Below are 72089 nucleotides of genomic sequence, written 5' to 3'. Positions count from 1 at the left end.
ATATACCACATCTTCTTTATCCATTCATCTGTTGATGGACATCTAGGTTCTTTCCATAGTTTGGCTATTGTAGACATTGCTGCTATAAACATTCGGGTGCACATGCCCCTTCGGATCACTACGTTTGTTTCTTTAGGGTAAATACCCAGTAGTACCATTGCTGGGTCATAGGGTATCTCTATTTTCAACATTTTGAGGAACATCCATGATGTTTTCCAGAGTGGTTGCACCAGCTTGCATTCCCACCAACAGTGTAAGAGGGTTCCCCTTTCTCCGCATCCTCACCAGCATCTGTCATTTCCTGACTTGTTAATTTTAGCCATTCTGACTGGTGTGAGGTGGTATCTCATTGTGGTTTTGATCTGTATTTCCCTGATGACAAGTGATGTTGAGCACTTTTTCATGTGTCTGTTGGCCATCTGGATGTCTTCTTTGCAGAAATGTCTGTTCATGTCTTCTGTCCATTTCTTAATTGGATTATTTGTTCTTTGGGTGTTGAGTTTGCTAAGTTCTTTATAGATTTTGGACACTAGCCCTTTATCTGATATGTCGTTTGCAAATATCTTCTCCCATTCTGTCAGTTGTCTTTTGGTTTTGTTAACTGTTTCCTTTGCTGTGCAAAAGCTTTTGATCTTGATGAAATCCCAATAGTTCATTTTTGCCCTTGCTTCCCTTGCCTTTGGCATCCTAGGAAGATGCTGCTGCGGCTGAGGTCGCAGAGGTTGCTACCTGTGTTCTCCTCAAGGATTTTGATGGATTCCTTTCTCACATTGAGGTCCTTCATCCATTTTGAGTCTATTTTCATGTGTGGTGTAAGGAAATGGTCCAACTTCATTTTTCTGCATGTGGCCATTCAATTTTCCCAACACCATTTATTGAAGAAGATGTCTTTTTTCCATTGGACATTCTTTCCTGCTTTGTCAAAGATTAGTTGACCATAGAGTTGAGGGTCTATTTCTGGGCTCTCTATTCTGTTCCATTGATCTATGTGCCTGTTTTTGTGCCAGTACCATGCTGTCTTGATGATGACAGCTTTGTAATAGAGCTTGAAGTCTGGAATTACGATGCCACCAACTTTGGCTTTCTTTTTCAATATTCCTTTGGCTATTCGAGGTCTTTTCTGGTTCCATATAAATTTTAGGATTATTTGTTCCATTTCTTTGAAAAAATGGGTGGGATTTTGATAGGGATTGCATTAAATGTGTAGATTGATTTTAGGTAGCATAGACATTTTCACAATATTTGTTCTTCCAATCCAGGAGCATGGAACATTTTTCCATTTCTTTGTGTCTTCCTCAATTTGTTTCATGAGTACTTTATGGTTTTCTGAGTATAGATTCTTAGCCTCTTTGGTTAGGTTTATTCCTAGGTATCTTATAGTTTTGGGTGCAATTGTAAATGGGACTGACTCCTTAATTTCTCTTTCTTCTGTCTTGTTGTTGGTGTAGAAAAATGCAACTGACTTCTGTGCATTGATTTTATATCCTGACACTTTACTAAATTCCTGTACAAGTTCTAGCAGTTTTGGAGTGGAGTCTTTTGGGTTTTCCACATATAGTATCATATCATCTGCGGAGAGTGATAGTTTGACTTCTTCTTTGCCAATTTGGATGCCTTTAATTTCTTTTTGTTGTCTGATTGCTGAGGCTAGGACTTCTGGTACTATGTTGAATAGCAGTGGTGATAATGGACATCCCTGCCATGTTCCTGACATTAGCAGAAAAGCTTTCAGTTTTTTCTCCATTGAGAATGATATTTGCAGTGGGTTTTTCATAGAAGGCTTTGATAATATTGAGGTATGTGCCCTCTATCCTTACACTTTGAAGAGTTTTGATCAGGAAGGGATGCTGTACTTTGCCAAATGCTTTTTCAGCATCTATTGGGAGTGTCATATGGTTCTTGTTCTTTCTTTTGTTAATGTGTTGTATCACATTGATTGATTTGTGGATGTTGAACCAACCTTGCAGCCCTGGAATAAATCCCACTTGGTCGTGGTGAATAATCCTTTTAATGTACTGTTGAATCCTATTGGCCAGTATTTTGGTGATAATTTTCACATCTGTGTTCATCAAGGATATTGGTCTGTAATTCTCTTTTTTGATGGGATCCTTGTCTGGTTTTGGGATCAAGGTGATGCTGGCCTCATAAAATGAGTTTGGAAGTTTTTCTTCCATTTCTATTTTTTGGAACAGTTTCAGGAGAATAGGAATTAGTTCTTCTTTAAATGTTTGGTAGAATTCCCCTGGGAAGACGTCTGGCCCTGGGCTTTTGTTTGTTTGGAGATTTTTGATGACTGTTACAATCTCCTTACTGGTTATGGGTCTGTTCAGGTTTTCTATTTCTTCCTGGTTCAGTTGTGGTAGTTTATATGTCTCTAGGAATGCATCCATTTCTTCCAGATTGTCAGATTTGTTGGTGTAGAGTTGCTCATAGTATGTTCTTATAATTGTTTGTATTTCTTTGGTGTTGGTTGTGATCTCTCCTCTTTCATTCATGATTTTATTTATTTGTGTCCTTTCTCTTTTCTTTTTTATAAGTCTGGCCATGGGTTTATCAATCTTATTAATTCTTTCAAATAACCAGCTCCTAGTTTCATTGATTTGTTCTATTGTTTTTTTGGTTTCTATTTCATTCATTTCTGCTCTGACCTTTATGATTTCTCTTCTCCTGCTGGGTTTAGGCTTTCTTTCTTGTTCTTTCTCCAGCTCCTTTAGGTGTAGGGTTAGGTTGTGTATTTGAGACCTTTCTTGTTTCTTGAGAAAGGCTTGTACTGCTATATAATTTCTTCTCAGGACTGCCTTTGCTGTGTCCCACAGATTTTGAACTGTTATGTTTTCATTATCATTTGTTTCCATCAATTTGCTCAATTCTTCTTTAATTTCCTGGTTGACCCATTCATTTTTTAGAAGGATGCTGTTTAGTCTCCATGTATTTGGGTTCTTTCCAAATTTCCTCCTGTGATTGAGTTCTAGCTTCAGAGCATTGTGGTCTGAAAATATGCAGGGAATGATCCCAATCTTTTGATACCAGTTGAGACCTGATTTATGACCCAGGATGTGATCTATTCTGGAGAATGTTCCATGTGCACTAGAGAAGAATGTGTATTCTGTTGCTTTGGGATGAAATGTTCTTAATATATCTGTGATGTCCATCTGGTCCAGTGTGTCATTTAAGGCCTTTATTTCCTTGTTGATCTTTTGCTTAGATGATCTGTCCATTTCAGTGAGGGGAGTGTTAAAGTCCCCTACTATTATTGTATTATTGTTGATGTGTTTCTTTGATTTTGTTATTAATTGGTTTATATAGTTGGCTGCTCCCATGTTAGGGGCATAGGTATTTAAAATTATTGGATCTTCTTGTTGGACAGACCCTTTGAGTATGATATAGTGTCCTTCCTCATCTCTTATTATAGTCCTTGGCTTAAAATCTAATTGATCAGATATAAGGATTGACACCCCAGCTTTCTTCGATGTCCATTAGCATGGTAAATTGTTTTCCACACCCTCATTTTAAATCTGGAGGTTTCTTCGGGTCTAAAATGAGTTTCTTGTAGGCAACATATTGATGGGTTTTGTTTTTTTATCCAATCTGATACCCTGTGTCTTTTGATTGGGGCATTTAGCCCATTTACATTCAGGGTAACTATTGAGAGATATGAATTTAGTGCCATTGTATTGCCTGTAAGGTGACTGTTACTGTATATTGTCTCTGTTCCTTTCTGATCTACTACTTTTAGGCTCTCTCTTTGCTTAGAGGACCCCTTTCAATATTTCCTGTAGAGTTGGTTTGGTGTTTGCAAATTCTTTCAGTTTTTGTTTGTCCTGGAAGCTCTTTATCTGTCCTTCTATTTTCAATGATAGCCTAGCTGGATATAGTATTCTTGGCTGCATGTTTTTCTCGTTTAGTGCTCTGAATATCTCATGCCAGTTCTTTCTGGCCTGCCAAGTCTCTGTGGATAAGTCTGCTGCCAGTCTAATATTTTTACCATTGTATGTTACAGACTTCTTTTCCCGGGCTGCTTTCAGGATTTTCTCTTTGTCACTAAGTCTTGTAAATTTTCCTATTAGGTGACAGGGTGTGGACCTATTCTTGTTGATTTTGAGGGGGGTTCTCTGCACCTCCTGGATTTTGATGCTTGTTCCCTTTGCCATATTAGGGAAATTCTTTACAATAATTCTCTCCAACATACCCTCTGCTCCCCTCTCTCTTTCTTCTTCTTCTGGAATCCCAATTATTCTAATGTTGTTTCATCTTATGGTGTCACTTATCTCTCGAATTCTCCCTTCGTGGTCCAGTAGCTGTTTGTCCCTCTTTTTCTCAGCTTCTTTATTCTCTGTCATTTGGTCTTCTATGTCACTAATTCTTTCTTCTGCCTCATTTATCCTAGCAGTTGGAGCCTCCATTTTTTATTGTACCTCATTAATAGCTTTTTTGATTTCAACTTGGTTAGATTTTAGTTCTTTTATTTCTCCAGAAAGGGCTTTTATCTCTCCAGAGAGGGTTTCTCTAATATCTTCCATGCCTTTTTAGAGCCCGGCTAGAACCTTGAGAATCATCATTCTGAACTCTAGATCTCCCATATTACCAATGTCCGTATTGATTAGGTCCCTAGCCTTCAGTATTGTCTCTTGTTCTTTTTTTTGTGGTGAGTTTTTCCCCCTTGTCATTTTGTCCAAATAAGAGTATATGAAGGAGCAAATAAAATACTAAAAGGGTGGCAAAGACCCCAGGAAAATGTGCTTTAACCAAATCAGAAGAGACCCCAAATCGTGGGGGGGAGAAAGGGGATAAAAAGAAGTTCAGGAAAAAAAAATTTTTTAAAAAGAAAACAAATAAAGAAAAAATATAAAAAAGAAAAAATATACGTATATTAGATAAACTAGTTAAAAAACGTTAAAAAAGAAAAAGGTAAAAGTTAAAAAAATTTAGCAGAAGAGAAAAAGTAACATTAAAAAAAATTAAATTAACCGCAAGACTAAAGAATCATGAGGAGAAAGCCATGAGTTCCGTGCTTTGCTTTCTCCTCCTCTAGAATTCTGCTGCTCTCCTTGGTAGGTGAACATGGTCTTGGCTGGATTTCTTGTTGATCTTCTGGGGGAGGGGCCTGTTGTAGTGATTCTCAAGTGTCTTTGCCCCAGGTGGAATTGCCCCACCCTTACCAGGGGCTGGGCTAAGTAATCCGCTCGGGTTCGCTTTCAGGAGCTTTAGTCCCCTGAAGCTTTCTGTAGAGTTCCGGAGGATGGGAATGAAAATGGTGGCCTCCCAGTCTCCGGCCCAGAGGAGCGGAGAGCTCGGGGCCCCACTCCTCAGTGCACCCTCAGAGAAAAGAGCCCAATCACTACCGTCTCCCTGGCCTCTGGCCGCGCTCCAAGCTCACCCAGCCTGCGACCGGTTCAAGGTAACCCTGAGCTGAGAGCTCACTCCTCAGCTCTGTCTCTGTAGCTGGCCTAATACCTGTCTAATACCTGAAAGCTCTGTAACACTCAGACACCTCCGATCCTTCCGTGACCCTGCGGGACCTGGGGCCACACTGACCCTGCGTGGGCTTTCCCCCGGTTTAGCCTCTGGAGCGATGTCCCTCCATGGAGCAGACTTTTAAAAGTCCTGATTTTGTGCTCCGTTGCTCCGCTGCTTGCTGGGAGTTGGCCCCTCCCCCCGACGGTCTATCTTCCTGTCGCTTTGGATTCACTTCTCCGCTGGTCCTACCTTTCAGAAAGTGGTCGATTTTCTGTTTCTAGAATTACTGTTCTTCTTCTCTTCGATCTCCCGTTGGATTTGTAGGTGTTTGCAATGGTTTGATAAGCTATCTAGCTGATCTCCTGCTACCTGATGTAGTCTCAGCCTGCTACTTCTCTGCCATCTTGACTCCTCAACCATGAAGGGCATTCTTAAAACATGATGTTTAAAACTCTTTTAGAGGAGAACACAGGCAGCAACCTCTTCAGCCTCAGCTGCAGCAACTTCTTCCTGGAAACATCACCAAAAGCAAAAGAAGTAAAGGCAAAATGGAATATTGGGACTTCATCAAGATAAAAAGCTTTTTCACAGCAAAGGAAACAGTCAACAAAACCAAAAGACAACTGACAGAATTGGAGAAGACATTTGCAAGTGACATATCAGATAAAGGGCTAGTGTCCAAAATCTTTAAAGAACTTATCAAACTCAACACCCAAAGAACAAATAATCCAATCAAGAAATGGGTAGAGGACATGAACAGATATTTCTGCAAAGAAGACATCCAGATGGCCAATAGACACATGAAAAAGTGCTCAACATCACTTGTCATCAGGGAAATACAGATCAAAACCACAATGAGATACCACCTCACACCAGTCAGAATGGCTAAAATTAACGAGTGAGTAAACAACAGGTGTTGGTGAGGATGCAGAGAAAGGGGAACTCTCCTACACTGTTGATGGGAATGCAAGCTGGTGCAACCACTCTGGAGAACAATATGGAGGTTCCTCAAAAAGTTGAAAATAGATCCTATGACCCAGGAATTGCACTACTGGGTATTTACCCCAAAGATACAAATGTAGTGATCCAAAGGGGCACGTGCGCCTGAATGTTTATAGCAGCAATGTCGATAATAGCTGAACTATTGAAAGAACCTAGATGTCCATCAACAGATGAATGGATAAAAAAGATGTGTGAAAAAAATATATATATATATGTCAAAAACCCCGAAATCCTGCCATTTGCAACAACATGGATGGAACTAGAGAGTATTATGCTAAGCAAGACAAATCAGAGAAAGACAATTATCATGTGATCTCAGTGATACAAGGAATTTGAGAAACCAGAGGATCATAAGGGAAGGTAGTGAACAATGAAACAAAGTGAAACCAGAGGGGGAGACAAACCATAAGAGACTCTTAATCTCAGGAAACAAACTGAGGGTTGTGGAGTGGAGAGAGGAGGGAGGGATGGGGTGGCTAGGTGATGGACATTGAGGAGGGTATGTGCTATGGTTAGTACTGTGAATTGTGTATGACTGATGAATCACAGACCTGTGCCCCGAAACAAACAATACATTATATGTTAATAAAATAAAGGCAAAGGAAAAAAATAAAAAAAAATAAAACTCCTTTAGCAGCATGCAGGGGATAAATAAATAAATAAACACCTTAAATAACTTACAAGTTGAGGTGCTGTTTTCAAAGCCCAGGAAAATATTGAATATTATCAGTGATGTCAAAGCCCAATTTATTATGTTTACAGAAGTTCAATTTAATACAATATGAAGTACTATATTAAAAATTTTTTTTAAAGATTTTATTTATTTATTTGACAGAGAGAGATCACAAGTAGGCAGAGAGGCAGGCAGAGAGAGTGAGAGGGAAGCAGGCTCCCTGCTGAGCAGAAAGCCGGATGCGGGGCTGGATCCCAGGACCCTGAGATCATGACCTGAGCTGAAGGCAGCAGCTTAAACCACTGAGCCACCCAGGCGCCCCATGAAGTACTATATTAACATGCTATATGGCAACCTAAATAAACACACCAAACTGCCCACTGAAAACATTTAAAATGTCTGAAAGCATTTTAAAAATATTTCTAAAAGGTACTGAGGAGCTAGCAAGATAGTAAAGGAGAACAGAAACCCAAAGAGGTAAGCAGAATACTAAAGTCACTTTTGTCCTGAGGACAATCTCTGAGACCTCTGATTTTGATGATTCCATGGGGGATGGAGGTCAGAAGTCAAAACCCAAGGCCAGAAAGGATGAGAAATCTAGGGGGAGTCCCTCCCAACACAAAGGGATATGGTCTCAGGTCAGGATGAACCAGAACAGACCCCTCACCTCCACCACCAGTAGTTATATCCTCAAGCCTGTTCTTGATTGGCTGCACAAAATCACATCACATGAGTGATACCTAAACCACAAGCCAAGAATCTAAAATTTTAGGGAGAGACAATATGACAGCTAAAAGTTAGCATCTAGCGAGATGTTACAGTCAGATTGCGTTTAAATACTGACTCATCACTTGACCTTGGGCAAGTGATTTAAGTTCTCTGTGCCATTTTTCTCAATAGTGTATTGCAATGATAATGCCTCACCAGGCTAACATAAGAATTAAATAAATTCAAGCACTTAGGGCAGTATCTGGCATACAGTAAGTTATATAGAAGTGTAAATGAGTTTCAAAATTGAAGAATAAATCAATAAAAGATAGGAGAGAGAGTTTGTGATTGGAAGGCAGGGATTTTGACCACATGAGGTTATATGGAAGAACTTTGTATAACAGCATTTGGTAAATTATGTATCTTATGTAAATTATATATTACATTATGGTAAATTATATATCTTATATATAACATGCGTTTTTCTGTATCTGGTTTTATCTTCTTCTTTAAACCCTGTAGAAGTGGTTCACAAACTTTTGATCTAAATTTTCCTTTATATTCTTTAAAATTATTAAATATTGCAAATAGCTTTTGCTTCTGGGTTGTATCCATAAACATTTACAGTTTTAAAAATGAAAACAGAATTTTAAAATATTTATTAGTTCATTTAAAAATACCAATAAGCCTGAGGGAAGTTAGGGGACTTGGTTATTTAATCCCTGACTCTTGATTTCAGCTCAGGTCATGATCTCAGGGTCATTAGGTTGAGCCCCACATTGGGCTCCCACAAATCCCAAAAGATTCTCTCTTTCTCTCTCTTCCTCTGCCCTGTGCACACTCTCTTACTAGATAAATACAAAAAAGAAAACAAAAACAATAAGCACATTATATATTAACATAAATAACAATCTGATAAAAATTTGTCACATTAAAAAAAAATGTATGCCTGTTTGACTCAGTAGAACATGAGACTATTGATCTTGGGGTCATGAGTTCAAGTTGGAAGTAAAGATTACTTAAAAAAAAAAAATATAGGGGCACCTGGGTGGCTCAGTGGGTTAAAGCCTCTGCCTTCGGCTCAGGTCATGATCCCAGGGTCCTGGGATCGAGCCCCGCATCGGGCTCTCTGCTCAGCAGGGAGCCTGCTTCCCCCTCTCTCTCTGCCTGCCTCTCTGCCTACTTGTGATCTCTCTCTGTCAAATAAATAAATAAAATCTTTAAAAAAAAATATATATATATATAAAATTTGTCACATATTACAAAACAAAAATTATGAGAGAAGTGACAATATAAAATATTTTTAGTAAATTGTTTTAATATCTGGCCAACCTTATAGAAATATGCCTTTGGAAAGAGAAAGAATATTTTAATGATCTTTTTAGATACTTATGAATTTTTTTCTTTGTTACATTACCAAAAATTGACAAGTGGCACTTTCCTAAAAGTTGGTTACAATGTAGAATCAGAAATGATAACAATGAAATTTCATACTCCATGATGTTAGTGTCCATGAATCGAACTTTCACTTTGAATGGATCTTCTATCTGTAGAAACTCTACTGGTTCACTGAGTTAAGCTGATCTACGTTGATAGATTTTTACCATCAATATTAAAAAAAAAATCACATTCATAAATCACCACTAATCTTATCAGTAACTTTTTAATATTAGAAAAGAGTCACACTAAAAGTGGCAGATAAAAATTTTCCAAAATTACAATTCTCACTTGAAAGCTTTAATTTTATAATTAGCAACCAAGAGTGATAATTATTTCCTTTGAACTGACAGCCTGATTTCATTAATTTTCAAGAAAATATCTGCCTAATACTCAAATCTGAATAACTATAGTCTGGAAGTTGTTCTTTCAAGAAAAAAAGTGGCATTCCATGAAAAAAGCAGCTAGTTCAGCTTGCAACTGAAACAATCTGTTTTTCATACTTTGGTATACAGCAGAAGTACTTTACATACACTTGCCAGATTTCATATGAAATATTAAAAAGACCTATACTCAACAATCAGAATTTAATAAGTAATATTTTTTGCTACTTCATCTAAATTATTCCTAAGAGAAGCCAGCTTTCCCTTTTTTCTTTTCAGGGTAAGGAAGACCAGAGATGAAACACGAGCTACAAATGTTCAGGCCAGTTTGGAGAGTCACATACCCATCTGGCTGTGGAACATACAAACACCAGGAGATACCAAGTCCTGCCACAACACTATGAAACCACATGAGCTAGTGTTGTGCATCTTTCTGATTTGTACTTATTTCAAGAATAGAAAATATTTGGTCCAATTTACACTTAGAAATTATACTTCTACTATAATATTGTAAGCTTTGTTTCTGATAGTCCTTCTTACATCTCTGAATTATTCCTGGATCAAAATAGCCATTAACTTTTATGTTCCAGTCTTCTGAAAGCCTCACAACTGGATCACTAAAAATATGCTAAAAAGACAAAGTTTTAAAAAAATACATTTAAGATTTTTTCTATTGTGGTACTTAGTTTTGTGAAATTAAAAATCATCTGCAAACTGAGGTTCAACCCCTTCTTCCGCCACACACACATGCACACACATGTACACATTTACCAGATAGGATTTTGTGAAAATAAAAGCTTTACCTTCAAAAATATTAGAAACATGAAAGCGTGTGTGAGACTGAACATAAAACCTGGAGTACCTACTCAGAGTTGGCACTAATGGGAATATAAGAAACTGCATGAACTACACCTGGAGGAGAGGGTAGTTTATTTAGTAAAATCATGGTCATTCATAAGATTTGAATAAAGTCCATTTTATATGCACTTACTTTGGGAAGAAAAATGTCTAGGAAATTTATTTTTAACCAGTCACAATTTTACACATTGGAAATAATAATAACAATAATAATAATATTAAATCAAATCTTAAATAAGAGCATGAACTCTGGGATCTGTATTAATTTTCTACTGCTGTGTAACAAATTATCTCTAAATTAGAGGTTTAAAACAACACCCATTTATTAGTTCACAGCTCTGTACATCACAAGTCCTGGTGCAGTGTGACGGTGATACACGAAAATCTATTTCCTATGGCTGCCATAGACTGCATTGACTGGGTGTCTGCTTCCATGCTCATTCAGGTTGTTGGCCAAATTTAGTTTCTTGCAGTTGTAGGATTGATGATACCATTGCCTGACAGCCACATTTTTTACCTTGCGGCAGCAATGGAGAAACTCCCTGAATCCAAACCCTCCCATGCTTCAAATCTCTTTCACCAGAGAGAGCCGCACCCCTTTAAGTGTTCCTTTGCACCAGGACCTCTGCTGCTGCTGCTGCTTCTAACATTTATTCATCTAATTTGAGAGACAGTGAGTTGGGGGAGGAACAGAGGAGACGGATAGAGAGAGAGAGAATCTCTAGTGGACTTCCCTCCAAGTTCAGAGCCCCACTTGGGGCTCAATTTCAGGACCCTAAGATCATGACCGCAGCTGAAACCAAGAATTGGATGCTCAAAGAAATGAGCCATTCCTGGGACCTCTGATTCTTTTGTGGGACCTTCGTGGCTGACAAGACATGATTCTTAGTCTTTGCTTATTTGCTAGAAAAACAGGAACAACAGCTCTCAGTCCTTCTCAGGTGAAGAACACATGTCTTAAGTTTCATTCATAGTTTCCCCCACGGATCAGGACTCATCTCTCTGTCATGACCGTGGGTGGACATTTTTAAATTCATGTGGTGCAAAGAATGACTTAATTCTTGCTTAGTGAGAGGGTTTGAATAAAGTCCTTGTTTTGTTAAAAAAAAAAAATACATGCAGTATATCTGTAACAAAATTAATACTTCCCCTGGCAACTGATGCTTGGAACATTATTATCTAATCACTTGACTCCCAACAGTGTGGGCTGCATTTGCTTTTTTAAAAAATAACTTACAATAGAATTTAATGTAAAGTTTAGGGGAAGGCAGCGTAAAGATGACTAAGGTCTAGCATCTTTCCTTTCAGGCTTCATGGGGTTTTGGTCTTGATGTCTCTGCCTCCTTCATCCCTAAACTTTAAATCTGTTGGCTCCTTTCTTAGGCAAAAACAAATCCCAGGTGTCCATGCTGTGCGCCTGTGTGTGAAGCAAAGGAATTTGTCTGAAGAGTGACACCTTGACATAGACCCAGCCATTCTAAGAAAGAGGAGAGGAAGCTGGAAGCAGGATGGGAAGAGCCTGGAGGGCATCAGCTGTCCCACACAGACACACAGACACACACAAGCAGGCCCCCACCCAGCATTGTGCCAGCCTCCTTCTGAGAAGCCTCTTTTTATTTCTTGTTTTTGTTTTGCCAATCTCTCAAACCACCTGCCTGGAATTTAACAGAATACATGCATTTTTCCTCAATCTACGATCAGTGCCAATACCTAACGGACAGAAGGAAGCAGCCAGAGCCTGAGATCCTGGAGTTTGGGACTGGAAGGAGTCAGCATCTTAGTTATGCTAAGGGGAGGCATGTCCCAGAGGTTTGGTAGGACAGAAATGAAAAGGAGTTTCTCAGCTCCTTACCTGGACTACAGGTCTCTTGAATGAAAAGACTATTCTCTTTATGTTTTTATCCTCAAAACCTAATACTTCAAAATGAACTCGGTAAGTGTTGTGTGATAATGCAAGTTTTGTGGTAGATGTCTTCGTGCTAATGATGTTGACAGACATGGCAATGATTACAGTAAAGAAGCCAAAGTTGGTGAAAGAAAAAAAAAAGAAGATTCTGCCCTACATGACAGTCTACTGACTGTCTACTGACTTTTACCCAAAAGTCAAGAAAGACTTTTGGGTAAATTATTTTGTTTTGTATTTAAAGGTGAAAGACACAGGAATTCTATATATTCCACTATAAATGGGTCACAGGGTGAGCAACATTCAGTTAGAACAGGAAGAGTTTAATGAATGCCTGGTACGTGTCAAAAAATTCTCAAGCACCACCACATTTAATGCACCAAATTCCCTAGGACCTAAATGTGTTATGCCAACTCACTTGAAGCCAATTCCAGGATGCTGCACTTTCCAGAGGTTGCTCTGTACAAGAAGGGGCTAGAGTTGGCAGCCTAGTCTTATCCTGAGAGGCCTCATGCCCTGTGCCACAATTGCTGAGCCATACCCTAATGGAACACAACTGTCAGGTCATTCTGATGGAGGGTAAGTCCAAGCAGTATTTTTTTTTTTTTTTTAAGAAAGAAACCTAGATTCCTTCCAAATGGCAATATCACCTTCAGCCAGTTGTTTTGCACAAACATCTTTGCTGCCATCCAGAAATCAGTGCGCATACTTTCTCGGTGCTTTCCTGCCCTTAGCTAATGCTATCCTGCCTTGGCAAGGAAAGTCAGGGCAGCCTGCAGCAAAGACTGGTAAGACACATCTCTTGGTTTCTCTGTTCACAAGCCCCAGAGAAGTCACTCCACCATGAGCTGAAAGCACCTCTAGCCCGTGGGAAAGGCTGTTCTTTAAGCAAACCAGAAAGATGTTTGTCTCCCTTTTTCTTCACACTCAGATAAGGAGACATCACTGATCCCCTTAGAGATTTATCCTGGTCAACCAGGAAGTTTTCTCCCAAACAGCCGCAGTAAAAATAGAAAGAATATTTATTAACCTTAACATAGGGGTTCCAGATGGCAATCTGGCCTTTCATCTCAACTAAGGGAAATGGTAGGGACAAAACTCAAGAGATGGAAAATGGAAAAGGTACCGCCTGTGGGTGCTTCATCTTAGTAATCTGATGGCTTTAGAGATGAATCTCCGTCAGGCAAAACCCAGGTCTCTTCTCGGAAAGCAGACTGCAGTTTCACTTACAGGATGTTGAGTGCTGTTCCCCGATCCCTTGAGCACATGTATGGCAAATGCCCCTCATTACACAAGAAGAAGGCAAATAAAATTGCTTCCAATATTTTTTGGATAAATACAGTGGGAGGCCATTGAGAAACAGAAGCCAGATTTCACACATATTTAATTTTCAAAAAAAACATTTAAATAGTATTAAGCTTTTCCACACATCCATATTGACTTAAAATTCATAATGTTATAATTCAAAGCACTTTTTTAAAACCTAATGATTCTAAAAACATGCTTGTTAAAGGAAATGTATTGTTCATTGACCTTGTTCATTTTTCTAACCTTGTCAGATTTGAAAAAACTGAAAAGCATTTAATGGACAGAGCCTTTTGCCCATAGTCAGGAGACCTGAGATTTCACTACTGGCCATGGAATTAACGAAATCCAATTCGTCTCTGTATTCTCCTTGACTCACCAGTGCTAATACCTAACTAGAATCATTCTGATTCCTTGAGGGCTCTTGAATACTGGTTGTATTTTTCCCTATTTTGTTAGAACTCTTTAGAGGTAAAGCTGGGCTTTGGAATCAAACAGAGCCAAAGTCAAATTCCTTACTAACTGTATGGCCTTCAGCAAGTTATTTTATGTCTCTGAGTTTCAGTTTCCTCTTATGTTAAGTAGAGATAATAATAATAAATGCTAAGATTGTCATGAGGAATTTATTAATTAATATATATAACATAGTGGGTGTTCAATTAATGCTAATTTATTTTTATTGCTATTGTTTTTCTTTTCCTTTTGTAATTAATTTCTTCTGCCAGAAAATATACTGTGTCTCCTACTTCTTATATTTTCATACATTGAAATTCTACCTATTAGCCAATTTCTTTTCTCACGTATGTGCTCTCTGCCGTGCCTTCCCCAATCCCCACAGCTAGTGAATTTTCTGTGATCTCTGATCATATGCCACTTCTTTTTGTATATCTCTGGTAGCACTTGTCACTTAGTGGCTTTTACTGTAGCTTGGTTACCTTTTCCCCAAAATCCAGTCATCCTAATTAGAATAATAGCCTGTAGAGGGCAGGAAGCAAAATGTTCCTCCCTTAAAACTCTTGAAAGTGTGTTGAATAAATATGCATATATTCTGGTATAATGTTGCTTGGTTTGTGTATTAATTTGTTAGAAGCAGAAATAATTTTTTATTTTAGTGGGTTTTTTTTTCAACTTAAGCATTTAAATATTCAATTCAGTAAATATACTTTGTCCTGAAGTTCAGAATGAAAAAGTTCCATTTCTAAAAAGTTCCAAAAGTTCCAAAAGTTCCCAAAGTTTCATTCAGAATGAAAAAAAAAATACATTTCTGGAAAGTCTTACTCCTTTCATCTGACAGGGCACGGCAGCTGTCAATTTCTTATTCTCTGTAAGTAGACATAATTCCTTCCAGATCTAGGTGGTCATACTTCCAAAACAATGGGCAACACAGCCATGTAACCGCCACCCCAAGCTCCTTCACCTTTTTCTGCTTCAGTTTTCTCACCTGCAAAATGGGTGGGAAGATATGATCTTCTCTAAAAAGATAAAACTTCTCTAAAAAGTTTTAATTTGCCATTTTTAAAATGAAAGCATTGATCTTGGTGACCTTGAGTGTTTCTGTCTGCAGTATGATTCTTTGCCATCTTCTCTTTCCTAGACTACATAGGATCCCAATTAGAATAACCAAAATTAATTTCTCAGACATTGCATCCACTATTCAAAAATTTCGCAGCTACTTCTTAGTGTTCCCCTGGGGTTTCTCCTCTGTATTAGTAGTTAAGTTTGTCTCGACTACCCAAGGATTCCATTACTGTTTTCCTTTATTCTAACATCATCTTCCATTGCTCCTGCTTCTCTTAGAGCTACCTGTGTGGTTGGGGTGTCAATGTTTTGGAACAGGATTTTTGCCTTGGTTTTCTCATCTTTTAAATTAACTACAGTTCATCATCTTTAAAATGAACTACATTTTGAATGTTCTTATGCGAAGCTAGGGGTGATTAAATCTCAGGATAAACCTAAGTGAGAACACCAAGAGACCCCCATTCTATAATAATAAGATAATGTAGATGTACCGTAAATGTTTGATCATTAAAAATAACATTTATATAAAAGTTTATCAAAATAATTCTTATTATGTATGCCTGAATGCAACTAGGAACGAAGGGAACTGGTCAGTTACCGCAGTATGAATGATCCAAATAGTTTTGTGAATTACCAGCATTTAGTGTAATTATTAAAAAGATGACATCAACCTGGCTAGACTACCTTGGATATTGCATTACCAGTAGCTTTGAGATGCTATGCCAGTACCAATATAAATGAACTTGAGATCTGGAGAGAGTTGGTGCGGGGCAGATTTTCTGCTTTTCTTCATTCATGCAAATAATGTGTGGGAATGCATATTCCAACCCCTGTCAACAAGGAGTCTGAGATGCCCAAACCCTTTGTCCAGCTACTTACTCCACATTGACAAAAATTTGGAGGAAGATCAAAGATTAAAAATTTAAGCCAGCGTACTAGAGATTGGAGCATTCACAGAAAGGAACATAGAAGTCATTACAAATTTTATGCCTCAGTGGAATGTCACTTTGGGGATTTTTCCTTTGAATTGTTTCTTTTTCTTGTATTAGGAAGGTAGTGGTGCAAACTGCTTGGGAGAAAGTGCACTCCGAGGTGCACTGTGATAAGACCTTGCAAATGAAGCTTCAAGAAGAGGTTAATGGTGGGAACACTATCAACAATGGCCCTTTTCAACTTCTAATCTTGATAACAGATTCTTCACAGATAATCATAGTACAAATCATTTTCTCAATTGGTAGCTACATAAGAGTATAAGGCAAAAATCTTTGCTAGTAATAGAGTGTTGATTTTCCTAGGGGATCCCATTGGCTTGTCTCCCTGAGGACTTGCAAAGATAGTAGGCAGATGGTGGAGGACTCAGGTTTTAGGATTCTTGCCATCTCTCTCTATCATTAATACCTTACTAACACCTACTATGTTCCTGGCACTAGGTTCAGCACTAGAAAGATGGGGAAATATCCAGGCAAAGTTATTCCTGAGAGTTATCACTTGGCCACAATTATCAAAGGCTGGACTCTATTCAGGACCCCCACATGCCAGCTTCTCCAGGGACTCAGTTGCAAGAGAAGGTGGGTGTTCACCTTGTGGAATGTGATTTCTGCCCTATGAGCTGTGGTAGGAACCCTACTGCTATACATAAAACCACAGCAACTTATTCTGTCTGATCTCAGTGATTTACTAGGAAAGATTTACTAGGAAAGAAAAAACTGAAGAACATAGGTTGCAAATAGGTTGCAAAATGAGGATTTTTTAAGAGATTTTATTTATTTATTTATTTGAGAGAGAGAGAGAGAGAGAGTGGGAGAGAGCATGAGAAGGGAAAAGTTCAGAGGGAGAAGCAGACTCTGCATGCAGCGGGGAGCCCCATGCAAGACTTGATCCCAGAACTCGATCCCAGGACTCCCAGATGGTGACCTGAGCCGAAGGCAATTGTTTAACCAACTGAGCCACCCAGGCGCCTGCAAAAAGAGAATTTTAACTGTTTTATTTGAAGTGTTTTCCCTTAGAAAAGCTGGATTGCTGTCTTTTTTCACCTGGTATTCTTTAATGAATTTATAAGATCCTTTGAGGGGGTGACATTCTGGCTATCAGAGCACTGTATATTTATATTCTTGGGTCAAGGCAGCCTGTGCAAATAGCAAGACAGGTTGTGAAGCTATGAGAAACTTACAAGAGCACATAGAGAGCTTATTATAAGCAAGATGAAGCATTGAGTGATGGTCAGCATTTCTGAGAAATTCCAGGAAGAAAACCACTTGGCACTGAGGTGGAAAAATAATAACACAGTAGTAGTATTTCTATCCCTCTTCTGACCTCTTACCTCAACTCTCTTCCTATGAGCAATTCTTGCTGTGCTTATTTTGTCACTATAGAAAACATTGACTTAGGTAAAACAGCCATTCTTTGAGCAATCGAGGTTGTAGAAGTGCTAATAAATGCTGTCCTTGTTACTTCGAATCATTTCCCCAGGGCATTTGTCATTTGTACACTGAGATGTTCTGACAGCCATTTGGCACTTGCATTTTGTCATGTTGTAATGGAGTACATTTCCACTGCATTCAATATTTTTTCACTCCAATTACATGCATTGAATCAAACCCTCACTATAGCAAAATTTGTCTGAAGCCCTTCCCAGAGCCAAGATCCACCAGAGAACCTTGCTCTGGTAAGTGCCAGTGGGTCTGTGTAGTGGCTTCCTCTTGATTTGAAGAGCAGCTGATTTGATTTGGTCTCTTATTTGAGAGTGAACCAGATCATTTGCATTGTAAATAAAACCATTTCTTGTCTTTATTTCCATCATTTTTGATTGCTTTTGGCTGCTTAAGTTGGATAATTTAATCATGGGCCATATGAAAGAGAGCAGAGAAAGATTTTAAATAAGTTTAGGAGGGAGCTCAAAGCAAATCTATGGCAGTAACAGATGAATAAAGCATCTCTGGTTTCAGACTTTGTGATCATTGTATGGTACATGAGTTATCATCTCTGCTTCAGGAAGTCATAGGAAAGTTAGAATAGTGGACTCTCAAAATGCATCCCTTGTTAAATTCAGGCTTGATATGACATGCCAGGTAGCATTTCAGTGAGACTCTGGTACCCTTTCGGTGGAGAGAGAGAAAGACACGTGCTCTGCAGCCAAGCTATAATGCACGGCATCTCTCTGCTCCACTCAGCCTAGAACGCAAGTGAAAGCAGGGCAGCACTGAGAGCAATTGGTTTTCTGCAATGATTGTTACAGGATAGAGAGTGGGAAAAAATGGCTCTTATAAGTATCTCCCTTTTTGCTACCATTTAACTATTTTGAAAAAGCAGCCATTCCCCAGGATAGCATAGAGGAAATGAACTTAAAATAGTCTCAAAGATCTTTTTAAAGCCTTAATTACTTCTGTTGTACTGAGTCATTATTGATTTGATATTCCCAAGAACTACAATTATTTCTCCAGATGATGAGACTTGAAGATAGGGCCTTCTAGATTCCCAGGAAGGGCTCAAAGATGTTTCTTGCAAAATTTCCAGCAAAGATTTCATTCTTTCCTTGCTTTATGTTTGGTTTTGGCGTGTCTGTGAGCAACAGGTGGTGGGTCATAAGTCCTGCTCAAAACAGTCAAGAGTCTTACTCCACTTACAAATAATGTGGAAAAATCTCAAGGAGAACTACCCTGTCCTTGAAAGATGTAGTCTAATCCAGCCACAGCTGACTTTCCAAAAGTGCAGGATTGCACCCACCCTCTGGAGACTCTCTCTTTCTGAGAAGGGCAATGTCCTAGGCACAGCTGACTCTTGACAGGAATGAGGGCCTCTAGGAGACTCCTGGGTCTAACCTTGGCAGCTTGTGGCCAGCTGAACCATCAGACTAGCACCCATGCCCCTTTGCTTCTGATCATCTCTCCTCTTTCAACAATTTATCTCCATGTTGCTCTGAGTCGCTTCTTTTCTTACCCAGACTTCTACAGTTTTCTTCTCTTCCTAACATGTCTTCAGTGCTCCTTAAAACTCCTTATCTATCATGCACCAATTCTTCCCCCTCCCTTCTTCTTCTTTTCTTCTTTTTTTAAAGAAAGGAGGTAGAAGTTTATTAACCACACTGCAAAGAAACAGTGGACAAGACAGCAAAGCAGAGACTATCTGCAAAAAAGACAGTGGTGAGGGGCCACAGTTATGGGAGGAAGAGGAATTATGGGAATGTACAGAATTCTCCCCTTTTTGGTAATCTTAGGAACTATGCATGGTTGTAATTGATCATTTAGGGCATACGGGCATTTTGAAGAGGTCACTTAATGAGACTGTTTGCATTCAGCTCAGTGGTCGCTGTGGGCCCTTTTGCTTTGATCAAGTTTCCATTGTTCAAGCCTAAAAGCAACCTCTACATTTCCCTCTGAACAATTTTGACCCTTAAATTTTTAAGGTTGATGAGGGTAGTAGTCTTATCTTCTGTAACTTTTTCATGCTGAAAAAGGGGCATAAATATGTCCCTAACTATGGGTCAACATTGGTCAGTTGGGAATCTAATAGGAGTAATGGAAGGCTGAAGTAGCTACGTCTAAAGTTGATGAAATACGGGAGTCTCCTTGAGCAGAGAGGACCATCCGTCCACCTGAAGTTGCGGCAATGAAGGAGTCTTAGCACCAGGCAGAGAAGTATGGGAGAAAACACCAAAACATGATTAGAACAAGAAGACAAAGAAGCCCAAATAAGAGCCCTTCAATAGTTGACAAAAATCCTCCTCCCCAGGAGTTTAACCAATCATCAAAGGAAAGAGAGGATCATTTAGCACCAATTTGAGTATTCACGTCTTTTAATAACCCTGTCATATTTTTGTAGTAATCTGTTGATATATACATAACACTCTGTTTTAGTAAAGCATGGATTCCTCCTTACGTGGCAGTCAGGATATCAAGGGCCATTCAGTTTTGGAAAGCATTTTGTATTTATGGGTTACTGCACATTGAGCTTAGTTAAATGTGACTGCTACATGCTTAGCTAAAGCCTCTATTGGCAATTTTATATAAATAGAGGCAGGTACTGGGACAAATACGGCTAGGAGATAAACCTACCAAGAAGCCCTCTTTGATGTCTAGCCTTAACAATATCCTAATTATGAGGAATTGCTGGTGGGTGATGACAGGTCTGAAAGATATGGACATCCCCAACCCAATCATAAGGAAAGTGGGGCCATCCATTATCTCCACAAGTCCATACTTAACCCCATTGAGTGGGGTACACTCTGGCTTTGAAGGAGTGATTTTGTGATCCCAGCTACAGAATTGGTTAAGGTGATAGTTGAGTTACACAATTGTTGGGGAATCCATCCCATTTTCCAGCTGTCCAAATAATCATATGCCCATGAGGTCCTATTATTATCCCCACAGAATAACAACGACAAAAATTATCTGTACATGAGCTATTGTGGCAATTTCTTTCAAGTTTACCTCAAGTTGTCTGGCTTAAGCAAATGAATGGTCAAAGCTAACCAAAACTAGAATTTAACATCCACAAATTATTGAAACATAATTTTTCTCTCTAAAATCACCCTTATTGGGGTGCCCGGGTGGCTGAGTTGTTAAGTGTCTGCCTTTGGCTCAGGTCCTCATCCCAGGGTCCTGGGATCCAGCTCTGCATCAGGTTCCCTGCTCAGCGGGAAGCCTTCTTCTCCCTCTCTGGCTCCCCCTGCTTGTGTTCCCTCTCTCACTGTGTCTCTCTCTGTCAAATAAATAAATAAAATCTAAAAAATCACTCTTATTGGTGGGTCAATCCCTTTAATTCCATTATTCCTCTTAACTCCTAGTCTTTACTGAAAACTAGCACTTGAGGATTTCCACCTCCAGAAAGCCTCTTTAGGGGAGATCCTTCCCATTCCTGTGTCACTTGTGCCATATATTTAGGAAGCTAAATTAGTAAGTTCCTCATTTCCCACAGCTTCTTTAGATTGTTACTTCTCCTCCCTCATGCAAAACCCCTGCTTATTTGAGGCTCACACCAAGCATTCATATAACCCTGAATGCCACCTCCACTTCCAACATCAGTGCCTACTGGATCATTGTTACATGTGTCACCTCATTATGAATATGCTGGATACTGCAGCATAGGTTTTGGGTTCTATCTTTTGTTTGGAAATTATTTTTTTCATTGAAGTTTAATTAACATGTAGTGTTATATTAGTTTCAGGTGTGCAATATAATGATTCAACAATTCTGTACATTAGTGCTCAAGATAAGTGTACTCTTGATTCCCTTTATCTACTTCACCTCTACCCCCTTAACCCATAACACTTATCTACAACCACAATATTTCTCTGATTCCTCCACACACATTGTACTCCTCACTTTGCCATCTCTGTGTGCTTACCTGTAACTTTGTTCAAACCCCTCCCTCCCATGAGTCAGTTTCTTTCCAATGCAATAAGTCTCTGTTCAGGTCCTGTCTTTTCCATGAAATGTCTTCAAGCATACCAGCCCAAAGTGGTTTCTCATCCTGCAGATCCATAGCATTTATTTTCTCTGCCAGGTGATCAAAAATAAAACATATGATAGCTGTGACAACTTCTGATTCTGTGAAACTTACCATTGAATCTCTGTCCTTTCAAATATCTTGATGTAACTGTTTATGCCACACAGAAGGTCCCTGCTGCACTTTTTCATCCTCCTCATCGCCCCCATGCGGAACAAGAGTAAACCCTCCAAGGAACAGGTGAACTCTTGAACCCAAATGACGGATTTATAATCACCATCACACATCTGATGATTACAAACAAAAAATTGAAATCAGAACTCATTTCAAATAGTAATTTAGTCACTTCGTTTGCACACTTGAATTTTTTTCATATAAAATAGACTGCTAATTAGTTTTTTTAAATGCAGTTATAGTGATAAACCTGCTCAGAATAGATAAATTCTAGAGATGAAGTACCTTCACTTCCTACATCCCTCATTTTACAAAAAATGTTATTTTATCAGTTAGTATAATTTTAAACCACATTATGAATCAAGTATGGGTCAGAGGAGGAGTTTTGTTCATTATAGTCTTTTGGGAACACAGGATGACTGAGTCTTTATCTCAACGCACATTTGCACTGAGATTGGGGTAGAGAAATCAGAGCTCTAGACAGTCTATCTCCAGTGACTGAAAGTTCTAGCCCAGAAATGACATCAGTTGCTTTTCCCTACAGAACACAGATCCATTAGCCAGTACCAATCCGTGATCTACCCAACCACAAGAATTCAGAAAGTGCGGTCTGCCATGTGCTAGGAAGTGCTGGAACTGATGTACAGCACTAATAACTACTATAACTTAGCTAACATTAAACTGCTTGTGTTGTGTTTATACCATATCATTATAATATGATGAAAGTAATGGGAAGTCAGTTTAATGAGCATGCATTTTGAGGCCAGAATAACCCAAGTTAAAACTCTTTTTTGCCACTTGTTAGCTGACCCTATGTGGCCTGGAGCAGCACACTTGACCTCTCTGAACCTCAATCTTATTAACTGCTAAATAAATATTTAACAATATTTTATGAGGATTCAAGGAGATTGAAATTTAAAAATCCAGAATAATTTTTGGCCAGTAATAGATACTTTATATATATATATTAGTTTTCTTTTTCTTTTACCCTCTATATTAATGTTTTGTTCACCTCCTTTTGTCCTTCCTGACTTCCTTTATGATCATGGATTTCTTATTGCCTAGCGTTTGGAAGAGTCAATCCCATTTCCCTGACCTGTAGATGAGCACTTCACTTCATTGTTCTACCAATAGTGTGCTTTTATCAATTTTCCACCATATCTATCACTTCCAAGACTGTTTTGTGTTATGCAATTTTCTCTTTTTGGTCTGATCCAGCTGTTCGACAAATCCCTTTAAATACTTGGAGAGTCACTACTCACCCTATCCTCTCCTGAATTCTGTTAATTTTTCAAGGCCACACTGTATTTCACCATATAGATCATAAATCATTCAGGGATAAGAACCACATTTTAAACTTGCATACCACTGATAGAGTCAAGCATTTTACTTTCTGTTACCCACACAATAGCAGGTGTAAAGTCATTCATTAGTAGCATCCATGGTGTATTCCTTCTCCAGGGTTGCCTGAACAACATACCACCAACAGGGGGCCTGCAACAACTGAAGCTCATCTCCTCATAGTTCTGGAAGTCAGATGTCCAAGACTAAGGTGCCAGCTGAGTGGGCTCCTTCTGAGAGCTGGGAGGGAGAACCTATTCCAAGCCTCTCACCTGGCTTCTAATGGTTTGCTGGCAGTCTGTGCATCCCTGGGCTTATATTAGCATTGCTCTGGTTTCTCCCTTTGTCTTCACATGGCAGTCTCCTCATGTGTGGGCATCTGTATCCAAAGTTTCCCTTTTTATAAGGACCCTAGTCAGGTTGGGTTAGGGTCCATCTGAATGAGCTCATCTTAACTAGTTACATCTGCACTAGCTTTATCTCTAAATACATGCACATTCTGAGGAACTTTAATTCTTGAAGTTAATATCACAACATATGAATTTGGAGGGGACACAGTGCAGCCCATCACACATGGGCTATTATAACCAAGACAAATATTTAATGATTTTACATAGAGAATAGTATGATATCAGTATTTCTGCCATATCAAAGTAAGATATTCAGAATGTCAAAAACTTGATACTGATATAGAGTAAGCATGTGTCAGAGACTAATTAACCTAATTCACAAGAGAACTAGCAGAATGGCAGAACTTATTCCAAGAGCATTTGAGGAACAGAAATTTATATATTCCTGGGCAAAGACAAGCTGAAATAAGTTTGCCAAGTTAGAGACAAACTGGAAAAAGGTCTACAGACAATAAACCCACAAACTTTGGGATCATATTTCCTACCAGACATAAATTATTTACATGTATTTTGGACAAAATCAAAAATTAACATGAAATGTCACAGAGTCTGTGCTTTAATCAGTAGTAATAGCAGGTCAAACAAAGTTGCATACTTCTGTATAATTAAGTGATTCTTGGGTAAGACCGTATGATATCAAAAGCATTCTTTTCCTCTATTTCCATGTTTTAAGAAAACATTCCTTCAGATGTTTTCTTAATAGTTGTCACTGAATAATCTCTAAAGATTATTCCTAATCACAAAAATGCTGGTTTCAAAAAGCATCAGTCGAGTTACTTTATACTGGTAAAACAAGGGGTGTTACCTAATGGTATAAACTTCCTTGTGATCATCATATCTAAAGCTAGTTACTAAAGTCATAAAATAAATTTTTGCCTCGAAATTTCATAGAGACTCCTGGACTCTGAATGGACTTTGAAAAGCTTCCATTAGTTATTCTTCCATTTAGAAGCTCAGAATCCAAGCCCAAGACATTTTCTCCACCAGGTTTTATTTGTGCTATTGGTAAACAGGAGTGAATTCTCTCTTCAAGGTCTGCAATATCTGCTAATACACCTGATCCACAAAGAAATGATCTTTCTTCCTACTTCTAATTCCTCTAAGGACTCTGTTATACATGACAGGTATCATGTATAAAGCCTTGGAAGGCTTTATAGGCATGGGTTCCACATGTGAACAAGAACCCTTGTTCTTTAGTCATTGTCTTATCAAAAAGGCATCAAAGAAGACGAACTCTCAAACTTGATATTCCAGACATGTATTTGGTTACACAATCAATTTGTCCAATTTTGCCCCAGTTTTTTTTAAAAAATCTTATATCAGATTCTCTTGAACTTATGCAAATAACTATACTGGCATGAAAAGCAGAGACATGGTAAAAATATCTGTTTCTGTATCCTGAGAGGTCATGAAAAAATATAACATTTAAAGAATGTTCCATGTTAAACTGCAGAAGTATTTTTTTAAGAAGTTGAGACATAGATCAAGGAAAAGGATAAAGGGTTTTCTGGAATACCCAGTAAAATATGGAACACTAAAAATAGTATCAATAATATTTTAAGACAAATAACCATAGTTCTGCTTTTCTCCTTAACAGTCCTAGTTAATCAATTTTTCCCCCCACTGGATCTTGGATCAGCAGTTGCTTTGATGAAATTATCTCATTCTGAATTGAAGAAGAGTTCTAGAAATCCTCACTTACTCCCCAAATACAGCCAGAGTTGTCCAAGCCAAATGAATTTGAAAGCCTATACTATAAAATATCAATAGTTAAGTGTATTCATTTCCCAAGGGTGTTGTAACAAGGTACCACAGAGTGGGTAGCTTAATAACAGAAATTTAGCTCCTCACAGTTCTGGAGGCTAGAAGTTGAGGATCAATGTATTGACAGGATTGGTTTCATCACAAGGCCACACTTTTTTGCTAGTAGATGGTCATCTTCTTCCTTTTTCTTCAAATGGTCTTTCCTCCCTGTGTTCTAATCTCTTCTTATAAGGACATCAGTCATATTGGGTTAGGGCCCATCTATATGACCTTAATTTACTTTAATTACCTATTTAAAGACCCCATCTCCAAATAAAGTTATATTCTGGTGTACTGAAGGTTAGGATTTCAACATATGAATGTTGGGGGATACAATTTAGTCTATAATATTAAGTATATCTGATTTAGTCTTTCCTAAGAAATTCTCAGATCGTCCTTTGTTGATAACCAAATTCATGACTTTGGGCAAGCATGAGAGAAAAGTAGAAACAACTTACTGATGTTGAGACTGAATGGTTGTTGTTTCATTATGGTAATCAACAACATCATAAGGAAGAAGAGTAAAATTATTTATACTAGTAAGGTAGCTAACTCTTTTTAAAGGATTAAATCAATGTATCTACTGATGGTAAAACAGTATTACAGACTGACAAATTTCCAGGGCCTTCCAATGAATCTTATAAAGTGAACAACCAGCAAAACTTATTTACTTAATTTTTTATTTACTTTTCCCTGTACAAAATTAACCTAGAGAAAGCTGAACTTCTTTAACTTAAAAACTATTCTCATGAACACACACAACAACATTGAGCTAATTTAGAAAAATAGAACATACCAATAAACCTGATTATTTTTATCATCTCTCTTTTCTTAGATGACAGACAAAATCTTTATAACTTTATGACTTTGTTTCTTTAGAAAATCTCAAAGACAGTTTTGGGTGTAAAAGATATCTTAATTTTTTTTAAATTTTTACTCTTATGAAGAGAAAATAAAATGTGATATTTGGAGAGAGATCATTATTTGATTAAAGTATAGAAAAAAAGACTGAAGCATAGGTATATAAGAATAATAAATGCTTGAATGAATATTGATTGAGATTAGCTACATGTATATTGAAGAGACATTATGATATTTTTAAGTAAACATGAAATAAGGAATACAATTGGAATAAACCATAACAGTTCAGAAAGGAGAATGTTTCGTTGTTGTTGTTTTTAAACAAATCAAGGGTATAACAAATTCATTACAAAGCACACAAAGTTATTTTGCTGACATATAAAATACTACTATCTACTATGACTACTTAATGAATATAAAATATTATTTTATTAATTCTTTTAAAACTCCACTGACTATTCCATGACAAATGTATCATTTTAAGATTGAAAAAATTGAAACTTTACTCTTAAAACATCTTTTGTGAATAAACACAACAAAAGGAGTCAAAAGCATCTTATTCTAATAATGATGTAGTAACAAAGACAGGTTTTACCACTCTGCCCTAAACAGCTAGAACACTGAACAGAAGTATATGAAGCAATGATTTTTCAGACAGGACAATAACAAGCATGGGACCATGCTTCCTGAGAGAAGATAAACAAATGAGGTGAATGCCATGCTTTCCCCCAGCTTACCGCTAAGAGGCAGTTGAATTTGTAGTTAAAATTTTCCAACAAAAAAATTTCCAGACCCAGATGGTTTCACTGAATTCCTCCAGACATTTTTAAAAGAAACAATATCAATTCTACACAAATTATTCTAGAAAATTGAAGAGGAAAGAATATCTTCCAACTCATTTTATGAAGGCAGTATTACCCTCATAAGAAATCCATACAAAGACATTACAAGAACAGAACACTAAAATTAATATCCCTTGTGGACACAGAAACAAAAATCCTTCACAAAGTAGCAAATTGAATCAAGAAGTTTATAAAAATGATAATATCATGACCAAGTGTTTATCCCAGGAATGAAAGGTGTTTTTTTTTTTTTAAGATTTTATTTATTTAAGAGAGATAGAGAAAGTAAGAGGGAAGTAGGTCAGAGAGAGAATCAGATTCAGTGTTGGCCCCCCATCTGGGGACTCCAGATCATGACCTGAGATGAAGGCAGTCACTTAACCAACTGAGCTACCCAGGTGCCCAGAAATTCAAATTTAGATTAGCATTAGGAAATCGATCAGTGCATTTCATTATAATTAACAAACTGAACAAGAAAAAATCCACATGATCTTCTCAACAGATATGAAATAAGTATTTGATAAAAATCAAATATCCATGCCTGATAAAAACTAAATAATGAAGAAAGAGAACTTTCTCAACCTGATTAAGGACAAACTTGCAGCTAACATCACACCATAATTAACTATGAATTTAATGAATGCATTATCCCTAGGAAAGGACAGTTTGAGACAAGATATCTGCTTTTACCACCTCTATTCAATATTGTTTTAGAGGCCTTGATGGTGCAAAAAGGCAAGAAAAATAAGATAGGCAAATAGAAAAAATGAAGTGCACAGATGCTTTATTCATGGATGACAAACTTAGCATTGTATAACATCCTACATAATCCACAAAAAGACTATTCAAACAAGTTAAGCAAGGATAGAAGATACATGAACACTATACAAAAATCATGTGTATCTGTATATTAACACCAAACAACTGGATATTGAAATTAATAAAAAAGCCACTTACAACAACAACATACATGAAATATTTGAGGTAACCTTGACAAAGATTGTGGAAAACCAGTATGCTAAAAACTATAAAACATTGCAGAGAGAAATTTAAAAGAACTAAATGATTGGAAATATATAAAATCAATCAAAACAGAGCTCTTCCAATTTTTGAGCCTTTATAGTTTAATTTATTAATACCTTCAGAAAGTAGTGAAGTATTTCAAACCTATGCAATGAGAGATAAAGATTTTTCTCAATAAAGCCAAACACAAAAAGAGCTTATAGCGTCAGTTCTATGACTTTAGCCATATGTTAAAAATAATCACGGATTATAAAATCTTACCAGCCCAGATCTCAAATAGCCATTCTCCTTTCCAGGGGGATCTAAAACATTGCCATAGTTGATTTGAGCTCATTAAAAGACAAACAAAAAGACTAACCATTTTTGTTTCTCTGTTTCATGACACCCAGTAGAAAATAGCTCTCTACTGTCCACCCGAGAGAGATCACTAAGTGATTAGATCATAAAACAAGATTTTCTGTTATCTCTGTCCTCAACGGGGAATAAATGATCAGTTTGTATAAACTACATTCCTATGTGCAAGGTACTCTTCTGACTACTCAGATGAGTCCAGCTTAATGTTCTGCTAACCCTTAGACTCTGGACTCAGTTGTAGAAAGATAGAATTTCCATAAAATAAATTTTACATACAAATCCTTTATTGTTTATGCTGTCAAACCAGTTCATCAGATAACTATCAGTCCTTGGTCTTGGCTGTTGAAAAGAATATAATCCTAATCCTAATATAGACAGACATCACAGGCCAACACACCTAGGTAAGAAAAAAGAAACAAAACCACAGAAATAGAAAAGAAATGAAAATAACACAAAACATGAAAATAAAAGGAAAGAAAAGAAAAACAGGGGCGCCTGCGTGGCTCAGAGGGTTAAAGCCTCTGCCTTCGGCTCAGGTCATGATCCCAGGGACCTGGGATCAAGCCCCACATCGGGCTCTCTGCTCAGCGGGGAGCCTGCTTCCTCCTCTCTCTCTGCCTGCCTCTCTGCCTACTTGTGATCTCTCTCTGTTGAATAAATAAATAAAATCTTTAAAAAAAAAAAAAAAGAAAAAAGAAAAAGAAAAGAAAAACAGAGAAACTGAGATTCAATTAAAGAAAAAGTTCTAGGGCCACTTGGAATTAACTGCCGGAGGCAACTATATGCTCAGGGTTAAACACCCAAAGAGGAGCACTACTCCAACTTTGCTCTGAACAGTGAGCCCACTATGACATCATGGTGGGAAGACCTAAAAAATTGTTATATAGTACTTAATTGTGTAGTTTTCAAAAAAATTAAAAACATGATTCATGCCAATATATCATGAACATCAAAAATTTAATTTATTAATGGGGATATCAGCCAGATATTAAGACAGGTTCCAACAGGATTTCAGGAACATAATCTCTTAGGAAGAGTATGTTGAAATAAGTGCTCTAAGTTAGAAGAAAATTTAAAAACATTTAGTGTCCATTGCCCCAGTGGGGCAATGAAACTGTATCCTTTATGGTGCTCTGGCTTTGAAGCTCTTCTAGACAAAATCAAGTAGGTAACCCTTCAAGTATGTAAATGTCTTCACAGAGCATAGGTCCTAATCAAGGTGTATAATGAGTCAAACAAAGATATATACTTCTAGAGGATTGAGTAATTTCAGATCAATCATTTAGACAATTCTCTGACAGCTTTTTCTCTAATTTCCATCTATTTGACTTTTCCTTAACAGCTCCATTAGATGTGTTTGTTTTTAGCATGGATCCCAACCAGGAAGAGATTCTTGCAACCAGAACAGTAGAATTTCCCCTACTTTCCGTTGCCATATTATAAGTTGAAATATAACACAAAGGTGTAAATGAAAAGAATGCCTCAAGATACATACAGGAAAAGAATCCATTTTTTAGATCATAGTAAGTCCAGGACAGAGGTTTGGCATGTACTACAGTACACAGGTGAACACAAATCTAGGATTTCATTAACGAGAAAACCACTGAGGGTAAAATTTGAGAAAACTGTAGAAGCACAAGTTAAGGATATTTAATGTTATTTATCAAGACTGTTCAATCTTTGGGTAAATTCTCTAGGAGATTAAAGATAATAACAAAGAAACATAAAGGATATGGATTTCAGAAAATATGCTCATTTTAACAAGAGAGTACCAAAATAGAAGGGACACACATATGCACAGAAAGACCCAGATATTTTCCCTGTCTCTTTTCCCCTTTAATCTACAAAGCCAAAAGATTATTTTAAAGATTTTATCCATTTATTTGAGAGATAGAATGAGAGGAGAGAGCATGAGAGGGGAGAGGTCAGAGGGAGAAGCAGACCCCCAGCTGAGCAGGGAGCCCGATGTGGAACTAGATCGTGGGACTCTAGGATCATGACCTGAGCCGAAGGCAGTTGCTTAACCAACTGAGCCACCCAGGCACCCCTCAAAAAATTATTTTAAAAGTATATATTGTACACCTACAATATGCAAGTGTTGTGCTAGGTGACATAAGACATTCACAGGTAAATAAAACAAAGGAGGGTTGAATTCTAGTTTAGATTCACTAATCAGCTATGTAACATCAGTTATTCCAAACTTTTCCACAATGAAGTTTCCTCATGGGTAAAAATCTCTTAGTTTTCTTGAAATTATAAAAGACTATAAATCTATGATTTTATAATGTCTGTCCTCAAAGAGCTTGGGAAAGTTTTTTGAAGACTTAAAACTGTACAGAGTGGGATGGGAAGATGGGTTCCAACACAGAGATTATTTCATTCAGAGTTTTTCAGCTTTTTATTTGTTCAAAAAGCCCTATGAACTGGGAACATAAAGAAGTAATACACATCTCCAGGGTTCGCTGGAGCATGTTTGAAAATCATTTATGCAGTCCAGCTTATTTAGTTTAAGAATAATAAACTATTATTAAGGATAATAAATTTGGCAAAGAGAAGTTATTTTCCTTAAGTAGGAAATATTCTCCTCCAAGTTCACAGAGATCAGAAACAGAATTAGTGCCTGACCACCCACCTGCCTCTTCTAAGGACGCTCTGGTACTCCACGTCATCTCTCTAAAATATTGATCATTGTGTGTGCACTACCAGCTCATTAACCCTCTTTTCATAATAACTCCTCAAAATGCAAAAGGGACTCATATTTGTTTTCAAGCTTACTAAAGGTAATGGTCCCTTGCAAAGGGACCATTCAACACCAAGATCAATATATTTGAACATTTTCATATGAATTATCTGGTAAATGAAAAAAAAAAAAAACAGGAAGGATGGCTTGAACTAAAACAGTACTCTTGCATAATACTTAATTCCTAAACCATTTCGTAGAATTTTCATTTTGTTCATGAACATATTGACAGAGGATCTGTAAAGTGTTTTCTAGAGCTTCAAAGATCATTTTGAAATCTTCTCATTTTCTCTGTCACTTTATATTACTTCCTACTCCTAGATCGGGTTATATTTTCCTGCTGTGTCTCTATGTTTTTAGTGAGGCAGATTTTCATTGTTTTTTTAAGAGTGTCAACTTAATGGACTAGTTTATTGTTTACACCCGAACAATGGTGCTTTGGTGGAGAAAGGCAGAATGGAGGAGACAGGAAGGAGAGAAGGAAAGAGGGGGGTGTGAGGTAGAGATAAGCTCTAGCATATTGGAATTGCCTTTTAAAATCCTACACAGATTTTCCCCCATTCAGATAACTTGCTGACCTTATCCTATGCTACATCTGATTGCAATTACTTCAGTTTGTTAGGCTGACCAATTTTAGAAACTTGGACAATGTACTTCGTTGCAATCAGATCTGCATTAAAACCCAAAAATGAAGGATAAATCAGTTATTGCCATTGAAGTTGTTATGTTGTCTTTTTTCCAAAAGAAATACACTCATGTCAGCAGGCCTGAACTTTAATTTCCCCAAACTTCTAACATGTCTTCTGCAAATAAGTCTGGTATCTTCTACATAATTAATCTACAATCTCATGAAATTCAGTTACAAACCCAATTCATCACTTCTCTTGTCCTTCTTGTAAATTTTATAATTATTGACAACACATTTTAAGGTACAAAACACACAGACAGGAGTAAAATAGAGGAAAGTCATGCTATAAATTTTTCAGCATCAGAATATAAATGTTCCCCAATCACCAATAAATTTCAATTTATCTTTCCATCAGGCTGTCATACCCATGGGTGGAGTGATTTGGCAACTTCTTAACACAGTGTGATGTGAGGGGCACAAAAGAAGCTCTCTCTGATTTTTAAATTCTCTCCACAAACTGTCTTAGTTTCTGAGACCCCACCCTTTCCCTCTATAGTAGGGACTGGGATGCAGAAGGCTCAGTTAAAATGCAGATATGTCACCTAGGAAAGTAGACTCTAGGATCTGTGCTCAATGCTTTGTAACTTCCCAAGCAGAGAACAAAGTCCTGAGATGAGATGAGACTTCAGGAGGGTGGAGTGAGTTTAAAAAAAAAAAAAAAAAAAAAAAGAGGTGCGGAGCCTTTAGGGCAACTAGTCACATGTTCTTGGAATCATAAAACTATACATGTTTTTGTTGGCAGGGAAGAACAGGCCCAGGGGAAATACATTGGCAGGGCCACCAACAGGTGTGGGATGATGAGAGAGTCAACTACTCGCCAAGCACTGTGTGCTCTCAAATACATGATCTTGTCTCATTTAATCCTCAAGGCAAACTTGAGTGTTAGGGGTTACTACACTCATGGAGAGAAGAGAAAATGAGCCCCAAAGGACCCAAGTTCACAGAGTTACTATATATCAACCTCTGAGTTTGAACTCATGGTCAAACACCTTTAACTTCACTATCTAATGGAAAAAGCAGGAAGGCAGAACACGTGGAGCGTGACACATGCCAGGGAGACAGAAGAAGCCGAAAGGCACTGGTTCCTACTTCTTGCGTTGTCTGGTATAGGAAGATGAAATGAACTCTGTGTCTGATTAATGCTGAATAGTATAGAAAAACTGGTTTCCAGATGGGTAAGTATTCAGCTTCAAATGCATTTCATGAGGCCCGTCTCCGGTATCGTCCCTGTGCTCACCCTGTCCTCCAATAATCTACTCTCTTACTCTGCATTTCTTCATTTCTGCATTTCTTCATTGCTTCCGCCAGGAAAGCTCTTTCCGCCATCCATGTTTGTCAAATTCCTATAAAGTGGAGTAACTTCTGGTACTTCTAGTTAGACTGTAAAGTCCACACACAGCCATAATTCAGCTTAGTCAAAGTTAATCTGTAAAACTCCTGAAATCACCTTTAAAATTTGATATCCTTGGACTTGTCATTACAAACTTCTGCAGCATGCGAGAGCTGAAGCTCCTGAAGGAAGGCAGGTTCCCAGCAGTCCGCGTCTTCTCTGAGATGCTTTCTCAATAGATTGGGGGGGTGGGGGGGACAGAAATGGGTTTGTGCTGATTTAGTTGCTTTGTTTCTTTCTCCCTTCCTTCCAATTAGGTCATTCAATTCAAGCAAATCATCCATACGATACAGCTTTGCCATGACTCATTCAAAGTGAATTGATATGACACTTCTTCTAAAGATGCGTCACTACAGCCTGTGACCTCTTTGACACTTATTTTTCCTTACCATGTTATTTTTATTAACTGTCTGTGTAGATTATAAGATTTCTGTGGTCACAGATTATGTTTTATTCATATTTCTAGGCCCCACCATGAATAACCAACGTGCTGAATTTAAATTAAGCAGATAGTTATATATGGGTAACTTTAGCTCTGTCTGCCCAGAGTCACTTGCTAAAGAGTGTCTAGATACGTTACAACTTTTATGGGCCTAACAGTGGCACAAGGAAGTCAGGTGGAGTCGGAAACACCTAGAAGAAAAAAGGCTCTGGGTCTAGCCTGGCAGCAGTTTACAGCCTGATGACCTCAGCAAGGCAAAGCTGGTAGTTCCAGATTAAGATAGGGAAAGAACCCAACTCTTCACCATCCCTGAGGAAGTGCCAGAGATGTCCCTATTTAGAGGTGGCTCTGCCTTGGGATTGATGAACTATTTGCTGGAGCCAAGAGGCCCTCAGAGCAGACAGAGACCTGCTGAAGAAGGGAAGTAAACAGAAGAAATCATTGGAAATACCTTAGACACAAGTGTCATGATAAAAAGAGAGACAGACTTTCAAAAATGTTTCCTTGAGAGGCGAGAGGAGTATACATTTCATCTCAAGAGATTACTTAAAATCAGCACATTGGGAAACATTTTCTTTCCACCCTCATATGAACTCAGTACTGGCCTCAGTGTTTAAATATCTATTCTTCCTGAGTTTGTCTCTCAACATTGGCAGCCTTTAGATATATGATCTTGAGTGAGTTTTTACACTGTCCTGTGCCTTAGTTTTTTCATCTCTCAGTGGAAATAATTATTATACTTACCTCAGAGGGTTGTTTGCTGGGTTAAATGAGCTAGTCCATACAAATCACACAATATGTATTTATCCCTTAATCAGCTCTCGGTGTTAACCTGTGCCTCACCCATCACCATTAATTCATTTATTAACTGCAGTTTGACTTTCTACCCTATTCCCACTGCTCCATTTCACATACCCCAGTCACTGTACTCAGCCTGGACAATCCCAGTTTCAAGACTCTGCTCACATTCCTCTCTCAGGTTGAGTGGCAGAACGATTAGAGGCTCCTATTATCTTTTCTTTACCTCTTTCCCCTCGTCTTAGCTGGGCCCTGGGCACCCAGCTAGAATCCATTTCCCAGAATTCCTTGCCTCTAAGTGTGGACATGTGACTATGTGGTGGCCAATCAGAGCTGAGATGAAGTGATGTGTACAATTTCGAGAACATGCCATTAAAAAAGAAGGCTGAAGTGTGAACATACCAAAGATGGAAGGCAAGTCATGAGGAAACAGAGCAAGAAGACAGAGGCATAGGCCTAAGTTGACTTCCTAGAGCAGAGCCTAGAGCAGTAATTATTTACTGCTGTAAATAATTACATCAGATTAGCTTACTTTCTCTTGTGACTTACTTTTTTCTTCTTTGTACCTTACTCTTTATGGTCTATTATTACCTATATTAGAGAAAAATATATTAGCACAGAGAATCAAATTAAGCTTCGAAGAACACATGATCTTGAGAGATCTTGAAGTGAGAAAAATGGCAAGTTGTTTTTTCCAGATTCAACTGAAAAGACATTTAATGAGGCCAGCTCCTTCCCCCTTCCCAAACCAAACCTTATTTGGTTTGGGACTTTCTTGCTAATTGGTGCAGTTTTTTAAAAGTTGAGACACCTTGGTTAAACCATAACTTTTTGTTAAAATATATTCTTTGCAAAAATTTGCCATGACTCACCTATGATTTGTTCCAAATATTGATAAGACCAATTCCTGTCAGTTTTTCCAAAGCATGAGTTTCCATCTTTTTCTGAATATCTATCAGCACACATCTGTGCTGTGTGTACAAAATTTCACCTCCTGAGAGGCCCACATTTGATAGAATCAAGTTCGCCTCATTTTTCAAACAGTGTTAATTCAGTTTAAAAATACTTTTCTCATTATGTTTTTGCAAGGGTCTTTTATTCTATCTCATGCTTTAATCTATCCTGGATCTAACACTTATTTAATTAGAATTTTACTGTTGGGAAGGGGAGTTCAATAAAATTTGGCAACCACTTCCTACCCCCTGTCAAATTTCTTATGGTGCATCAAAGAGATGAAGGAAGGTATTACTTTCTACAGATAACACAAGATAAACACTAGAGATTCAATCCATTTGGAAAATGTCTTCCTCACATCTTCTTTTATCTTCAGGGTAATTTCCTTTGTAGTGGGTTTCACAATGTAAATTAGGCACAGTTTATTTATACCCAAGTACACGAAAATGAATTTATATGTATCCCAGAGGAAATGTTTCATGGAAACATCTGCTTTTCCTCACTTTAGGACTATAGGAACCTTTGCGATATATCCTCTTCCATAAGGATCTTAGGTGTATAGAGCCAGTTTTCCTGAAGCAAGACAGCTCCATCCCTACTCTCCAGGAAAGACACTAGAATTATTGTTCCCACTTTAAGTCTTGTTGTGCCCGAGTTTTTGCATCTGAGAGACCACCAAGGAGCCGACACCGATGCAATCACACGAGGGTTTAGTCGACAAGCTTAAGCTAGGGCCCAAGTATACCCAACACAGCGGAGTAGGGACTTGGACCCTGAGCTTAGTTAAGGCAAGAGTATTTATGGGTTCCTGTTACTAAAGCAGGATGGGGATTCCTGGAACCAAAGCAGGGTGGGGGTCTCTGGAACTAAAGCAAAGTAGGGGAAAGTTCAGCCCTTGGGCACAGGGGTCTGAGATGGCTGCTGGAGCTAAGATGGCTGTACTTATGCTAAGGCTAAACCTGAGGTGAGATGGCCTTAATTTTTCTCGGCCTCCACATTTCCCCCTAAACAATTTTGACTAAATCTTTAAGGTTGTTGAAGGTGGAAGGTCTCATCTTCTGTAACTTCTTCTTGCTGAGTAGGGGCGTAGAGTGTCCCTACCTACTCGGGTCAACGTTGATCAGTTGGGGAATGTATAGGGGAGTTATGAAAGACAGAGGCAGCTGAGTCCAGGGGTTTAAATCAATCATTAAAGGAGAGAGGGACTGTTTAAAGTGCTAACCTGAGTAGGTCAGAACCCAAGAAATATTTTGTGATAATCTGGAACATCAAGATGGCTGCACTTATGTCAGGGCTAGACTCGAGATGGGTACAGCCTTGTTTTTCTTGGCCTCCACAGTCTCTTCAGTTGGTTAGTATGTTTTTGGCAGTATAACTCAATCAGCCAACATATATTTATTTGATATCCAGTTAGAAGAAAGCCTCTGCCCTTTATAAGAAGTGTAAGAAAATACATGATTTTTGCCCTTAAGGAGCTGCCAATCTAGTTGTAGAAACTGGTGAGAGTCCCTAGCTTTTCAAGTCTTCTTTAGAAAAACAAAGTCAGGGCTCTCAGATACATTATAAAAGCCCATCCCTGAGAACAGCTACACTCTCCCTTGGCTGTTCAAATCCATTATATTTGTCATTATATCTATCACCTGAATTTGAATAGAATTTTCAATCTTCAGGGAATTAAATTCTCAACAGGGGCTACATCTTATAAATCTCCATTGAATCTCCATTCATTAACGAATAAATGAATGAGTGAAAGAATGAATGAGCAAACTTTTGATACAGCATCAATGTAGCTAAAACTAATTCATTTTCCTTTTAGATGCAAGACATTATGGTATGATCATTTCTATTCATGCCCAAAGACTACAGACTGGTTGCTTGCATTTATATCCATCCAAATCTTTAACAAATATTTATTGATGACTCTCATATGTCAGGTAGTGTTTTGGATGCTGGGAATACAGTGATAAATAAGCCAAGGATTTACCCTAGAGAAGCTTACATTCTAGGGAGAAAGTAATGCTGACTAAAGAATTTCTCTCATAAATGAAGCAGCCAGTAAAGGAAGAAAGGAAGATTGTAACCATATCATACTGGGCTTACAGGTAAATAAAACGTGTTTACTTAAGCTTTATAAAATTCAACAACAGAATAGCCTCTGTCTCACAAGTGAATAAACCAAAATGAATTAGTCCTTGAAAAGTAGAAATGAAAAATTATTTTCCTTTACCTAATTGGTACATCCATAAGGAAACACTTTAAAAATAAACTAAAATAAAAATTTTAAATGTACCTCTGAATGAAATAGCTGAACTATACTTTGCATGAAATTTTATTCTGTGCCTTAAGCCAATGCTTCTCTAATTTATGTGCTATCCTCTCTGAATTCCTTCTGTCTCCTTTAACAGTCTTTTACCAATGCATTAATTTCTTCACTAAAATTTTCATGAGGAGAAAAACACTGATAAGTTGCCCAACCTAAAAAAAAAAAAAATTACTTATATCTTATGCAATCTACTGAATAAAATGTGGTTAATGAAAAACACAAAAGTGGTGCATTTAACCCATACAGAAGTTAACTGTTCTTAGATTCCTCCCTGTCACCACTCCTCCATGAGTGACTGGGCTAGGGATTAATGATGAATGTAGTGCCTGCTTCTTTCTTTCTAAAATTTGCATTTCTAATTTGCTATATTTGAATAATAATCAAGCACGTGCTTTTGATCATCAATGGTAGGTAAAGATGGAGAGTAGAAATACATCCTTCACTAATTTGAAAAATTATTTTTAAAGTAGGAAATCTGAACTTAAAATGTTACTACTGTGCATTGTACATTATAAATATTGCTAAATATTCAGTCAGGTTAAATGCAACTTTCTCCATATATTTGTGACTGCTGAAAATATTTGGTTTAATTTATTCTGGAAGTATTTTACTTCTGTGACATAATCTACACAAAGACTATGTCGGTAATTTTGCATCCTTTCTGTTGAAAATGATGTATTGATGATATGTATGTGTCAGCCATATTTCATTCTGATTTTTATAATTTCATCTCTAATGATTAAGCATTTTCAAAAGTAGTGTTTCTGAATTTCCTTCCAGATCATTTGTCCATCACCGAGTTAGGAAGTTCTGGTACCCAAAGCACTAAGGTACATTTGGGGAGGGACAGAAAATAGAAATCTTTCACTAGAGCACCTAAAATTCAGCAGACTCTGGGAAGGAAGGAAGGAAGGAAGGAAAAGAGAGGGAAGGGGATAGAAAGGAGACTCTGGCATCTGAGGTAGAGTCCACCAGATATTCACAAACTAATTTATTCTGCTATGCTTGGAAATAAGCCACATTTGGCACTTCCTTGCAGTTGGGAGTGACCACTGGACTGAGTTCTGGGGGATGGAATGTGGGAGAAAGTGAAGCTTGCCACCTCCAAGTTTGACCCCCAAAACTCCCTGTACAAACCTGCACACATTCCTTCTTTTCTGGGTCAGCCAGCTGCAGAGGGGAAGCCCTCTTAGGAAGATCTAGGGGATGTTGGAGCCACTAGATGGAGCAAGGGCAACAGAGCACCCACACTGGAAGGGCAGCATGAAGAAGAAAACTTTCATTGTGTTATGCCACTGAAATTTTGGTCTTTGTAGAGCAGTAGCCTTCCCTAACTGATATGACACCTAAGGAAATAAATTGGTAATGACAAACTCTATATCTTCTAGTCCTCTGAGGTAGTTGGTCCTCATTCAATAAGACTTATTTAGGACATCTTTAATGAGAAAAAAAGTAGCACTAGAAGCATCTCCACATCCACTGAGCAAGAGAGGCATCCTGTTCATTTATACACCATAAAACATCAAGGGGAGGGTTTCATTGCTGCATGGAAATTTAATATTCTTTGACGCTGCATTGATGGCCAATGATCTCTTTATTCCTTGGGGAGGGGGGCAAGAAACCTGGGACAGTAACGTTAGATTTCACTGACATATGAAGCAATTTTGGCAAACCTAGGGAGCCTTTTGGTTGTGATTTATATCTAGTCAGGGAGAAATGACATCTGGGATGTCTGATTTATTCACTAGCAAAATTCTGGCTGAACCTAAAATAAGAAAATAGAGATTTATGTAACAGATTGCAGTGACTTAATTTAAGAATGGTTAGGAAACCAGCAGACACTCCATGGCTCTGCTCTGCCTGGAATCACATGCTGTAAGTTAATATTACCTTTCTTAAAGTATTAAGTCATATGTTGAGAATTATGGCATTATTTTTTCACCTGAACATTTTCAAGATGATTCTTTAACATCCAAATAAGTTCTGGCATTCAATTACATGTCAAGTGTCACAAAAAAGCAAACAGCTTTTGTAGAATTTAGCAGGCAGCTATAGTCTATTGTAAATCTACTTGGAAGCCCACAGGCTACTTCATAATAATCTCCATGCCAGGAGAACCAAGGAAAACCAGGGACTTGAGAGTAAGGAATTCTTTCCCTTCTATTAAGAGACCACTTGAAGTCTGTGTCATGACTGTTTCCTTTTCAAAACCTTGCAAGGTTTTCCTGGGTCATACTCTATATTGTAAATGCCAAAATGCAATTTCTCTCTGGTCTCAGTGCTCTCATTAGATGGGCTCTTCCTAAGCCACCAATGTCTTCTTGTGTTGGGAACACTGAGTCATGTAACAAAGTTCTGCTTCCTGCTTTTTGCTTTGCATTGGCTATGAGAAAGCTCAAACCTAACACACAGTCCCCTCTGGAGAATGCAAAGGACTCATGCATGACTGTGGTGTGCTAACCTTATTCAGACTCCTCTCTGAATTTTGCTCTCTATTCTGACATTTTTACCTATGTTCTCATCCATTCATTAGTTGGTCAAGCAATACCTTTGTTATGTTAGCTGTCTGAAATTTTTTCTGAATGAAGTTGGGGATCCACAGAGAGAGCAAGAAATGATAAAAAGGAGAATAACAATGAAATAAGAAGGAAAGAAGAAAGCAAGAGAAGAGAAAGAGGGTAGGGAAGGAACAACAGGCTAGAGGGATGAAGGAGGGAGGGATATGGTCCATATTTCTATTAGTGTTCAGCAGGTGAGAAAGTTGAGTGCCTTATCTAAGCTTCAGTAAACAGGTGTATTTTCTTTTTTCCTTTAGAGAAACCCAAAGCTCTTGTCATTGTTCTTCTTTTAAAGTCCTCATAGAGTAAAGGGATTGCCCTGAAGAACACCTCCTACAATATGAAATTTTGTTACCTCATCATGCCTTCTTTCATGCCAAGGTTTGGGAAGAGTTATTATTTTAGTGATTGGGAAAGGGATTTTCATCCCTAACAAGACTAACCTGGATAAGCCAGTGAAGACTGTTAGGTGGCCCCCATTCAGTTCTACCTTCCATTGGAGACAGATTGTCAAGTACGTCAGAGGACATGGTCCCAGCTTCTTCACATCCCTCACTTTGCCAGCATGGTTCCCAGGGAGAATGGTAAAATAAATCATTCCTTTCACCCTCTCTACTTCAGGAATTTAGCCCTTTGCTCAGGCATCATGCCAATTTGCTGACCCTGGACATTTCCCTGGCTTGGCCAGGGACCTCTGTCTCTGCGTGTAGCTCAACAGGTCCTAGAGTAAGGATTCAATTCTTTCTGCCACCAAGATTAAATGCTTCCTTCTTCTTTTTCCTTGGTAAGAATATAATAAATGATTTCACCATTAGCTTCTAGGAGGTTACAGCCCAGTTATCAAGGCAGGAATGGGAGGAAGATAAAACTACAAAATCTGTCAATATGGACTTTTATAAGCATGTAGAAAGAGTGACTTGAGAAACCAGACAGGTTGCATAGAAGATAAGCTGTGTACACTCTTTGTTCATCTCTTGGGGCATTTGATCATGAACACTGAGTATGCAACTTCTCATAGGAATATAAGAATTACCTATTGAAAAACAAATGTTTTTTCTTTAGCTAAAGGAATGGGTGTATAGTAGATAAGAAGTTTTGTCCATAAAACTAGAATGCAAGAGATACCACTTTAATTTCTTTTTTTAATCTGTCCTGAGTTCATTTTTCTCCCCAAGTAGTTAAGAAAGCCAATCAATATTGGGGCTTTCATCCCACCTCCCAGTCACGCAAACTTCTCTGTAATCTAATGCACTTGACAATTCTAGAGGAAGGGCTCTCATCTGTTCATATCTGGTCATCTCTGAAATGCTTGCTTCCCAAGCCCAAGATATCCCCCAAAGGCAGGGAATTCATCAATGTCCACGCCAAGCCTGGGCTCCCAGATGTTCAGCTTTTATGTCAGCCTACCCCTAAACCACCCCCATCCAAGAAATCCCTTCTCTGGGGGATAACTGTGTGGTGGGGATAATATCTGGCACTTTCTTGGGCTTCCAGTTTCCTTTCTTCCTTTCCAACCCAGTCAATCTTATCTTTTGAACTCCAAGAACTAGAGTCCCTCTGTTCTCTCCTCTTCCAGGACCATCCAGCATGGCAGACCTGTTTTCACCAAAGAACATGAAGTCTCTAAGAAGGAGAATTGCCTTTTTTACTTCATAACTCCTATGTTCCTTCCTGGGCCACTCATTTTCCTCAAGATAAAGCAAAACAGAGACCTAGGCATGAGAACAAGATAACTGTCAGCAACTCAATAAATAATCCCTGCACAAATAACCAGAGATGGAAAAGAGACACCACTGAGTAATTGAAATTGAAGAAAATGTGGGGCAGTGTGGATACTTGTTTCGTACCACATCCATTCCCTAAGGAAGGAGCACTGGCCACGTGTATCCAGACAAGAGTACAAAAGTTCTTCATGAGTAGGCACCTCAATTTAGTCTCAGAAAGAACAAAGCTTTGTGGAAAATTAGGGCTCAAATATGAATTCTACCATTTAGAACATCTGCAACACTGTGCAAAGTAATGTCTACCTTGCATCTTCACCTTCAATCCATAAAATGGGAGAGCAATGCCTTCTGGCAAAATGTCCATGAGGGGTAAGTGAGTCCCCTCTTTCTTGACTCCTCTCCCAGATGCACTATCTTACTCTCTAGGAGGATGGCAAAAGGGCAGGAAATGTCAGAAAGCCAGAGGAAATATCCTAAAAGTCCAAAAAGATTATCCTCTCCAGCCCGTGTCTTCTGTTTTAATTTTTTTAAGGTTTTATTTTTAAGTAATCTCTACGCCTAGTATGGGGCTTAAATTCACAACCCTGAGATCAAGTGTCACATGATCAAGTGTCACACTGACTGAGCCAGCCAGGCACCCCTGGCCCAGCCCATGTCTTATTAAGCTCCACATGCCAGATCAAGCAGGAGGAAATGAAAGACCGTTACTCCTACCTCCTCAGCTCTCCCCTTGACCCTAAAGGTAATCCACTCAAATGCAGTGTCAGAGTTAAAACCCGAAGCCTTAGAGTCAGTCATACCTGGGTTTGGATCTCAACTTTATCTCAGACACATGCAGTGAGCCTACTGATATGTGAAACAGGGATAGCAGTCCTTACCACAAGAGTTATCATAAGACAAAAGAAAAAATGAGAGGACACACAGAAGGTTAAGTGTCTGACAATAGTGGCTCTCCTATTATTTTTATTATTTTTATCATTAACATCCTCTGTTGACTTGCTAAGAAACTTTTCAATTAAGTGTATCAGTTACTGAGACTTTTCCTTTTCCTTCTTCTTTGGTTGATTTGATTCCAGAACCATCTTTCTAGCCTCTTCCTGATTATGCGCGATCTCATCTGAATTCCATTAATCCACTCATTTAAAATCCTAATAATTATCAGTCATTCCCAAGCAGCTCCAAGGTACAGGAGTTCACAAACAACAGAGAGCGGCTTCCATGGAGCTCCAGCATGCATCCTGCCCCAGGTTGAATGGCCAAGTGCACACAGGATATATGCTTGTAAACAGACTCACCTTCACCCGGGATACCATCTTTTATTATTATTATTACTCTCTTTTTTCCTCGTCAAGGCTGACAAGTTGCACCAGGTATTTCCTTCTCACTTAGATACCAAAATAAAGTCTCTTCCAAACTTCTGGCTTTTGAGTTCTTACACCAAGGTGTCCGAGCCAGCCCCTGAGTCATGCAGCTGAGAGCCAAGCTGAGGGGAGGTGGTTTTCATTTCAGGAACTCGGCTCAGCTTCCTGGAGACTAAACACAGCAGCATCAATAAATAAGGGAGAAAGGAGGCAGTAATAAAAGAAGAATTCCAACGTTGGTGTCAATGTTAACTAACAAGTATATAACAGTTAAACGTGGCCATACAAGAGAAAACATTTCTATATAGTGGGAGGAAAGGATCAAAATTAGAGGCAGAATGAGGCCTGATTCTGCCCTCACACAGCCAACATGGATGGAAATAACATTTTCCTAAATGCACAGTCTTTTTTTTTTTTAATAAACCAGACTGTTCCTAATGGATATTTTGAAGTTCCGTTTTTCTTCCTTTCATTCATTCTGTAAATTTTTATGAAGACCTCCTATATACTACATGCTGGAGATACAACAGGGAACAAAACACACTTTGTGGAGTTTATATTCTACTGGGAAAGGCAGATCATAAACAAGGATTTATCCTTAAACCAAGGGACAATGAACTAACCGTGTGGCCCCGGGCAAGTGTTCTAACCTTCTTATGCACCATTTCCTTGTCTGCAAAAGGAGGATATTAATAGTCTGCACATTGAAGCCTTGGTGCAGGGGTAAATGAATTGTCTTGCATTTCAAGCTGTGAGCAGTGCCTGGCACAGGGTAAGTCTTTCTTCAGTGCTGGCTGTTAGCAACCCCACTGGAATGCAGAAGCAGAGGCAGGGCCTTTTGTTTGTTTATTGCCATATCCCCAGTGCTTAGAACAGTGCCTGAAATAGAATAGGTGCTCAATAAATATTTGTCGAATGACCGAAATCAAATAAAATCAAAGATTGTGGTAAGAGATGTGAACAGGGTCCTCTAAACAAAAAATGGGAGAGCAGGGAACAAAGATGATACGGTCTTAGAAGTTTTCTATATAAAAAATTAGAAAAGGATTCCAGTAAGAGGGAACAAAAGCAAGGGCCATGTAGCAAGAAGAATCTCCCAATCCTGGAGCATAAGCACATCCAGCTGCCTGGCCGCTGGCTTCTAGACTGCATCCTGCAGTGCTCCGATGACCATCTCCTGCCCTTTTCCTTCCCCTGGACTTTTTCCCCCACACTGCCGCAGAGGACTTCTCTCAATTTGAATACCTCTCAATTTGAATATTTCCTTAAAGAATAGTATTGGAATGTCAAGGGGGCAGAAAGTGGAAGAATATGTTTTTCTCAAATATTTCAGTTATCTGCAGACTTGATGGAACATGGTTTGAGGCAGTGTGGTTGATCACCCATGATTTTCCAGACATGTCTCCTTATTTTTCTCTCCCATGTTTCACACCCCTTCTTCCTGAGGACATGTGACAACTTGGAATTCCCAAGACTTGTCTTTAAGCCCCTAAGGGAAGAGCTGGTGTTACATCTCATAAACTGATTCCCCAGTGAGGGAATTTCCAACACCAGGTTTCCAACCTTACAAGCCCCAAATTCTTCTACAAGGAGTTGCTGGTATGTCTTTAGAAATGTTCAGATTTGCTCAAAAGAGCAAGTGGTATTTATTGCCTCATAATAAAAGTAAAGTAGATTTCCCTCTGCTTTATGATGAGACCTCATATAGGCTAGTCAGATTTGTTTCTGACTAGAAAGGGAGGAGGAGAGGAGTGGAGAACACTTAATTCCTCCTGAGAGCTAGTTGATTGGTCCAGCCACTCATGCACCCATCTAGACAAGGATATACATCAGCCACCATCACAAAGTTCCCAAAACTGTGTCCTTCCCCCAACAGGCTCTCCATCAACTCTCACAAATTCTTTGTTTTCTAGCCATGCTGAGGCAAGAAAAGAGGAAGAACTGAAGAGATATCTGTTTTCTCAGGGTCAAAGAAAGAAGCAAGAGAACTTCTTAATTAGAAGTTCTTTACTAGGTTTTGTTCATGATTGTTTAATGTCCAGGAAGTGTTCATCAAATCAAGAAATGCAATTCCTCTGGGAGTGGAGAAAAATGTTTCCATTACACAATATCTTCCCACTGGAAACCAACATTGATTTCCCTTTCTTTTTTCCAAGACTGTTTGGTGCAGTTGTCAAAGTCCCCGACTGGGAGCTGAGGCCAAGGGTTCGAGTCCTGAGGGTGAAATTTTGTTTCTTAGGAAGTCCCCTTGGCCTGCAGCATCCTTGCCTATAAAATGAAGGGCGTTGGGCACGGTGTTTGTTCTAGCTCTCAAATATTCCATGGATCTCTTTAACAAGCATAAACTTGCGGATGCTCATTTGGCACACCCAGAGAAGAATTTGCCATGTTCAGACACCATTTAGTGAGGTCTGCTGCCTAGTGCCTTTGCCAATATCAGTTGGACTCACATAGTTCAGATATCATTTTGCAGCAAGTTCAGATGGGATTATTTCTCATTTAGACTTTTTTTAAAGAAAAGAATACATATATATTTTGAACTGATGCTATGGAACATAGGACATATAGTTGATTAGTACTATGCATAAAGATCCAGAGCTGTAACAACTAACATATAGATATAACTATAGGGTGGCTTATTGTAGTACCTTCATTCTTTCCTCACTAAGGTATTGATAAAACACTTAGACAGAGACCTGTAAGACAAACATTTCTATCATGGTCCTGTTCTTATTTTCCCTTTGTAAGTCTCATGCAGAACAGAGCAAGACCCCTCCTGTATACTATACTAGTCTATATGTGACCCTCCTTCTAGACTGAATTGGAGAAGTCTTAGTGTTTTCTGTGATTTCACAACATTCACACATTAAAGTTCAGAGTCTTCATCAGTTGTCTTTATATAACTCTAGCTATTTCTATTCCTACTTGTGAATGCACAGACTCATGCAAATGCAAGAACTATGGAAAGCATGGCTCATCTCCAGGGCCACTCTACAACTGAGGAAGGGTTGTTGCCACTTGCCTGCTACAGAATACCTTCTCTTCCTTGTCCCACAGCATAGAAAGGCTCTTAGAGACCACCCTGAGTTTTGGAGAGGAAAGAACATCTGAATTGAGTGCTGCCTAAAGAATTCTACCCCGTGAGGCGGAAGTCATTAAAGGTACTTCCTGATCTCACCAGCCAATGGCCCCAGAAAGACAGCAGCTGTGAGTAAAACCATGAACTTTCTAGCCACGGGGATTTTCTTGCTTAACTACTTTACCCCCACTTATTCCACATTATACTCTCCTGGTTGTCAGGGATTTGTCTTCTTTAGCTTATGTCTTTGGAGCTCACGGTTATCTGTATGCATCCAATGATTCACCATTTGTTGGGAATTACAGAAGAGGAAGCTCAGCAAAGCCTCCTTTCAAAAGTTGGCCCAGAATTATGCAAGTGGGTTGAAATGAGTAGTAGAAACAGATGATTTTAATTCATCTCATCTGTTCATTACCTGCAGTGCAGATGCATGTTTGTGAGTATTGCAGCATATGTTCCATTTTTCTTTTACCACATCCCTTGACCCCATCAGTGCACTAGAGATCCTTAAATTCCCCTTCCCAGAAAGTTATATATAATCTCAGCATTCCTAAGTTTCCATCCTGTGCCTTTCATGTGATCAACAAAAATATATAAATGATTGTAAAACTGTGAAAGCTACTTCTTGTTTCTACTGAGAAACTGGGATTCATTCTCAGCATTTCCTTGCAATGTATCCCCCTGCCCACTCCCTCCAAAATGTGTGACTGTAACTCATTATTCCTACCATTTTTGTTACTTTCACTATAAATGTTTGCTCAATTTCAACTTTAGGAGTCATCAGTTTGTGGTGCATATAGATTCCCCCAAACTATACCTGGGTGTTCATCACTTAAGAAGAAATTGTCTTTGTATTATATACTCCGTAAATCTCCAGGAAACATATATGGTGATATCCACTCCCTACGATAGGTTAATAGTCTTCTGAATTATTCTGCTTGAGATGTACAAATGACAACACTATTAAAATGCTGTCTTTCTGGGGTGCCTGGGTGGCTCAGTCAGTTAAGTGTCTGCCTTCGGTTCAGGTCATGATCCCAGGGTCCTGGGATTGAGCCCTGCATCATGCTCCCTGCTCCTTCTGCCTCTGCCTCTCTTTCTCTCTGTCTCTCATGAATAAATAGATAAAATCTTTTTAAAAATGCCATCTTTCATGCTCAACACAAGTCTCTACATGAAGGCTTCCATGATGACTCCCACCTTCACGGACAACCATCTCCTCTGTAGTCCTATAGGACAGATGTTCTGTATCCCCATCTAGTGCTGAATCAGATCCTGTTTCAAACTGATGCCTCTTGTTCTGGGTGGAGGAGGGGGCACAGGGAGCATGGAGTGGGCAGAGGTACACTTGACTTGCCAATTACATTAGCGTTTCCTCGAAGGCTATATACATGCAGCTAGCTCTTGGAGTCTTCCCTGGTCCTCTGCCTCCTCCCCACGTGAAGAATAAAATAAACCTTCTCTGTGATCCCCTACCACCATTCTTCTCTCCCTAGAATGATAGTTTTCACACTGTAATTTTTTCTTCTGACATTCCTCAATAGACACTAGATTGTGAACTCATTGAAGGCAAATGTATTGCTCAATGCCCAGTGCAGAACAACTTTCTGAAAGTGTCTGTTCCACAATCAATGGATAAATGGATGAAATTTTTCAAGAATTTTTTAATTGCTCATAGTGCCTTAATATGTTTTAACAAAACACTTCTTAAATATTAGAGAATCAGTAAATACTACACTTTAATAATTTAACAAGTCTTATATTTTTGACCAGCCAAATTTATTTTCCCAAAATTATATTTCCCCAATGAGTAAAACATGCAATCATGTGGAAGATGAACTCAGTTATTGCTAAGATGCAAATAAAATGTAGCACTTTGTGCTGAAAATGTGACCGGAAAATAGTTGCTAGTTTATACATAACACACTTAGAGAAGTGCAGAAATGTTCAAACAGTGATTCCTGTGTGTTTGATAGCTCCAAGAACGACATCAAAGTACCATAAAAAAATCTCCTGTTAAATGTGAAAGCCTGACAGTCTGCCCTGTCTCCTGCTGAGGGTCTGCCTCGTGTCTGGTCTCAGGGAGAAACATTTTCTTTGTAACATCAAAGCTGGCAGTGAATATCTGAGTGGACTTTCACCTTGCCTGAGACCTCTAACAACATAGCCCTCTACCTCTGCTCTCCAAGCTCTCTGCAAATGAGCTAAGCTAAAAATCACATCACCCAGTTCAACCCACTGTTATTTCAAAGTGCAACCCACATGTGAGAAAGAAGCCTGTGGCAAGCCATTCAAGGTATTAAAACCGTGACTCACTGCCAGACAGAAAAAAAGTATTCTCTGCCCAGAAATTCAGTAACATGTTACTGCTAAAATTAAAAATGAAAAACTCTCAAAACAGACCTGTGATGGATTTGTATTAATGATGGCATTACAACATAAATCTGAAAAGAAAAAAGTCTAAATTTCCAGTAAGTTCATAGCACATTAGATAATATCAAATAGCAACAGCAAAACACAGGAGATTGTCCCTGGGGGGGAAAAAAAAAAAAAAAAAAGCTTTCTTTAACTGAATGAAGTCATAGAGTTCTAAGAGGGGAAGGACAGTCTGGCTTTCTTGGCAAGACTGTATTTAAACCAAGTTTGGAAGTAATTTCAAAAAGAATTATCATTCCAAAAAAAAAATATATATATATGTATATAATCATTTTCAACAACTGTTACTTTGCACCCAGGACAGAGATTCCTCCTTGTATCTCTGGCTCATCACTAGAATTGATATGGTCACTAACAGTAACCCCAGGCCCTGGGTTGTACTTGGTACCCTAATACTCATTACATTTTACAACAAGCCACCCAGTTTTTCACGTATTAAAAGCACACCAGTGTGATAAAATAAGGCAACAATTCGGGAGCAGAAATCAGTGTTGCTATTAGAATATATTGCTTTCTCTCTCTCTCTCTCTCTTTTTTTTTCCATCCAGGTAGTTGCTCAAGGTTGATGAGAACAAGGGAAGATCAATATGTGTCTCTGCAATGTCAAAATTGGTTGAAAGAAATGAAAGATTCATCTAGTCTCTCTGTTGTTTGCATTTGTACTGTAAACAGATACTTGACTGTTTGGGAACTGAATTGGTCCCTTTGGATACTGCAGAGCCAGAGTGAGACTTGGAGGAATGATGAGCACACAATTATTTAAAAGGGCAAAAATAAGCATGAGAAGCATGGACAAGAATAATGGAGAAAGTCCGGGAGCGAACTCTGCAATATGTGTTGAGAAACACAGTTTCCTATGCTCATCAGCCAGCTGAGAGCAATTTCTGAGAACACCACCCAAAGAGCCAAGAAGCTTTAATGGCAGACATTTGCTTCATAAGACAGAGCTCATGAGCAGCAGCCCAATTCCAGAGCATCAGGGGTCGTATGAAATGTTGTGCCCACACTCATCCAGGACAAGTCTTCAGAGGATTTAAGCGTATAAGTGACTCACGCAAATGTTCATAAAATCATTCATTTCCCACATGTCATACCATAATGAGGATGCCATTTCAAAGAAAAACGAAAACATAATTGAATTGAGATCCGGAATTGTCTCAATAGTCTGGGACAATGGGCTGAATCTCACAGAAATGATTCTCACTCCTTCAGGTCTTCACCTAAATCATATTTTTTTGGCAAGCTCTTGCCCAAACCTTGGACGATGTAAGACATCCATGTGCTTCTGTGGCATCTCGCCCTGCCCCTGTCTTTGTTGCCGACTGTAAATTTGTTTAGGGATGAGAGCATTATCTGTCTCATTCACCATTGTATCCCAAGTGCCCACAGCAGTTCCTAGTGTTCCTCGATGAATATTTGTTGGGTTAATGAAAGCGTATACAGACCATTACGCAGTAAGGCTCAAAGCACTGAGTGCAGCATTGGCGTTAGAGGCCTTGGTGGACACCGTGAGGGCCAAGGAGCAAGCAGGTATGACAGCGAGACCTGGACGTGGGTCAGCAATGAGTCAAAATTTCCGAAAGTGAACACCACACTGGTTACATCAATACATTCAAAACCCCACCAAAAAAGGAGAGGATGATTCTCATCTTCCCTGAAATTTTGTATCCAGTTCTGGGGAAAATGGCAAACTGAAATTAATCCAGAGGAGAGCTATTATGATAGTGGGGCCTGAGAACCATGAAAGATGTCTGAATACCTGCGGTTGATTAAAACCAAAAACTGAGACTCAGGGAGACCTCTAAGCAGTCACTACATATTTGAAGTGTTGGCCTGGAAAGGAAGGATTATACTTTTTATTGCATGTAGTTATGGAGGGAAGAGTAAGGACCAATGCATATAAATTATAAAGAGGTATGTTTTGGCTTGATAGAAGGAAAAATATCCTAATAATTATAGCTATTTCAAAAAATGAAATGTGCTTATTCAGCTTTTGAAAGGGATTATATGGAAAAATACTTAATGACAAAGGATGATAAAATCTGCTTCCAAAACATGGATAGTATGACTTTTCAAAATAAAAATATACACATGCACACACACACAGACACACACACACACACACTTACACACACATAAACATACACATTGGCGCACACATCAAAATGTTAACAACAACAAAAAAATGTTAACAGTGATTATGTGATAGTACTATAGATATTTTTAATTTTTATTTTATGCGTTTCTTTCTTTTCTAAAATTATTACAGTGATGAAAGATTGTTTTTCTTTTCTTTTCTTCTCTTTTAATTTTTTTTAAGATTTTATTTATTTATTTGACAGACAGAGATCACAAGTAGGCAGAGAGGCAGGCAGAGAGAGGAGGAAGCAGGCTCCATGCTGAGCAGAGAGCCCGACGCGGGGCTCAATCCCAGGACCCTAGGATCATGACCTGAGCCGAAAGCAGAGGCTTTAACCCACTGAGCCACCCAGGTGCCCCTGAAAGATTATTTTTCTAATGACAAAAAATACTGTACACAAAAATGGTTGTCTTGGGACATAGGGAGTTCATTTTTGCTGGAGGTGTTTGAACAAAGCCTGTATTTATGTTCGTAACTCTCAGGGATGTCAAAGAATAGTCCTTATTTAGAAAAGAAGAACTCCCTTAGTTCGATCAGCCTCTAACACGTCTTTAAATTCTGAAAGTCTATTGCACAAAGTATTACTTATGGATAACTATTATAATGACTAATATAGAGGATGTGTAGCCATTAATAATAATTATTAATTATTAATAAAAATTCATAGACTCTCAGATTCGTCAGGGAACTCAGAAGTCATCTTTTCTAGCCAATACAGACAGAATTAAAAAACCTTTAGGCAACAAGTATAGGTAAATGATTGCCTATGGCCAGGGACACAAAACTTTTCCTGTTGCCCATTCCAGCATGATCTACTCTAGCAGGTGAGAGGCATGACGATCTTAAAAACACCCAGCCCAGTGGTGGTTATAGCAGTTTAATCCATTCTGAAGCAAGAGAGGATGGCCCACTGAAGCCCATTGCTTTCCCTCTCTGATCTTTTACAATGAAAATAAAGAGGAATGCTTTATCATAGTTATACACTATTATTTCCTTGACTTGAAAATCTCACCTTTTATTTCTTCAAAGCACAGAATGACTTTTTCCTTTTTGCATACCTTGTGTACTGTTAGCAAATCTACTTTTTGTTGTTCACTCTACTCAGGGTGTCTGTTACATAGAACGATTTTAAGTACAAACCTCAACTGAATTCAAAACAAGACACTTAACTCTAAGGAAAGCCTTAGGTGAAGTTTTAAAGTGCAGGATATATTTTTCCTGAATACTAGAAGATATCCAAATTCTCCCCAGGCATCCTCCCTCTGCTTCCCTCAGGGACCTGGGGCCTTTCCAACACTTTTCACTCCCGAATCAAAATCCACTCTCAGGAAAGAGATCTGAAATATTTTCAAACCAAAGCCTACACCAGAAAACCAACCAACTAATTCTGCTCTTGTCTCTTCTGGGCCCTGCACTGTGCAAGACCCCATGGAAGAAACGAAGGGATATAAGACAGTCCCCTATTCTTATGAGCAGACAACTTAGTTGTGAAAACAAAACAAACTCATGAATCATGAAATCACAAGGTAATATATAGTAATTAACATAACAAACAGTAAATGCTATTGGTAAATACTACTTAAGTTCAGAAAATAAAATATAATTAACTTGGAGCTGACAAATTCACAATGTTAGCAAATGAACGAGGAAGCCATTCCATGGCGAGCTAGCAAGTCTGGCAGCAGGGTTGGTAACTCCAGAAAACAACAAAACAAATGGCTTGGTGGCGGGGAGCAGTCAGTGTCCTGTTCTGCTTAAGTGCTATAGAAGAGTGGTCTGTGCACCGGCTTCCTCTACACCACTCAGGACCTTGGTAGAGGTGCAGAATCGAAGCCCCTCCCCCAGAACTGCTGAATCAAACATCTTTATTTTAGCAAGCTCCTTCAATGATCCACATGCCCATTGGAGTTTGAGTGAAGAGTCCTCCTGCTTCTTCACGCTTGAGTCCTGAGTCTATCAAAGCTGCTTCCTTTTTACAACCATTATTAATTTGTCATCTCCAACTGTTGCAATTGCAAATTTAATTCATAGCTTGACTTCGTGTCTCATTTATTTCCTCTCAATATATCCTATTCATGCGAGGAGGTGATTAAGAATGGCTGGTGTATTTTTCAGCTTCCATCCAGGGATCCCAGGGAACTACCCTGTGTTTTACACTAGGGGGTGTGTGAGGACTGAGATTTGGAATCTTTTAGGCCACCTTCTCCACAGTGATTTTTATCAGCTACTGCCCCCTTGCTCCAGAATTGGTTTTTCCAATGTCATTACTTGGAAGAATGAAAAAATTCACTACAAGCCTCCTCTATACTCACAAACCAGGCATTTCCTCAACGAAGGCTGCTTTGTCCACTCTTCACTATAGGCCCATTTGCCTGAGGGACACACGCGCAATGATCTATTCATGGGGAGGTGGCCCTCTGGGGGCTTCCTGCTGGAACCAGGGACACAGGGAAGGAGAACCATTGCTTTAAGCACAAGAACACATCAGAGGCCTTCCAGTCAATATCGCTGCTTTCTTTCCTAATGGGCTTCTCGTCTTTTTAGTTCATGCAGCATTGGGTCTTTGACAGATCTCCGCTTCCGATGCTAGGTCAGAAGGCCACAGTCTTTCATCACCCAATTTCTAAAAAAAAAATTTACTGCCCTGTTCTTTCATTTGAAGATACTAAGAGAGCCTCCAGACAGAGAACATTAAGCGGTGTGCAGAGGAGGAATCCAGAGAGAACTCTGGGTTTTCCACTACATTATTCGCTCAACCTTTGGCCTGGAACATAACTAGAAAATTAAACATTTCATTCCTTTAAGAAGACCTTTTCCTCTCTGCAGGGAACCCCATACTCTCTGTATGGCTGTGTGTTAGAGAAGGTCCAGTAAAACCAATATATTCTGAGTCCACAGAGTTTACCGTTGCTTGTCCACGGTGCCGTCAGCATCTCGGCAGTAAGCAACGCACAAATGCATTTTGGAAATTGGTATAAATTTTCAGTGTTATCAGGGTCTTCCACCTTCTAAAAGCTTTTGTCCTGGTAGGAGCCTTTAAGCAGTTACCTAACTGTGTTTATTCTTAATAGGGCTGTATTTCCAACTTTGAAAATTGTGACTATTTGTATCAGTGTGCAACCCCCCATTTTAACAAATTGGAGCCCACTCCAAAGTAAAATTAAAATGGTTTCAAAGAATGACAGAAAAAAAACATTTTTTTGGCAGGGAACAACAGGAAACCAGAAGGAATAGAAGAGAAATCCAGTGGAGAGTGTAAAGCAGTGAGAGACCTTTTCCATATGTGTAGCCATTAAAGAAATTATTACGATTCCTTCTGTTGCATATGCAGGACACAGCTCTATCACATCATAAAAATAGTTGCTTTTCTTTCTTTTTTTTTTTTTTTTTTGCCAATCCTACATTTATTACCAAGGAGTTTTCCTTATAAAAGAAAGAATATGATGAAGCAACCACAGGAACCTAAAAAGCAGGGGCCAGGGCTACACAGGACACCCAACTGACACTGAGTAAATTCAAGTGGATCACAACACTTGACTTAAACATGCCTGAAACACAGAGTGGGTTTCTTTCGCATAAATTCAGAAATTCAGAATTAGCTTCCACAGATTCCTTGCCATAAATATGTAAAATATTTCATGCACAGTCCTATGGGTCCTAAAACCCTCAGTCCTCAGTCCTATTGTGCATGAAAGCGTTTCTCCCTCTGTACCAGCCCCCTCAGCAAAAGGACATGGCATCTCCCGCATCTCCTGGTTATGGCTAAACAGCCATTCGTTGACATTTCCTCCCATCACCTGTGCTCTCATTTCATGATGTAGTGTACCTCAAACAGAGAAAAAAGTTAGCATGAAGTATTATATACTGTGTATTCATCCCAGAATCTGTTCTGTCCTTTGGCCCTGGAAGGACACTGACATTGCCCAGTTTACTTCCCTTGGGCTGGATACCTTTCTGGTCTTCCTCTAGTGAAGAGAATCTGGCTTTCTGGATGAACCAAGAACTAAAACAACAACTCCTTTAGCTCACTCATTTCCTTAGGGGTTTAGATCTATTTTCTCACTCGGGAAATTTTCTCATTACCATAAACATAAATATTAGCAGGGGTGTAGATAGTATGTCAGGCATACAAGAACCGAGTGCCTAGATACCGGGTCCCACCAGCAACCATTTTTTTTCATTGTGCTGATTTCTGTTTCATTAACATAAGCCAGCAAGTAGAAACTGTTTGCATTTAAAAAAATCTAGTGTGCAATCTTGTACAGCCAAGAGGAGAGGGCAAACCGTTCTAAGCTTAGGAACATTCCTAGCACAAACAGAGAAAGGAAAGCAGAGGACTGGGTTCTGAGAAGTGTGAAGGAAAGGCTCAGACCCAAGCAAAGACAACATTGCCGTAGCAGGGGGTAAGCATTCCAGATGGGTGGGCTGGGCAGTGCAGGGAGGGCACTGAGGGTGAGATAAAAGGTGGTGGCGGTGGTGACATAGACAGGTGGGAAGAGCGCCATGACTTTAAGCAGGGTGGCAGCACGCTGAACAAGGCTGTTTAGGCTCGCAGACAGGGTTGGAGTCACAGATGTCTATGGTGAAACGTAGTGTCTTTTCAAAGTCCTTTAGGTTTACAAGTATCAGAAAACCAGTGAAGTTAACCGAATCAAATAAACAGGAATTTTTTAAAAGATGTGAAGTCATCCTCAGAACCCAATAGAAGGAAGTGTATCCAGGTGTCTTTTGACTCTGTTCTACTCAGCACATTTGCATTTTCTTTTTCCCCCCAGACCAGCTGGCTCTGATTCTCTCTGCAGATGACCACCATGGTTCCAAAATGCATGTCTGAGCCAAGCTCAGGCGCTGACTAGCTTTCTTTAAATCCAATTCCAAATTCCTAGGAGAAAGGCTATGTCTGTCCAGGTTGGGTCAGTGGGGCCTCTGAAGCAATCAGAGTGGAGGATACTTGGTGAATAAATGGCTGCCTGAGTTTGTCTGGGGGAAGGGGAACGATTCCTACAGAAATGTAAGTCACGGCCTTCGGCAGGGACTCTGAAAGGTGTTTACAATGACTGGCCAGAAGTCTGCTGTTGTATTTTAATTCTACTTGATGTCCTACTTGATGTAGGAATTTTTGTCTCATTCCTAGTAACAAGTCCGTTTTAGGACATATAGAATGTCGGCTGTGGGTGCCGCACCAGCATGGGGTGGTCTGGGCAAACCTGAATGAAAAGAAGCATTTACATGAGACTGTCCCCAAGGAGGTGTGCCCTGTGCTGGGGTCGGAAGAATTCAGAGACCTACAGAGTTTGCTATTTATTTATTTATTTATTTTTAAAAGGTGTATTTATTTATTTTTAGAGAGGTGGTAGGGGCAGAAGGAGAGGGAGTGAGAGAGAATCCACAAGCAGATGCCCCCCTGGGCAAACACTCCCCATGCGGGGCTCGATCCTGGAGCTCCCAGATAACAACCTGAGCCAAAATTGAGAGGCAGATGCTTAACCTCCTGAGCCACACAGGCGCCACCAGGTTTGCTATTTGGAATAACTCAGAACATCACATGTGTGCCAGCTTCTCCTTCAATGTGAAGACGGATGTGGGGTTCTTAAAGAGCCAAGCAAGACCTGACCATGCCCAAAACATGAGAGGAAGGGTTTGCCTCCAAACATTCACAGTACTCGTAATCACTTCCCCAAATAGTTATGAAGGCCCTACTCTGTGTCCTATTGTAGTCTTGACTTCAGAGCTATCGAGACAAAGAGACCATCCATTCCTAGGCTGTGCTGGGGAAATCGGGCCCAGTTTTATGGGAAGTCCTTTCTGGGGTTCCGATGGTATCTTGACGCCAGGAAGTTTCTAGTCTCCTCTGAGTTTCGCTTCCACAACTCAAAGGAGCACGTGCTCCTTCCACCCTCTTCCTCTGTCTGCCAGAATTTCCAGATTTGTTCTGTTTTGCAATTGCATTAAGCCACACTCAATTCCAACCCTAGCAGAAGGCATAAATTAACATTTTATTATGTGTACTTATTAGGGTCTCTTAAAGTAGACATGCAAATGTGAGGCTCCCAGAGTAAATTACGGCATACCCAGATTAGCTGAAAATAAGCCAGGCTGTCCTGGCCAAGCCCTTGGAAAGCAACACCTCACTGAGCTATCCTGGGACAGACACTCACCTCAGCTTCTGCCCCCGGTTGTTTACCCTGGCCATTGGCCATTTCCGGCTCCATTTGGCACCCCAGACCTCTCTGTCCAGCTGCCATTGGCTCATATGACTCCTGGTTGACTTTCATTTACAAGGAACCAATTTCACAAGCAGCTGTAGGTGAGCCTTTTACAGGCCTCTGGCGAGTGAGCAAGAGGCCTTGGGGCCTTCTCCTTCAAGCAGCTGGACAAATACATCTGCCGTGGCCTTCCACAGGGATCAGACTATTTTGAGGCTGCCCTTGATTGGCTCTTCTTATTACTGTGCCTTTAATTCTAGCTTATAGCTCTTAAAACCTTACGTAACAGGAGCTTCAAGCTAGATGGAGTTTGATTTGATTTGGCTTGATTCTCGTGGAGGAATTAGTAAAGCCAGAAGTGAGAACAACTTGATACGCCGCTCATACTTCTACCAGGTTAAATTTTACATTGTTCTAAGGTATTTCTTTCCTCGTTGTTGATTTGGTCAAGGACTTTTGTGCAGTGACCGGGGAAAGCTAGACCAGGGCAAGAGGCAAAGAAAGTCTTCCCTTGCCATTTGACTTCTCCAGGCTGTCCTTTGTATCCCTCATAGTTTATTTCATTACAAGCACCTGCCTTCTTGGGAGCATACGTGGACAGTCCCACCCAATAATGAGAGAAGGCGTTGCTGCAGACTACAGAGCCTTCCGGAACCCCTCCACAGGCATCAGCCATGGATGGGAAATCCTGGTTCTAACCTCAAAGGTGGGACAACTGGCTTCCAATGGCCTTGTGCCAGCCAATGTATGCACAGAGAGCATGTGCGGGGTGGAATTCTGGAGCCTCACATCTCGGAGGTTATGCCAGAAGCCACTTTCAGTGGGTCCTGTGTAATGAGAGTGTCTAGAATTGCCTCCCTGATTCCTGCCCCCTGCTTTCAGGTGAAGACAGCCCGATGCTCCCCACTGCCCCGCCTCCCCCCCCCCCCATCCCGTGGTTCTCATGAAGTCAATGTGCTCTTCCCAAGTGTTCATGGAGGCTGCTGTCCATAGAATTGCCACTCCACGGGTCCCAGTTCTTGCCTGCCAGGTTGCCCTGTTTTATTTTTCCTTCTAAGCAGATGCCTCTTAACCTCCTTCCTTCCTTCTCCCACCTCTATTCCAGCTTTTCCGCTTCCTTTCTCTTCTTATTTCACTCAGTTTCTCTTAACATCTCATTCATTTCACCTTTCTGCTCTGTAGAGAGCTATGCGTGGTTCTTACCTTCCCCCAGTGGCATTTAAAGTGTTTCTTAGTGCAAAATATCCTATTCATTGCCATAGAAACAGGAAGCTCAGTGTGGAGGAAAAAGAAAAAAAGAAGTCTGGGAGTCTGAGCTTTGCAATTCTGTTATTTTGCCCAAATCCATAAATGGCAACATGCTGGGAGACATGCAAAAGCCTGCTCACGGCTGGGACCAGAGAAATCAGGGCCTCCCATTCCTAGGAAACTGGGTGCGGTTTTGAGGGCTGGTGTAAGCCTGGAGAGAGCCAGCTTAGGCAGCAAACAGGTCTGCTTTTCCCTCCCGTGGAAGCTCCCCAGTGAGTCGGAGGTCAGACAAACCTGCATTCTATGGTCAAGACTGCCCCTCAAAAGCTGTAGCACTGGGGACACTTGCTGGACCCTGTCAGCCTCCCCAGCTTTAGAAGAAACATGGTAACATGCCCCTGCCTCTGGTCGGGATCCCATGAGAGCACGCGGAGTTGCAGCTTCTTTGCTCCCCTTGAAAGACTCACCATTTCCTCACCACCCCCTTGGATGGCACTGAGCTCAGGTCATCTGCACATCAGGCCATCTCCCTGATATAAAATCAGAAGAACTTCACATATGCGTTGTTCCTAAAATAAAGCTGAGGAGCCACGGTTTTCCTTGATATGCAGTAAAATGTGTTTCATGTTTACCTCTTCATGCAGAACCTGAAAAGGAATCTTCTTCAAACCATTGATCTCAAAGATGTATCTTCAACCTACCCTCAAAAGCTGCCCTTTTCACCTGGGTCCTTAAGCACCTCGGGGCCATTATCCCTAGCTGAGAATGGACCAGCTCACTGAATGGACTGAAGCTTCAAGCTAAAGGCGTGAAGTTTGCTGGTTCAGTCTCTACGGAGGCAGTGGGTTTCTCAGAGGTGATCTATATTCCATTTCCAGAAATGCTCCCTAACTTCAGGCAACTGCCTGTGTTTTCTCAGATTCTGTGTTTGTCTGTTTAGCATCCGTTAATCACAAGCTGAACTAGGGGCCAAGGTTGTTTACATCTACCCTGTGATCCAGCTTCTTCAGAGGCACGAAAATCATATTAAAAACTCCCCAACTAATTCTGAGCCCATAACCCCAACCACCTCTTTTAATCAACTTTCACGTACCAAGCCAATGTTTCCTCTGCTCTAAATCACCCAGAACCAGGTATAAGACAACTAAGGGCCACCCCTATAGCCCAGAGCCTCCTGACACCATTCAAACTAGCCATTCCTAAGCCGTTTGCCATGCCCTGCCTTGCCCTTCCCATGGAAAGCACAATAAAGGCTCTGGACTCTGCTTTCCCCCTGGAAGGATCCATTTATCTGCCTTCTGAGCAAACCTGGTACTTTCCTGTGTGGCCCTGTTTGACATGGCATGCCCCACCCCCCACTCCTTTTGGAAACTTTAAGTAATGAAAGTCTTTCAACAGCATTAGCCATGCTGTGTCACCACCCAGTCACCTTTATAAATTAACTCCCAGGCAGAAATCAACTTTACGCTCATCTATATCCTCAGCTACAAGGATATCGTGGTAAGGAGATAAAACCGGCGCATCACAAACACGTCACAACTATGGAAGGACTATCCCAGAGCATGCTTTGTAGCCAATTCAGCAGCATCTCCATCTATAAATAGAGAGACCATATGTCCCTCATGCCCCACAGAGTCCAAGTTTATCCACCGACCTATGCAATTAATAGTGCCCTCGTTCATTCTCAGAGCAGTTCTAGTTTAGAAAATAAATCATATAATTACCCTAACACAAAACACCAAAAATTAGTCACCCACTAAATAGGTAAATGACTTCGTTTTGGAGGACTAACTGCAACTCAAACATTTAGTCCCACATTTCCACTCGAGGAAAGGGTCTAAATTAATGTTACGGACTTTCTAAAAATACAAGTGTTTGTCTTCATATAATATGCAAGAAGCTAAAGAGGAAAAACCAGCTGCATGAAGTATATACACAAAGGAAAGCAATGAATCATGATTACTCTGAGGTTTCATTCGTGAGAACTGAGGGAGATGGTAGAACTGTCCACCATTACTGAAAAGCTGAACGGGGGAGGAGTCACTGTGGGCCAGTCAATGGCTCCACGGTCTCCATGTATTTTAATGTTCAGTACCTGAGATGAGATATAGGCACTCAATCATTTCACAATATATTTTGTTTCTAATAAGTGCTGGAATGTGTACTGAGTGCCAGAGATACAATTAGCATCGGCTGCAGTTCCTATCCTCAAGAAGCTTATTCTATAAAGGGAGTAGTTAACATACAGGAGACGTATTTCAATTAGCCAGTGAGCACAGGCCATTATAGGCCCATTTAAGAGGAGCACTTACCCTAGTCCTGGGGGTTATAAATAACCTTTCAGTTTAAATTTGGAGTGGGTTGTGGGGAGATAGGAGAATGAATTATAAGACTCTGGTAGCAATTGAGCCTGTGATTGATATAGAGTCCATTGGAAGGTTCCAGAAACGAAAGGACAGTGTCTGAGGGTATTGGAGTGCCAGGTCGGGGAACAGTCTGACATCAAGAATCCAAATGAACAAGATATAATGATTCCTGAATGCTATGAAGATCTGGCCCCAAGTCTTAGCATTTCTTGACATGTAGAAATGAAAAATGTTAAGGACTGATTTTCAATCTGTCATTAAACAACCTATATTATTTCTTTGGCTCCAGGACAGGGGCTGACATTTACCCTTGAAATCACTAGTCTCGGCTCTGTGGAGAAGGACCAGCTGTGTCACAGGGACGACTTCTCCACCATTCTCTCAGGGATGTCTGTCGAAGGTTGTTTATAATCAAGCCCTAAAAATCTATGACATGCAGCTGCACTGTCTGTGATGGCATGTACGTCAACGAGAAAAATTCATGATTTAGGAATGTATCTGAACTATGTTTTGCTTCTCCACACCCTAGTCAGATGTAGGGTTGTTTTGGTCCTTCACAGAGTTATAAATAAAGAGCCGGCTCTGAAGATTTGCTGAAGCAAACCCAGGGCTGAAGGAGCAATCCTTCTTAATTGACCTGACTTGCACAATGTTTTTGGCATATGGTCTTGCTCTCCCCAGGCAAAGAGAACTCCTATAAAAAGAAATACATAATATTGGCCCTAGCATTATTTTAGAGTCCTGACATGTTAGACACAGAAGGAACATTAGAGATCTTTTTGCCTTACACTTTCATCTTAAAGTTGAAGAGTACCAGACATTGTAGAATTATTTAGTGGAGGTCCTCAACTGGAATTCTTTTTTATTTCAGAAGCAAATACAACTAGATTCCACACCTTGGGAACCAGGATTTTGTTATATTGTTATATTGTTATATTTTGTTATATTGTATGATTAGTACACTTAGACTGTTCTGTACCATTAAGTATTCAGTGCCTCATAGTATAGACCCCAGGATCCCCAAGGCCCATCATGGGGCATACCCTTAGTGGTCCTTACTTGGGATCGATCTCTCCCTTCTCTTAGCCATTATCAAATTTCCCTCTTATGCTCCCTGTTATCAGAGTGCTGGCAGGTAAGTCCTGGTCTGATAAACTCATTCACCCCAAGATATTCACATATGATAGTATTCTTTTTTTTTTTAAGATTTTATTTATTTATTTGACAGACAAAGATTGCAAGTAGGCAGAGAAGCAGGCAGAGAGAGAGGAGGAAGCAGGCTCCCCGCTGAGCAGGGAGCCCGATGCGGGACTCAATCCCAGGACCCTGAGATCATGACCTGAGCCGAAGGCAGAGGCTTTAACCCACTGAGCCACCCAGGTACCCCATATGATAGTATTCTAATGAGAACAAATCTTTAAAATATTTACCTACTAAATAATACTTTAAAAAACAGGTGCCAGCATTTTTGAATGTGAAGAGTCAGGCATTGCACTAACCATTTTAAATATATCAGCTCATGTAGTCATGACGTCTCTACAAAATATCATATTATTCCTATTTTTGGGGTGAGGAAAATGAGGTTTGGAGTGGTCATTCAGTGTCATACTATTAGTAAGTGGCAGTATTGGGATTGGAACCCAAGCTATTTGAATTCTAAGTCTATGTACTTTACCATAGTGCGTGAAATGAAGCAGCTACCCCACGAATTGTGACTGCTGCAAACAACAACAACAAAACAAAGATAATTGCACATCTGCTATAGTGTGCTTCCCCAAAGGCACAAATTTCGACCTTTTGGATTCAATCCCCTTTCAATAGCATTCATGTTGAGAGTTTAACTAAACTACTCTATAATATTGATGCCTTGGCGTCCATTCTGTGTGGCCAAGTGGCCTGAGGGGACTTGAAGTGACACTAGCCTTTACCAGACCGGTGTTAGCCAGGAATGCCAAAGCACTCCACCCCCGGAACCCTCATAAAGGCGTGAACCCCAGATCTTGCCTCACTCTCTGCCTGCACTCTGCCTCACCTCCTCCTGTGGCCCCTGGAGACATGCCATGGGCCTCCTCCAGGATCTGCGGGTAATAAACTTCTCTATTTCAATTCCCTTGTGGTCTTTTGCTGAACCTGTGGCCCACCATCCCAAACCCCAGGGCTCTGCTTAACAAATGTTCATTTAACAAAGTCACAGCACCTCAGCTTGCATCTTCTCAGCAGTCTCCCCACCTCTCCATTCACTGGTTTAACACGAATAATTTCAGCAGATAATTCAGTTGATACTAACAGCCAGTGAAGACCCTCTCTGACACAAAGCTGCTCCCATTTTTCTACGATGACAAGGTGTGATGTCTGCCTCCCTCTGCCTTGCCCTGTTTGTAGTCTGTCATCTTCATCATTGTCAGTACTGATCTGCTTCCTCCCTCAGGATTCTGCTCAAAGTCCACTGGGCCCTGGAAACGGTGTCTATCTCGGGTAAGGGGCTGGGGAGAGAAGGGCTGTGAACTCACCCTGAACCACTGGGGGGAAGCCCATCACCCTTTCAGCTTCCCCTTTCCTCACTCCTAGCTCTACTCTGTTCATTAACTTCCTCATTTGCAGCATGAGAAGGTGTGCTGGAGAAAGGAGTGCAGGACAAATCCTCAAACACACTCCACCTTTTACTCTAATGAAGAGAACAGTCACCTCTGGGTCCAGATGCTCTCAGCCTCTGAGAAGGGTCCATTGCGTCAGCTTCCCCGAGACAGACTCAGCCACTCTGGCACCACCACACGGGGCCACACAGCCCGTCAGAGGTGGGGGGAAGGGGATTTCACGGTCTCTACCGGCTCTGGAGCTTCTGCAGCTGCCTACAGTTCTTTAATCCAATCAGAGCTACACTGTCCTGTTTCTGTTCTCATCATGATGAGATTGCCAGAAGCAAGATATTCATCCTTTCTGGCAAACCCATCCCTCTCAAGAAAATCTCTGAAGCCGTTTAGACTTCTTTACCTGTCCAGACCGTCCAGGGACTTTCTCAGATAACACCCCACCCCTTAGACCTTTTCCAGATCATTCACACTCTCTCTTTCCAAGATCCTTGGGAGCAATTCAGTGTCCTCGACAATGGCTTGAGCGTGAAGGAGAGCCCCACTTCCCGTGTAGTAGCAGGGCATGACACATAAAGGCTGAGCTCTGTCCACCGCACTCAGTCTAGGACCTACTGTCTTATTTTCTCTAATAAGCCACATCCAGACTCTCTCTAGTGAAGGCAACACTTGCAAGTTCCCTGTGCAATTTTTGCCAAAATTATAATACCATTTATTCTTTTAGGGTAGGCAGAATTACCACCACCACCACCACCACCATCCTCCACACACAGATACTCACATTCTAATTCCCGAGGTTTGTGAATATGTTATATCTGACAAAGATGACCTTGCCCGTGTGATTCAGTTAAGTCTCTTGAGGTAAGGAGAGTAGCCTAGACTACCCATGTGTGTCCAGTCTAATCACATGCGTGCTTAAAAGCAGAAAACCTTTTCCAGCTGTGACCAAAGAGCAATGGGGTAATAGGAAAGAGACACTGCTAGCTTTGAAAATGGAGAGAGAAGGTGTAAGCCGAGGAATGCAGCCTCTACAAGCTGGAAGAGGCAAGAAAACAGATCTTTCCCTAAACCTCCAGAAGGAGCACAGACCTTCATATGCTTTGATTTTACCCCAGCAAGACCTGTGTTGGACTTCTGACCTCCAGAACTGTAAGATAATAATGTTGTAGTGTTTCAAGCTACTAAGTTTGTGCTAATTTGTTATAACAGCAACAGAAACCTAATATAGAGGTGTCTGGGTGGCTCAGTTGGTTAAGCACCTGCCTTCAGCCCAGGTCATGATCCCCACATCAGGCTCCCTGCTCAGCAGGGAGTCTGCTTCTCCCTCTGCCCCTCACCCTGCTCCTGCTCGGTCCCTTGCTCTCTCTCTCTCTCTCACAAATAAAATAAATAAAATCTTAAAAAAAGAGAGAGAGAGAGAGAAAAGAAACATAATACAGGCTGAAGAAGAACAACAGGCAATTCAAAGCCCTTATCTTCTCAGAGTCCCATTAGACTAGACATCAGCAAAAGATTCCCTCTCAACTGACATTTACGTCTCAATAAGCAGCTATTACCATAACTATGAAAATGACAAAATAAATTTTAAGAAAGAAAAAAATGTAAAAGATCAACATTATCCAGGCTGCTTAGGAATGTACATCGCTGCTGAAGGAGAAAGAGTGGACTGGTATATATTAATTTCCAAGATCATTTTCAATGCAAACTGTTAAACTTAACATGAAAGTCCTTTTTTATTATGAAGCACCTAAGTACTTTGCAGAGTTAGGCATTTTGTTGAGTAGATTCTGAAAGACATAAAATGGTATTGAAGAATTTTGGAGATTGTTTGGAGTCAGGGCATCTTGGATGATCTCGATTTGTTATTGAGCCTGAAGAACTTGCTCGCAAACTCCTGAGAACTCCATATTGTGGCATTCAGTAATTGTGCAAAGTCCAATCACCAAATTCTTTAAGGAGAGAGAATTTGACTCAGTGCTATTCCAGCATGAAATGAAGCTTCACCAAATTTGGTCAAGATTATTTAGGACAAGTGTCAAAGTAGTTGATGCTTCCTCTTATCATTACTATTTTATTTTATATCCTTTCCCAAATATTAAAAAAGCAATTTTTCTTTCTTTCCTGCCTCCACCCTTGAATATAGTCTTAAAAAATAGTCTCATGTTCCCTTTTGTTATTTACTTTTCTTTATAAAATTGTGAAAAATTTGAGTCAATAAAAATTCCTGGCCTTTACTGAGTTACTACTATGCGCTAGGCACCTGACATTCACTGTCTCATTTAATCTCTTAACCAAGGATAATTATTTCTATTCATTGTAATAGGAAGGATGAAACCAAGGCTCAGGAAGTTCAAATAACTTGCCCAAACTCACAGGGAGAGAGGTGGCAGTAGTCAGAGCACCTTCCCTCCTTAGTCAGGGGCCTCTTAGTTTCATATATTCTTTCCTGTATTTCCTGAATGTGAACTATGTTCAAAAGCAACAGTAAGAGTCAAATAAAGAGATCAGTAACTAATCAGTCCAGTGTTAGGTCACAAATCCATTTTCCCAACCCAACTTAGGGGTTCCCAGAGTAGTACACAGAGAGGGCCACTGGCTTCCCTCTCTGGGATGGACAGAGTACTAATAAAACTCTTCCTTGTTTTTTAGTGTGTCTTCTGTCACTCTGCAATTACCTTTCTTTTGTGAGGGGGCTTCCTGAGAGCCCTAGAAGGGTAGAAATATCTACACGGCCTAAAGGTACCTATCACAATTGAGGGTCACAATTAACTCAGCATTTCTATAGGGTAAAAAACAATGTTGTTTGGTTACTAAGATAGCACCCCTCGTTCTTTATTTTCTTGCTTTGATTTTATTGCAGCTCCCCCAGAAAACTCTTCTTCAAAGAAGTGTATCCTGATGTCATGTAAATCGACCTACTTGCTCGGTCAAGGGAGTTAGCCCTCAAATATTCCCTCTCCTGCCATTCACAACTCACCCTCTACTCCACATTAAGCTAGTCATTTCAGAGATGTTTTCTACAGCAGTGACTGCTGGAAAATAATTCCTAAATTCATTCTTCGTCCTGAGCTTTCCTATAGCTTCCTTACTTCTGCTCCTTCTGTGACTTCAGAAGCCAGTTTTAATTTCCTCGATTTGCTGTAGAGTTGTCATGATGTTATGATATCTTTGTGAATCACAAGCGGAGCCCATTTCAGATGGGTAGACTTCAAGCAAAGAATTAGTAATAATAGTATGATTACATCGGCTGCTATAGAAATGACCAAGCATAAAGTAAAGGGAATTGGTTTCTTTCTGTTTCTATTCACTAAGGAGCCAACTTTGGCTCATTTATACAGTGATAAATACCTATAACAGCTTACCACTTATACAGGTATATAATTAACATAATACAATTGTTCTTTAATCTATCTGTGGCAGTAGATAAAAGAAGCAGGAGAGGTGATGAGGAAAAAATGGACTTTTTTTTTAGGATCATATATACAGGCTCAGAAGGATCAAAAATACCATGGGCAATGTACCCATAGATGGGTCAAAATATAAGAGCAATGGCTTGTGAGAAAGTAGGTCACTTCTTGTGGAGGTTATCCTAATGCTGGGAATAAAAGAGAAAGCAATCCTTCTGGGATATGGCATTTGGTTTTCTGATTTAGGGTTCAAGCACAGAAGTAAGAAAACTTGCATTCTATTCCTATACTTGGTATTCATTACCAAGGGATATAGGGGATATAGGGATATAAGCAATGTATCTTCTTGTAAGCAAGAAGAAATAAACTTCCTTCTAAAATACTGGACAAGATTGGGATGTTCTACAGACTAATGGCGAGTGAAGTTTGGGAAAATGTTATTGGCAAACAAAAATAAAACAAAAATCTTTATGCCAACTCAACATCAAAAAAATCTAACTGCCTATAATTTGCCTCAATAATGCATGAAGTGAAATGTAAGAACTATAAACAAGACTGATGAAAAATAAATTGTAGAATTTGCAGGTGCTAGTCTAGGTGCAATCAGACCTCAAATACATCCAGATTTAATATCAAAAGTCTTGATGCAAAGTATTCCCCAAGGGAAGCTGAGAAAACCTTAGAATATTAAAATAAGAGTATAACAAATATTGTCTTTATTATAAGGACAAATGATACCTGCATATTCAGAATCTCATTGATGAATTATTATTATTTTTCCCAAATCTCAGTGTTTCTAATGCACATCTCAAGATAATGATTTTTCTCTCACTTCTAAAGTTTACCAAACACATTACAAACTATCTTGAATGGACTATAGCATAGGAAGATTAAGGCAAGATGGTAATATTTTTTTCAGGTTCTGACTAAGAAATAGGCAAAGACATGTTGAGTGATATTTTCAAAATCCTATGTTAGACTTTTACTTCTAGCTAAGATATAGTAGTTTGCATTAGACCAATTATTCTGGTAAGAACACATAGAAAATTCAGAAAAAATATAAAGAAAAAAACAATAACAACAGCTGTCTGACCGAAGGCATCGGAAAATGACTGAGGCTACCAGGAATTGAAGGGCCAAGATCCAGCAGAGACAAGAAAAGGGAACCACAGAGAGCTGAGCTGATAAGTCTGCAAACAGCTTTTCCCCTCAGGGCAATTGCTGGTTTTGGGCTTGGAATTAGAGGCTAAGAATCCACCCAGAGAGCTGTGGCTGATAAGCAGAGAAACAAACAGGGTTACTGGAAATTTCACAAAGGTGCAGACCAAAAAGGCAAAAAGACTGGGAGACTTGAAGGGGAGGTTGGAAGATTGATTGGCCAAAGCATCCAAGACGTCAGGTAACAGAATCCTAGAGGGAAGGGAAGCACAGAGAAGTACATTAGATACCTCATTGCCTCCTAGAGGCATATGCCAAATCCTTAAGCAGCTAAGGAGAAGCAGCTAAGCAGGAAGGCTTTGGCCTACTCACAGAACTGAAGAGACAAAAATTGGAGTTTACAACTGACAAAGAGCTGCCCAAATCAACACTCTAGGCTCTCAGTTGGGATTCCTGGAGGCCACACCATTGTTGAAGAGCAAACCAGAAGTAAATGTAAATGTCCAGACTTCAACCAGCCTCAAGTCAGTTTAGTTATTAATTGAATCAAAGTGATCTGCGTTTTCTCTGACTACATAATCAAAGGATAGGGTAAGCTATCTCAAAGGAAGAGAGTAGCTCCACGGTATTTCATATATAATATATAGCATTCAATAAAAAATTATGGTCATATCAAGGAAAAGGACCAAGAGGAAAAAAATAGGTAATATAAACCGATCCACAAATATTCCTGTTATTAAAGTTATTATACTTGGATTTTTAAATATATTATGATGTGACAAAATTAAGAAAATGTAAATCAAACATAGTCAAACATAAATACATTAACGATAAAACTTGTCAAAGATGGGAAATGTTTACTTCTCTGGTTCTCTACTGGCATTTTAGAAAGAATTAAATGGAAATCATAGAAGAGAAAATCATAATATTTGAAATTAAATACTCTATAGATAAACTGCTGCATTTAATGGCAGTGGGGACTTAGTTAAGTATGTGGGTTACTGAAGGAAAATAGAGCAGTAGAAGACCCACCCTGAAGCACAAGAATAGAAAATAAAAGAAAGAAATATGTGATATTTAATTTTATGTGTCAAAATAGCTTGACCATCCTGCATAGTTATTTGCTCAAGCATTATTCTGGATGTTTTTGTGAGTGTATTTTTTGCAGATGAGATTAATATTTAAGTTACAGAACTTTAAGTAAAGCAGTTTGCTCTCTGTAATGTAGGTGAGCCTCATTCAGTCAGTTTAAGGCCTTAATAGACTGGCTTCCCCTCAGCAAGAAGGAGTTCTGCCAGTGGATGGCTTTTAGATTTGAACTACAACATCAGTGCTCTTCCTTGGTTCTCCAGCATGCTGGCTTACCCAGCAGATTTTGGACTTGTCAGGCTCCATAACTGCATGAGCCAATTCCTTAAAACAAATCTTCCCATATATCTATACATATTGTATTGATTCTGTTTCTCTGTAGAATGTTAAACTAACACAGAACATGAGAGACATACAGGCACAGATGAAAGGTTTACTATGTCCATTGAAATGCTAGAGGCAAGGGGAGAGTAATAACAGGGAAGAAAAAATTCTGTAAGTATAATGGCCTACTATTTTCCAAAACTAATGAAAAGAATCAAGCCGTAGACTCAAGGAACCTTATAAATACCAAGGAGGATGCATAAAAAACAACAACCAAAAAAAAACCCCAATACCTGGGCACATCACAGTAATGCTGATAAAAACAGGAGACAGTAAATAACTTGGACATGGTGTCAGCAAAATATAAGAGAGGCAGTTCCAAGTTCCCATGCCCCCAAGAAATATCAGAAAACAAGCAGAAACTGTGAGAACCAACTTTTGTCAAAGCTCTAGAGCACTGTCAAAGGTTTAGAGCAACAGAGCAAATGTTTAATAAAGAAAAAGGTAATTCACAAAAGCTCTTGGCATACACATATATGTTTTATGACAAATCCGTTATTACATTAAATATAAAAGGATTAAATATTCCTATTAAGGGGCAAAGATTATCCAATTGAATTTTTAAAAATTTATATGTAGAGACTGATCTACAAAAAGAGTCAACTCTGTTCTCTGTCAACTCTATTTTCTATGATAATATTTGCTCATCCTTCCTTAGCTTTTGTTAAGAATCCTGTGAGAATCTTGTTAAAACACAGGTTTCTGGACAACATACTTCAGAGTTGAGTATTAGAAGGGTGATCATTGGCATTTCTATGAGCTCCCAGTTCCCAGGTCATGGTGTTACTATTACTCTTTAAACTCTATTTTGTGCAGCTATTCTCTACATGATGATAACTGTAGGCTCACATAGGCTGTAGCCAAGGTCTGACCCTTGTTTTTTGTATGAGTTCATATGAGAGGTGAAATCAGGGGAGCAGAAGGGGCCATGTTTTGAGTTTGGGTAAGACATCACTCTGCATTATTGTTTTACAAAGAAATAGCACATAGATATAAACTTCTTCATCTTTTCCACGAACAAAATAAGACTCTTCCAGTTATCTATACCAATCACTATATTAATAGGGAGTTCTCGCAGTGCAAGATAAAATTATGATCCCATTTCACTAAATATTCTGTTGATACCTCTATTAAGCCAAAATGCAACATCAGGCAAGAGATGTACCACCATAGGCTGCATGCTTAAAAATGCAACAATGATTCACCAATCATTTCATGTGTGTTCTGTCTCCTCATCTAAATTATATACCATATGAGGAAAGGAGTCATCTCTGCCATTATTTTGTATCTTCCCAAACATCAAGCACAACAATCTTTCTCGGTAAATCATGAAGACTAAGAGCCAAGGCAACTGCTAGGAATTAGCATGGATTTAATCCAAGTTTGCCTTCTGCCCTATCCAGCACTCCCATCCAGCACTCATTCACCACTCCTCACCAGCAACACCCACCCTTACTCATATCAACCCACTCAGTACTTCCACTGGGTTGATGGAAGCCCAATGCTACCAATATCCCAGTAGAAAATCATTAACTAACTTCCTACCTTAACATTTATTCAGAGAGCATACCAAAATGATGATATACTCCCTGCCAACCCTATGTGGCAACAACATTCAATCGTGAAAGTTCAGACACTCCAGCTCTTGGGTACAGTGGACAAACCAGACAGTGTTACTGTTGGAAGGTCAAAGCCCTTCAAATTACATTTCTAAGTGACCATCTAGCTGGTTCTTGCAGGCCAGCCTTTTCCTGACTTCATCTTAGTCAGTACAGTCCTAACTAAAACAAGCCTCCAAGACTGTTGGCTTCAAGCCTGTTGGTTTGTTTAACTGTTGTTATTATGGGTGCCAGGCACTGTGTTGTACACTTGTGACTAATACCTCATTTATTTGAGTGATACCAGTTATCAATGGTTTCATCAGGTGAGTGGCACAGATCATATGCAAACTATAAAATATGATTAATGTGAAAGTTCTGGAAGTCCTAAGTCCTAAGGTGGTAGATTTCAATTTTATTTCAAGATCATAGCATGAAAGTCAAACCTTCTCCTTTCTTTAGCAGGAGAAGGGAGACTATGAGCCTCTTCATTTAGGGTCAGAAGGACCCAGAAATATTAGACTAATCTGTAAGACTCAGCAAGATTTTCTTCTTAAAGTTAAGTATGTCTACTTTAAGGATATGATGTCTAACCCCAGGTAATGTTTTAATTTTTATAACCCCTGCTACGTTGAGGGTAGGCATTCCTTCAGGGCAAAGAAACTCCTATGAAATCTTTCTTGAGACAATATACTGGTTCAGAGCTAAGCAGCTGTCCCTCAGGTAAACATTTAGGGTTATGGAGATATCCAGGAGTATCAGGAGAAATGAAGAGACATGCTACTTTTCATTTCTAACCATAAAGAATATACAACTTGTGGGCATCCAGGTGGCTCAGTGGGTTAAGCCTCTGCCTTTGGCTCAGGTCATGATCTCAAGGTTCTGGGATCGAGGCGTGCATCGGGCTCTCTGTTCA

Source organism: Martes martes (genome assembly GCF_963455335.1).
Source record: "Martes martes genome assembly, chromosome: 6".
NCBI lineage: Eukaryota > Metazoa > Chordata > Mammalia > Carnivora > Mustelidae > Martes > Martes martes.
Note: the sequence above shows the minus strand (reverse complement) of the source record.